Source organism: Peromyscus leucopus, chromosome 7 (genome assembly GCF_004664715.2).
Source record: "Peromyscus leucopus breed LL Stock chromosome 7, UCI_PerLeu_2.1, whole genome shotgun sequence".
NCBI lineage: Eukaryota > Metazoa > Chordata > Mammalia > Rodentia > Cricetidae > Peromyscus > Peromyscus leucopus.
The window spans coordinates 18,296,386-18,357,333 of NC_051069.1; the positions used below are offsets into that span (position 1 = coordinate 18,296,386).

Genomic DNA, 60,948 nt, shown 5'->3' on the forward strand with positions numbered 1-60,948 from the left:
AGTCCCAAGAAAAACCTCCTCTCCACCCCCATTGGCACAGGCTGTCTGGGACAGAGACCCGTGCACAAGAGCCCTGACTAGCAAAAGGCATGGTCACAGCCCTGTCTGGCTGGGTTGAGAAAAGTTCTGGTGCCTGAGCCATAGTACACAAGTGCTGAGATGAGGGAGCTTGAAAAGTGAGTGAAGCCCAAAGACACCGACTTGCCCAAGATCCCATGACTATTCTTGGCAGAGATGGGACACACAGGTTGGGGGCTTGCATGCCCTGTTACTGCTCAAAGTTTATTCTATCTCTTGGAGTCTAGAAAATGCTTCATGGGAGGATTTGTCCTGAAAGCGTTGAGCTGATTTCAGTCCCTCTTGTGAAAACCACAATGTGGTTCTGAGGAAGTTGGAAAGGCAACGAGGGCTGCCGCTGGTTCTAATGAAAGGTGAAGGGGAAACGTTCCGTCCTGGAAACCAGCCAGGGACCCCAGGAAGATGCAGAGGGAGGACCCTGTACCCATGTGTGGGTCTTCCTCTCATACTGTGGCCACCAGTCAGTGATCCTTAACTGGGACTTTCAGGACTTTCACATAATGTCTACCCATGTTTTCCAGTGACTGGAAAGGTAGAGGATAAGAAAGTGTAAGGGAAAGGACATGAAGCCTGGAGTTCTGGGACCCCGGATTTGAGACTCTGCTCCTCATTAACTGACTATGTGAACTTTGGCCTAGGTATAAAACCCCTTTGAGTCTGGGCTCCAAGCCTGTGGATTGGAGTAACACCGATAGCCACAGATGCACAGAGCTGGGCCAGTCACAAGAAAGAGTGTATGTGAAAATATTCCAGGGACATTGCCCACACTGGAGAGAAGTTCCTGTTCTGTATACTGGTAAGATGGGACCTTTGTGATACACTACACACACACACACACACACACACACACACACACACACACACACACACACGTAACCATACAGTCCTGGCCTGTAAAGGCAAGTATGTCTGCACATGTCCATGTTTCCCCACTCAAGTCTCTCAGGATCAGGTGTGATTCAGAAATCTAAGTGTGCAGATTCTCCAAGACGGTATGATATCCCATAGTCAAACACTTTAATATTACAGTAGAAACCATGTGAACAGTCACATGAAATTGGGTACGGAATGGTTCCATGTCAGTTCTGGTCTGATTTCTTCTTCAGAACATTTGGGACTTCAGAGTTTTAGAAAAGGGACTGTATGCATGCCTGTAACCACAATACTTCTGGGGCTGAGGCAGGAGGATCGATGTTCAAGGCCAATCTGGTCTGCACAGCAAGACTCTGTCTCAACAAACAAATAAATAGATAGATAGGTAGGTTAATTAATTAATTAATTAATTAAGGGCTGGCATGATGGCTCACCAGATAAAGGTGCTTACTGCCAAATCTGGGGATCTGATTTCAGGCCCCAGAACCTCCCTGGTAGAAGAGTTGCCCTCTGACCTTCACATGAGTGCTCTGACATGAGTGTGCACATGCACATGCACGCGCGCACACACGTGCGCGCACACACACACACGCACACGCACACAGTAAGTCAGTCTTAGAGTAACATAAGGTTGGGGAGATGGCTCAGTTGGTACAGCGCTTGCCATGTGTGAGGACTGAGTTCCACACTTGGCATCCACTCCGAACCCTGCTTCAGCCTCCCAGGTGCTGGAATACAGACTTGTACCATCATTCCTGGCCCACGTGTGACTTTCTATGTGTTTGGGTGCTGAGTTAGAGTGCCCAGCTACCTCAGGATGCCTGGGACTGAGGAAATTGTAAGGACGTGGGATTCCAGTGGTACCACGAGAATGTCTTGGGTGAACTGGGGTAATCCTGTTTGTACTGCCAGCACAGCTACCTGGGTGTGTTCTGTGATTCTCTTTATGTGCACACCTCCTGTGTGTACCCTGCTGTGCACATCTGTGGGTGTGTGCTGTTTACTGAGTGTGTCTGTATGTCAGCTTTTGCACCTGTCACATGCCTCTCCTGTGTCATCCTGGTCATCTGTCTGTCCTGTGTCCCATGCCCCCTACCCTGATTGTATATCTCAGGCTCTGTATGTTTATGTTTGCATGCTGTAGAGTGGTCTCTCTTTGTGTGTTTCTGCATATCACTGCTCTTTCTTTGTATGTGTATGTATGAATATATGTTTGTATGTGTATATGTGCATATGTATGTATGTGTATTTGTGTTATGTGTGCATGTTTATGTATATGTGTGTTTATGTATGTGTGTGTGTGTGTGTATCTGTATATAGTACTGAGGATACATCTACTTCTGCCTGTGGATCTGTATCTGGGTGGCAGAAGCTGTCCAGAGCAGACCCAGGGTTTCTCCGGGTGGTACTGTGCAGTTCAGCATGTCCTTGATTCCATCTCCACCCATGTCCCATGTTCCCATGTCCACCTCTTTCTGCACCCAGCCCCTGCTCAGCCCCAGGCCAGAGCCACTGCACAGCACCCACCCACCCTCAGGACGCCTCCGTATCTTCTGTTCACCTCAGATCTTTGCATAACTGGACACCCCAGGCTCCTCCCCACTCCACACCGTCCCCTCTCAGCACCCTCCGTGGATGCTTGCCCGATGGATCTTTCCAGTCCTTTATCATTTTCGGGCTCACCTCAATCTCATTTGCGCTGCAAAGCCACGCCCCAACTCCCAGAATCAAGCAGTTCCATCTCCGGCCTGCTGAAACCCCGGGTGGCTTGTTTCCACAGCTGGGCAGAGGCAGGCAAGAGAGGGAAGGCCCTGTTTCTTGAGCCTTCCAGCTCCCAGGAACTAGAGTGCACTGTCACACAGTAGGTGTTCTCATGGCTGCTTTGCGGCGAGGAAATGAAAGCTCAGAGAAGCCAAGATACCAGCCCAAGGTCTCACAGCTAAGAGGTGATGAAGCTGGTTCCACAGTCTGAACTCTTTCACGGGGATATCACACCACTGCTTCTTGTGGGTGCCTGCCTGCCTGCCTCAGGGGCCTATGGACCTTTTGCAGCCTGAAACTACGTTCCAGTTTCAGGAGTACTCAGTGCCAGCTCGGTACCTAGCGGATCCTCTATGAAGGTTTCCTGAATGAATGTCCGCTCTTGGAAACAACCCCAGCTTTCATTAGTGTGATTTACACAGGTGCTGGGATTCTCGAGGCGGCAAGGCTGCAGATCAGGTGGCCATAATTTATCAGAAATCACGGCAGCCGCTCCAGCCTTCCTTTCAGTGCGAAAGGAGCCGGCAAATTGATGGCCAGCAGCCCGGCACGGGAAGGCCCGTGACAGTGGGCACCCACCCCAGCACACTGTGTGCAGCTCCAGCAGGGACGACCCTCCAACTGTCCCCCGTGTGGCTCTGACCACGCCCGCCCTTCCACCTGCTGCCTAAGGGTGGCCGCAGCGGGGTCAGCTGCCTCTCATCGATCCCATTGCTCAGGTCGACAAATGGTGCCTTTGAAAGTCCATAAAAAAAGAGAGAGAGAGAGAGAGAGAGACACTCATTCATCTCTGATCGATCACCTCTCGCTGCCCCCGGTGTGGCACGTGCGGCTGTAGCACACTGCAAGCTTGTCACGGGTCCTTGATCTCCACAGCAGGATTAATGGCTTTTCAGATGTGACGACTACCCACCTCCTTCCCCTCATCCTGAGCCAGGCATCTCCAGACAATACTGAGTGGCCGAAGAAGCCCTGAGCTCCCCGAGGCCCTTCTTAATCAAGATTGACGGATGTGGGGCAGAGCATCTGTAGATACCCCCAGGCTCCGGTAGAAGCCTGAGCCTACTCCTCCTGGGGCAGGCAGGCAGGCAGGGCAGCTGCTTCGGCCTTCCCAGATGTCCAGGGGAATCTATTCTCTCCTGATCCTGGATGCAGCTGCCAGAGCCCTAAGAGGCCTACCTGAAGGGCCCTGGGCTGCACCAGAGCAGGCCATGAGATCAAAGGGCTCCGGCTCAGACAGGCTTCTGAGCACAGAGCTGAGGACCCCGGCTCGCTTCTCACTCCAGCCCTGGTGACAAGCTAGCTCGGTACCCTTTTCCTCCCCAGGCTGCCTCTGCCTGACCTGTGAGTGATGAAGGCGGTTTCCTGGGCTAGGACGGTGATTGCATTAGTGCTGATAACTCCAAAATGAATCATTATAATAAGACCTGCCAGGCTGCTGATGGAGACGGATGGCTGCTCCGCATTCTGGTGGCACCGTGCTTCCCGCCGAGCTGCGAGATCATGTCCCCATCTTCACGGCTCCCTGGGGCCCTGCAGGATGTGAATATTCAATTAGCATCCCTCTCTTCCTCGGCTGGAGTGTTTGTAAATATGATTCATGGGCTGTACTGTTACCTCAAGTACTTCACACATCCTCCCACCAGCCAGCAGCCTGAGGGCAGAAACAACTCACTGAGTGGGCAGCTCAGCCCCCTGTGTCCCACCAGTGCCCATCTAGAGGCATTGGGTCTGGGCACAGCCCATGTTCCCTTCCATAGGCCTCAAAGTAGAAATCAGGGGCTGCCTTGCTTTACACCATAGGCCAGGCAGTTGGTGGAGAGATGTGGAAAATGGCCCTTAGGACAGACAGCTGACTCAGCAGGCCTCTAGCTCACAGGGAGTAGGGAATGACTCCAGGGGAAGGCATGGCGTCTCCCCACTCTCCACCTAGAGACAAACTCACGCAGCAACGAAGCATGCTGCTGCGGTGTGCGCAAGACGCGTGCAAGGCTCTGAGGGAAAGGCATTTGAGTGGGGTTAGAGCCCAATTCTTGTCCCTACTCTGCTGCGGTGGCACTTGGGTAGGCGGGCTGGCCTCAGCTCTAACACCTACTTTGTGGCTATGATGATGTCGCTTCTACTAAGTCTACAGGGCGATGGTGCTGCTGGGACATGCCGAAGGCCCACCGTGCGCACGGCAGAGTGTGCCGGTCTGAACCTGAGTGTGCCGGTCTGAACCTGGGTGCAGTTGGAGGGGTGAGGAAACTGAGTCCGCAAGACGAAAAGAAACTTACTTAGAAGCACCATCTAGCAGATGTCTTACCTAGAGATTTTTCTTCAGCAGAAGTTGAAAACGAGCTACTATGGGCCAGCAAGATGACTCAGCAGGTAAAGGGGCTTGCCATTAAGCCTAACTTCATAAGTTCGATCCCCATGACCCATAGGGTGGAAGGAGGGAACTGATGACTGAAAGCTGTCCACGGGCACATGTTCACGTGCATGCGTGCGTGTGCACACACTCTCTCTTAATTAATTGATCAATGTAATCAAAACATTTTAAAGAAAAGGAGCTATTAATTTTTTTTTCCTGTTTGCTCAATGGTTGTCACCACAGGGAACCGTGAGACAGCTTTCCTCCCTCAGATAAAGTACAAGCTGGGGCCACCAGTAAGTTTTGCCAGGAGTCTAGATCTGTTGTGACTTGGGTCAAGCCCCTGGATCATCTGAGCACCGTCCTCATTACAGGGAGTTTTCCACGGGAAACGATGTCCGGCATCCCCCCACGGAGCCCAGGCAAGGCTGGCTTTGAGAAGCATTCATCTAAAGTCCACTACAGGCCCTGGGAGACCTGCAGGGGACTGGCCCTTTTGGAGCTTCTGGGTTTCAATACCAGCCTTCGTAAGGCAGCTCCCAGACTCGACTGTGGCCTCCCCTGCCTAGAGCTCTTGTGCAGAACCCCACCATGAGTGTTCCCCCTCTCTCTGGCTTCAAAGGCTGTGATGATCTATCCCCCCGTCGACTTCCTCCTTAGACCACAGACGGCATCTACTTCCCCTGTGGGCCTGGCAAGGCTCCCTTCCTATAATCCAAAATCCGGCTCACAGATCCTCAACTCTGGAAGCCGTCCCCCACCTTCTCCTTGCACGGCTCCACGACATTCATCCTAGGTGCGTGTGCCCCTGCCACCAGCACGGGACGAGGTTAGGGGCCAGGGCTTTGTCTCCCTGTGTTCAGCAGGGTGGCACACGGTGGGCATGGATGATGTCAATGGCTAGATGGTGAGTGGTGAGACTTTCCAGATAGGCTTGCCAGCTGGCCCCACACGTAGACACGTCCCCCCACATAGCAGCTGGCCTAGGAGGGCCGCACTCTCCCTCCCCAGGCCTTTGTCTGGACTACTCCGCAGGGCCAGGAGCAAGGGGTCCCTGGCAGATGGAGTCGATGGGAGTGGGAGGAGAAGGGTGAGGTGGAGGTTGAAGGCACCATACATCTGTAGCCTGTCGAATAAATGAAGCTCCTTGGGGGTCCAAGGGGAGGCCCTATGATCTGACCAGCTTAGCGGGTCCTTTATCTTCCCCTCCCCTGGGGGGTAGAGCAGGGGCTTTTGTCTGAAGGCTTTGATCAGACTGTGTGTCCTTCCCCCACCATGAAAGGAAGCAAAAAAATAAGATCCCATGAAGTCCTGGGAGGAAGCAGCTGGCCTCGGGAGGTGAGGTAGATGTTGAGGGTGTGCCTGCCTCCACCGGAAGGTTCTTCTGGGCCTAGGTAACTCCATACCTGCCTGAGGAGATCTTTCCCTGTTCCCTGACTTTTGCCTGCTTTGTAATATCACCATTATCGACTCCACCTTTACCTTCCTGGAGAAGCTCTGGCGATCCTTCCGACCTGGCATGGGCTCCTCAGGCTGGGAAGAGTCAATTTCCAAGGGTGTGTGTGTGGGGTGGGGTGGGGGGCTTCGCTGCCACGTCTATTTGAGGGGCACAAAGGAAAGATAGCCAGGGTTGGGCTGCCAGTCTTTCTGGAGGTCAGAACCAGTGGTCATTAGAGCCATCCGCTCCAGCCAGCGAGGAGGGATCAGGCTCTCTTGACTCATTAACAAAGGTCCATCCGTCTTGTCTCTCTCTGTGACACATCCATTGCCCGAGCAGCTGACACATTGCACTCGGTGGAGGGGTGGGGGTTGGTGGGCTAGAGAAGGAAGAATCTGGAAAATTTCCTTATTGTTTCACCCACTTTGCAATCCCAGAATGCTATGGGCTGGGTTGGATGTGAATGGCATCCCTCTTTTTCTGTAGGACTTTGGGCAAGCCGCGTCTCCTGTCACGGGACTTCAGCTTCTGCCTGTGTATAATCGGGACGCCAACCCAATGCCTTGATTGGGTGTTTTTGAGGTAGGGTAAGACAATGCAAGGGAGCTGGGCACCCTTAAGACACCAGGATTATTGCCTGTGTGTATATATGGTGTGTGTGTGTGTGTGTCCGTGTTTCTGTGGGTGCTTATACACATATGCACACAAGTGTGCAGAGGTCAGAGGTCTATAGTGGCTGTCTTCCTCCATCACCGTTGGCTCTCATCTCAGTACTAGAGTTACAAGTTCACATCACCATGCCTGGTTTTATATGTAGATGCTAAAGATCCAACTCCAACTCAAGCCGATCTGGAATTCACTTGTAACCCAATCTAGCCTCAAACTCGGGGCCTTTCTCCACCTCCCCCTAAGCCCTGGGCTTATAGGTGTGAGCCACCATGCCCAACATAAGCACACATTTTTTTTTTTAAGTAAAAACATGTCGTAGAAAATGAAGCGAAGGAAAACTCTCACTGTTTGCATGTTTGTGTTTCCTTCTGGCTTTCTCTTCCAGGTCTGTTCCAGATGGTCACATGGCAACATAATTATGAACATTTTCCTTAGTTTAATGACATAAGCAGTTTCCACTCCGCTGTTCAATAGCCACTTTGCTTTTTTCCCCCTATCTATTTATTTTACATCCTAGCCGCAGCTTCCCCCGACTTTACGTTTTTTAAATAAAATTTCAAAACTCATAGGTTGAGGCTGAACGTTACACGGTGCTCCGTACACGGTGCTCGTACACGGTGCTCTGCACACGGTGCTCGTACACGGTGCTCGGACACGGTGCTCGGACACGGTGCTCGGACACGGTGCTCCTCGCAGCTGCTCTGGGACTGAAGTGTAAGGATCTCTTTAGCCCGAGAGTTTGAAACAGTTTGGGCAACAGAGCTAAGCCTTCATTTCAATAACAATAACACATTAGGACGATTAAGAAAACTCACTATTGTGAAACTTCACATTCTCTCTTAAAACACTATTAATTCAATTCAAAACCAATCAAAATGCTAATAAGATTTTTCTATCTGGCAGATTGGCACTAAACTTTTTATGGGTGAATAAATGCATAAGGATAGCTAAGGCAATTATGAAAATGAAGAACAAAGAGAAGAAAATTGCCTCAAGATGTGGAAAACTATGTTAATGGTTTAGTAGTTTATTTTTATTTATTTATTTATTTTTGAGTCAGAGGCTCTCTATTATGTTCTGGCTGTTCTGGAATTTGCTGTGTAGACCAGGCTGGCCCTAAGCTCACAGAGATCCACCTACCTCTGCCTCTCAAGTGCTGGGATCAAAGGTGTGTGCTGCTTTAGTAATTTAAAGTCATAGGGATTAGCACAGGAGAAAACAGATCAATAGAATAAAGAGTTCAAAGAAGTGCCGGGCAGTGGTGGTGGCACATGCTTTTAATCCGTGCACTCAGGAGGCAGAGGCAGGTGGACTTCTGTGAGTTCGAGGCCAGCCTGGGCTACAGAGTGAGTTCCAAGAAAGGCTCCAAAGCTACACAGAGAAACCCTGTCTTGAAAAACCAACTCCCCTCCCCCCAAAAAAACAAACCAAAACAACAACAACAAAAACCAAAAAAAAAGAGTTCAGAGACATATTGTGCAAACATATGAAAAAATGAAGTGTATAAAAAGGTGCTCTTCAAAAATAATGCATTTAGAGGCTAGAGATGGTTCAATGGATACATGCAGTGATTACTGGGTGAGCACTAAGGATCAGAGTTCGGATCCCCAGCACCCACATAATTACAGGGTGGGCATTATGGCCCACCTGCAACCCCAGGTGAAGGGACTGTCTCAATACATAAGGTGGAGAGAGGTTGAGGAAGCCACCTGACATCAGCTCTGGCCTCCACATGTACATGTATGCTCGTGTACATGTACAACATGCATGCAAACACACGTGCATCCAACACCACATATACATACAAAAATTAATAATGTATTTATACAATGGCCAAATATTTTAGAACTACACTAATCTCTCTGCCTCGCCTGCCAGCTCTGGTGTGGACCATGATGTCACATGGATGGGTACTAACAGCACCATTCCCTGTTATGGTATGCTCAAGAGTTTCCCATTTGTGTGTGTGTGTGTGTGTGTGTGTGTGTGTGTGTGTGTGTGTGTGTGTGTGTGTGTGATGGGGGTGGGGTGTACAGGCCATACCATGCATTCTGAGGTCAGAGGACAGCTTTGAAGAGCCAGTCCTCTCCTTCCACGTTTTACATGTGTTCTGGGATCAAATCAGGTCATCAGGCTTCAAGGCAAGTGCTTTGATCTGCAGAGACATCTCACCAGCCCATTTTGCCTTAAAAACAAAAAACTATTAAAGGCCTTCCAGAGAGCTATGCCTCTAAAGACCACCACCACCACCACCACCACCACCACCACCACCACCACCACCACCACCACCACCACACACACACACCTGATTTTCGATTGTTTCCATAAGAGTGGGATGGCTGGGCCAGAGGGTAGGGCTCTTAGCAAGTAACCCTGAACTGCTTGTCCAAAAGCAGGCGAGTAGTCCCTCCCTCCCTTCATCCTTCCCTTCTTTCCTTCCTTCCTTCCTCCCTCCCTTCATCCTTCCCTTCTTCCCTTCTTCCCTCCTTCCTTCCTTCCTCCCTCCCTCCCTCCTCCCTCCCTCCCTCCCTCCCTTCCTTCCTTCCTTCCACTGAGCCCTTGTGCTGGGCTGCATTTTAGAACTGGGGATCCAGGTCAGGAATAGAATATTACAATTTTTCAGAGAGACCTGGAAATGATGAGCCTTAGCGTCAGTAGAGTGTTATAGGAGCTGAGTTCCGAGAAAGGCACCCTAGGACCCATGACATTTAAACTGGATTGCCTTCCAGAGCCGTGCATGGAAAGGGGGCAGAGGCAGATCCCAGAGGGCCTTGGATGCCAGACCAAGGAACTAGGACTGTGCCCTGTGGCCACGGAGAGCCACAGAAAGTTGAGGAACTGCTGAGTGAATTCTCACCACATCGTAGGATGCCAGCTGGGGCCACTACGAGCAACACCTGTAAATTCAGGGCCTGCCTGGCATGTGAGTGCTACTGTACCTGCCTGACACTCTGAAGCAAGACATCCTCCTGCACCCAGAGGCCAGCTGAGCTCCAAGCTCAACTCTGCAAGTTTAGAAAAGGACAAGAGCTCTAGCCCTTTCTCACCCACTTCCTTACCCCTAGGAACCTGCATCTTGTCTCAGAGTCACTGTTGTGTTTAGTTAGATCTGTGCCGAGAGTACGGTGTCTATGGGGGTGCATCTCATCGGTTCTCACCCTGGCCCTGCTACCGTCTGGAGCGGACCTTGGGCACATTCCCAAGCTTTCTTGGTTTCCTTATCATAGGCTGAGTTTGAATTAACTAGTTTGAGCAGCGTCAGCCTGCATTTACACAACGCAAACAGGCCCTCACCCTAAATCCAAGCGTCGGCGTTAGCAGGGAAGGCTCTGTCCCGGGTCAGCCCAAGGCCCACCTTGTATGACTTGTATGACTTCCTGGGACCGCTCATCCCCACTGCTTCCCCCCAGCTGCCCTAGTGAAGCCTGTTTGTTTTTGGATCTATCTGAACAGGTGGGCACAGGCGGCTTTCTTCCCAACACCCGGCCCGAGGTCTGTTCTGGGGCCCACATGTCTCCCAGGCAGCAGAGGCCCAACAACAGACCTCATTCATCTTCCCCACTCATCCCCTAGACAAAGGGCCTGATGTGTGTGCAGATGGGCCTGCCCCTCCATCATCCCTCACAACTAGTAGCCGATAATGTGCCTTCAATGAGTCCCACGTGGCCGATGCCTGACCAAGGGTTGGCCAGGCAACCAGGCATGCAAACTCGGGGACTGGACGACAAAGCGAGTCTCCAGGGGAGGGGAGGGGAAGGATGACCACAGCCCCAGGGCGAATCCCATCACTCATTTCTGACTTGGATACATTAGGCCTCTCAAAGACCACTTGCCCCTGGACATTTAGCTGCCAAATTAATTGACAAGGGGCCCTTGGAGGCAGCTCCTACAGAGCGGGAACTCCCGTCCCCAGAGTCTTGGCTCAAGGAGCCATCATGTCCTGAGAAGACTGAATTGAGCCCTGCTAGACCAAAGCTCAGCGCCCTCCTAAGCTGACTGAGACCATGGTCTCTGCAGGGGGCCTCATGCACGGGTGATCAAGAAAACTGGATCCCAGGGACTGCAATGCGCTTCAAGTGCACAGCGATCGGACACTGGAGCTGAGGCTAGAGCCTAAGGTTTTTTCACCCCCTGGTGGCCAAGCTGGCCGGGCCTCTCCACCCTTTAAGGAGGCACTGCCATCTCCAGCTCATTTCCTCCCACAAAGTCCCTGGTCTTGGTGCAGACGTGGGAAGGCCTCTTAAGATGTAGGTGTTGGGAGGATGGGTGGGGAAAACAATGGATGTGTTCCAGAGTTTTTACGATCAGAGCCTGGGCCCTGGCACCCTGTGGCTGGGTCGTGGGTCCTCAACAGGCCAATTAAAAAGTAGTAGTGCATCGGAAAGAATAGAGATCTATTCAATGTAGCCATATTGGGAGAAGAAACAATTAAAGAGGTCCAGACACTAGCTTCACTTCCAGTCTGTCTTTGGGGTCCTGACATGAGGGTTAGCTTTAAGTAGAGGGCAAGTGGTGCATGTAGCTAAGCCGTCCTGGTGAAGGCGTGGTCCCAGCCATGTTGACCCATCCTTGTTTCTGCTCCAATCTCTCCTGCAAGTGGTCTGGGAAGTGGTCAGAACTGTATGAAACTTCTCCCTGGGGGACAAGCTAGTCCTTTGTCTGGCACCAAGGTCCTAGCTTTTCTTTCCCAGCATAAGATTCTTGGGGGAATTCCAAGGCATTCTTGAGGTCCACTGTCTCAATATCTGAAAGCTGCAAAGGAACCAGAGACACAAGCATCTCTCTGGAGTGTCTTCACTCCGGCCAGGGTGCTTGCCAACAACCTGGAAATCCTAGATTGCAGGTCACTAAATCAGGGCCCAGGCTGGAGGATGACTGGGAGAGAGAGGTGCCTGTTCACATTCCTGCTCCCTTGTCGGCAGGATCTCCCGTCAGCCACACCTTGGCTTTAGAACTGGGTTTGCATTTAGCAAAATGAAAGATTGAAACAGGAACCAAAGACTCCATCACTAAACTTCTGTTTATGGAGCACTTTCTGTGAACCAAGTGCCGGGCGACATGCTACAGATTCTGGGGAACTAAATCTTACCAGCACCCCAGGAAAAAAAACAGCTCTCCATTGTATACTGGGGTGGGGGCACAGGCTCAAAGAGCTGAAATCACCTGTAAGAGGCCAGGTTAGAAGGCAGCCTTTCTCCTGGTTTAAGGACAAAGGTAAGAGGGGACCAGAGAAGAAGGGCCCAGGTCCAGCGAGAGAAGGGAGAGTCGGTGGGTTCTAGAGTGGGGGTGTTACTTGGTCACCACGCTGCGGAAGAATACAGTGCAAAGAGGAAGCTCATAGCATCACCAATTCTGAACTTCCAAACCTACTTTCTGCTGGGACACCCGCCGCCTGCAGCCAGCTCCTCCTTTGGGTTAGACTTTCTCAGGTAGCCTCAGCCTGGTTGCCATAGAAAACTGGACAGAGCTAGGCCCAGAGACCAGGCTTTTCCGGCCCTGCTCCACTATCCCCAGGAGTCCTTTCTAGTTGCATGTCTTCGAGCCATGGCATGAGGCCAGGTTTCCTGCCTTAGGGACCTTCTGCACCCAGGGCCCTTATTGGTTATCACACGGGGGCACCAAATGGAAGACTGAGGGCTGGGGGTTCAAAGGATTCCCGGCACTGCCTGGGCAGAGTAACAGCCTGGGTTTGGAGGCTCAGAAGGAGGGCCGCGCATGAAGGGGCCGTATTAGGAAGTCCATGAACACTGAGCCAGAGAGAAGGGCCTTATTCCAGACCATCGTCTCCACTCTGGAATGCTGTCCTCTGAACACACAGACATTGCTACCTTCAGCAGAGCAGCTAGGTTGACTTGCAGGCGATCCTCAGGACTGATCTGGCCTGTTGACCTCCCATCACAGAAGGAGGGGTAGGGAGGGTCATTACACCCTACTCGAGGTTCCGGCCCCTCTTTCCCAGGCCTCTCTGCAGGCTGTATGTAATTCTGCCCCGGCTGCAAGTCCCGTGGTGCTGCAAGGCACTGGAGTAAATGAGGTGTGGCGGGTTAACTGAGAGGGGGCTCCATCTATGCAGCTATGGGGGGATCCTCATCCATGCTAGAGTGAGACTTCCGGATGATGCAGCTGTTCTGGGGTCACTCACACTCCTGTGTGTAGCCCCTCTCCCATGCTTCTGTAAGTCAGCCAGACAAACCCACTGGTTCACCAAGCCTGACTGGGGTGGAGTTGTGACTCTGATCTGTGGCTGGTGTCTATTTGTGTGAGCAAGGGACAGATAGGCGTCTGGGTTTCTCCAAGGAAGTGTACACAACAGTCCTCAAGCTCCAGGGATATCCCTGATTTTAACAGCTGTGCACAGCAGGAGGCCCCAGGGCTGGCTGCTGATGGGGAAGGTTATAGGGGAGAGCCTGGTGTGGGCTGGGCAATTGATGGAAGATGGAGTCCAGTGCTCAGAGCCTGCCTGGTTCTGAGGCCTTTGCTGTCTCTTGTAGCCCATTTGACAACAGCTCAGCAATGGGGACAATCTGGAAGTCATGGCAGGAAGTGGCGAGGTGGCTAGCAGGCCATCTGTACTGGTGTCCACCCTGCTGGTCCTGTGTTGAACTGTTCAGATGCAATGAATACATTCCCCAGGATGGAAGTACCGATGAAGCAGGCCCCACCAGGATAATACTTTGGCCTACATTCCTGTATGCCAACAGCCTGCGGTGGCTGGTCCCTTGCTCTCGGCCTGCGTCAAGGTCAGAGCTCATGTGTACTGCATCCTTCCAACTGGCATCTCTGTGACTTTGCTGAGGAGGGTCAGCACCCATTCAATTCTGCTTCCCAGGTTCCTGCCGGCAAAGATACTGCAGTTGGTTGGTTTGGGGTTTCCAGCCATTTCTTGGTGTTCAACTGTCTTGCCCATGTACTGTCTTTCTTCTGGGGTCATGCTGAGCAGTCTGGGCACATGCCTGCAGGATAGGGGGTCCCTCTCCTTTTTCCTTGGCCCCATAAACTCTGCAGAGGTCTTGAACAAGGTGGTCAGAGGACCTCCATCAGTCCCTTCACATCCAGCTCTGTTCAGGATAACTTGTTTGGCAGCCCATCAGTGAAGCCAGGGGAAACCAGGGCCAGCCTTCCCCATTGAACCTGCTTTCCAACCTCAAATAATCCAAAAAAGAAAATCCCTCACAGGTGTGCCCTGCATCTTGGGCAACTCAAACAGTTGATTCCAGATGTAGTCGAGTTGACAGCCAAGATTAGCCATCACAGATACCAAGGCTGCCACTGAGCTGGAGCTGAGAGGACACGGAGTGATAGACAGGAAGTGTCCTGTACTATAAAGAAGAATTGACCAGCAGGCGACACAGTCAGCGTGACTATCCTAGTTTGGTTTATACTACAGTGATAAAACTCTGATCAAAAGCAGCCTGAGGAGGGAAGGGTTTATTTGGCTTATTTCAGGTCACGGCTAATCACTGAGGGAAGTCAGGCAGAACTGAGGTAGAAACCACGGCTGCTTACTGGTTTGTCCACAGGCTCATGCGCAGCTTCCTTCCTTCCTTCCTTCCTTCCTTCCTTCCTTCCTTCCTTCCTTCCTTCCTTCCTTCCTTCCTTCCTCCCACACCCCTGCCCACCTTTTTCTGTTTTTTGAGATAGGATTTCCCTGTGCGTAGTCCTAGCTGTCGTGAAACTTGCTCTGTAGACCAGGCTGGTTTAGATCTCAGAAATCTGCCTGCCTCTGCCTCCCAAGTGCTAGGATTAAAGGTAGACGCCACCACTGCCCAGCTCAACTAGCTTTCTTATATAGCCAAAACTACCTGCGGAGGGATGGTGCTGCCCACTGGGTCCTCCCTCACCCACATCCATCATCAATCAAGACAATCTCTCATAGATGTGGTCACAGGCTAATCTGATCTGAAAGTTCCCTCTTCCCAGGTGACTCTAGGTTACGTCAAGCTGACAAAAAATAAAGCCAGATGGTGGTGGTGTACACAGGTGGATCTCTGTGAGTTCTAAACCAGCCTGGTCTACGGAGCAAGTTACAGGACAGCCAAGACGACACAGGGAAACCCTGTTTTGAAAAAATGAAATATAAATAAATAAATAAACAAACACTAACCAGGATATTAACACACCAGTGGAAATGTACAGCTCAGGTGAATCAGATGAAAACCAAAAAGAGCTCAGAGCCAAGGGCCTCCCGCTAGACAAAGGACTGAGGAAACTGAGGCCTAGAGAGCGCTCAGGCAGAGGCAGTCTGCTCCCTTTCAAAGCAGTGGAAGACTCACAGTTAGGGCTCAGATGTGGAGTGATGGACGACAGCTCTTACAGGAGACGGCTGCGGGGCCACACAGCCTCGTGGGCGGGTGTCACTGAGTAGCAAGGCCTCACAGGATTCCCCCTGGGCTCTCGATTTTAGTCCTGCAGCGGCCCCGGAGCAGGGGGGGGAGGGGGCCTTTCAGCTGGTGGCCCCAGCTCCCTCACCTGCTACCGGCCTCCCCAGAGCTGGGGTGGGGCCGGGGGAGCTTTGCAGTGCGGCTCTTTCAAAGCCACCTTAGGTGTCTTAAATTCCCCTTGTCTTTCAGAAGTGCATTTGATATGGCGCAGTGGAACTTTCCCAGGCTGGTTGGCTTGGGGCTGGCATTTGCCCTTTCTGGCAGCAGCAGGAAGGGCTGCTCAAGGAGATGGAGTCTCTTTCCAGAGCTTGCTTTGCTAGTTCCAGGCTCCTCTGCTCAGCGTTTCAGCCCCATGGTCCCCACTCTGCTCTTAACTCTCCAACTGTCCCAAACTTCGTAAATAAAAGACCCTACATTTTTCAGCTCTCAGTCTCTTTTCCCAACCCTATGGTCACCATACCTAGCTCTCCTCAGAAAATACTACTTCCCAGCAGGCTCCTGAGAGGATGCAGCAGGGTATGTACACTCCGGGTCAATAGCAATACCCCAGTGGGGTGGCAGAACCACTCAGAGGTGTACAGGAGCCAGCACATACAGGTCACTGGAGGCTGGTCCGAAGGAGTGGTGTTTTCACCACAAGAATGGGCAAATGCTAGTAACTGGTTTTAAGGTGGTTATTATTGCTCTGTCGGACCTCCCCAAGAGCCTGTTCAACATCTGCCAGCCTACCACAGGAACTCTTGCCTCTTTTCTGCAGCTTTGAGACTCTTATCACCCAGGTAGGTCCCTCTCTACTCGCAAGGTCTCCCATCCCATCCCTGGCAGAGCTTGGCACAAGCTCATAGCTTCGATTTAGGGCTGGCAGGCTCATCATGCTGGCCCCCTTGGCCACCTTCCTGCTCTCAGATTCTTGTGCAGCTTGGCTTTACTACTTCCTGTGTGTGTAGATAGATGGTGTGGGCCTAGTTACAGCAGAACTTCATACATTTCAGGGGTGCCCTCTGCCAACACAAGGCCTGGTCCCTCTAGCTGGACTTTGGCTCCCAGAATGGGTGAATCCACTCCTGATCGTTGGAGGTTTTTTTTTTTTTTTTTTTTTTTTGAAGGGTATGGACACTCCAGGCTGTGGAGGAGGGACATGGATCCTAATGTCCTGTCTTGTCTTTGTGGTATGCCCCCCTCATGCCCAGGAGCAGAAAGCTGTGAGGTTACGTGAGGACCTGAGTTCTAGTCTCCCCTCTGTTCTGGCTTGTTCCCTTCTCTTGTGCTCCAGTTTTACTGCATTTTTTTTCTTTTCTATAGAGTAGTGATATATATAATTCAGACCTTTGATACAGTGAGAATCAAGTGAGTGGAACTTTTCCAATCAGACAGTTGATTTCTGTTGAAGATGGCCTGGAGTCCTGGTGAGGCAGAGTCACTGAACTCCTTAGGGACAGGAATTTTAATTCCTTTGAATATCCCCAGCTAGCCTTGTGTAGGCCTAGTTTGTAAACAGTGGTAGAGCATCCAGGGGCAGTGGTGAACCATGAGCCTCTGGCCAGTAGCTGATGAGTCTAAAGAATGTGGGGTTTACATCGGCCTCACTCCAGGCTCTGGGAAGATTCCTACACATTCCAGAGCTGAGCAAAAGTTCTCAGTGGGGCCTGGATCTCTTCCTCATTTGGTCCAGAGAAACGGTTCTCATATATTGGCCTGTATCATATGCCTCTCCTAGGTCCCTCCAACAGAGGTGACGGCCTGCCCCAGCGTTTCCTTCCAGGTCTTGGACAATGCCTGAGAGTTGTGCCTAGGGTGATGTTTTACACTTTGGTCTAGGAATTTCATGTTGGAAACCCCCAGGAGCTAAGCTATGGGATAATGATCTTCATTTGAAACCGGGAAAACTGAAGCCTGAGAGGCTGTGCTCATGGTCCACAATGACTTAGAAGGAGGCGCTCATTGTCTCTTACTGAAGGAGCCAAAAAGGGCAGATTGCCTGCCACGCCACTAGCACTCACGGGCTGTGCACAGGCAGTTACTGCCACCCTCTGGCCAATGGTGACAAAGCTCCTGGCTGTGTCCCCCAGACTAGAAAGCCAGTCCTGGGAGGTTCCCTAGAGAAAGAATCCATGCATTCTTATGGGCTTGGATTTCTACCCAGACCCCTTCCCCTAGCTCCACGACAGACATGTTTTCAACCTTGTTCACTCCCTTCCTGCTTATGATCCCCCCCCTCTCCAACACTGCAATGAGGAATGAAACCCCTCGTGAAGACAAGAGATGGTGAACCCTCTCTGTATGACCCTAGAGACCAGCTGTAGGGGCCCACCTATATGCAGTCCCAGTGGTCCTGGCAGTGAGTTATGGAGAAGGCAAGCACAGAGAAGAGAGAACCCTTGGAGGGGCAGCTGGGACCTCCTGTCCACTGCACACATCTCTCTTTCCTTATCAACAAGATATGAATATGCCTGACCCTTATCCCCACCCCCACCCCCACCTCACGTCACCTTATCTCACCAGCGACAAAAATAACATCAATGCATCTCCAGGCACTACCTGCCCATTGACCTATATTCTTTCTTTTTTTTCTTCTTCCTCCCTCCCTCCCTCCCTCCCTCCCTCCCTCCCCCCCTTTCTTTCAGGGGACGGTGGTGGTGGTGGTAGTTTCAAGACAGAGTAAACTGAGGCTGTAACTCCATGGTGAGCATGGAAGAGGAAGTCAGGTGTGGCATGAACCTGAAATGCTTGGCCATGTGACTCGACATGGGATCAGTCCTGGGATCTTGTGGTCTGGTGTCAATCTGCTTGCTTCGTCCTTTCTCTGCGTTTGCTCTGCCCATGCTCGTTGGGAAGGCAGTAAGTCATTCTTTAGGAAGAAGTGTAGCCCTGGAGGCCATGGCCTTCCAAAGCAAGGCTGGCTAGGGTTTCAGAGCCTTTCAGATCAGGCCACACAGTGCTGCCGCATCAGTTGTCTTCAGTTTTGCTCGAGTTTATGGTGAAATCATTTCATGATCCCCTGACCTTCAAGATCACAACTCTCCCTACAGATAGCTCAGTGACACACAGTTACTCTGCCTCCCAGAACTGCTCCACAGTACATACACAGGGGCCTGGGGACTGTGGTAGAAAAATAGTTATGTCTTGATTTCTCCTAACTTCTAGTAGAAATTTAATTGTTTTTCTTGATCACACATGCACACAATAAATCAGGAAGTATTCGCAGTAACTGTGACTTGGTCACTAATACAAACCACAATTTTTTCCTATTTTCCTATTACAGCCATTGAAGAGAATTCAAAACATTGTGTATGCTCATTGCTACTTTGAAATTACAGAAGGTATTAGAGCTGCTGAGTTCATGAAGGTGCATGTATTGTTTTATTTCACAGATATTTTATGGCTATTTTGATAGAATTATTTTCCTTTTATCCTATGTGGATTTTGAGCCATTTATAAATATTACTCTGAGGCAGGCCTTGTAGTCTCGATGTCATGTCAAAGACAATCATTGCACATAAAAGACCAGTTATTCTTGCATCACAGTCCCAACGTTAAGACTGTGCTAATGACCTCATGTGCTTGGTGCTCTGGGAAGAGAGGAAAATCAGGGGGTTAATATACCCTTTGAAAATGCAGATCCAAAGTTCTTTTTTTAAAAAATAATTTATTTATTTTTATTTGCATTGGTGTTTTGCTTGCATGCATGTTTGTGTGAGAGTGTCAGATCTTGGAGTTAGAGATCTTGGAGTTGTGAGCTGCTATGTGTGTGCTGGGAATTGAACCTGGGTCCTTTGGAAGAGCAGTCAGTGTACTCTTAACTGCTGAGCCATCTTTCTAGCCCTGAGATCCAGAGTTCTTATCATAATTATATGGAGCCTTGCTTCCCAGTCAGTAACTGAACAGCACATAAGTAATCAAATGTCCAAACTCCACTGGGATCCTCTGAGTGGATCTTTGGCATCTTAAAACAGCATTCTGAGTTGTTGTTGTTGTTGTTGGTTTTTTTTTTAGGCTTTGTATTTAAATAATGGAGCTATAGCCAGGCCTGGTAGTACAGACCTGCCATTCTAGCTATACTGAAGGCTGAGGCAAGAGAAACAGGAATTCAAGGCTGCCTATGCTACAGAGTAAGTTAAAGGCAAGCCTAGGCAACTCAGGAGACCTTGTTTCTAAATAAATGAATAGATGGCTGGGGATGTAGATCAGTGGTAGAATGCTTGCCTAGCATATGCAAGGGCCTGGGTTTGATTTTCAGCACCATTATAGCAGATGGCTTAGTGGATAAGAGAGCCTGCCTCCAAGCCTGCTGATCTGGGTTCCATTCTGAGGTCCCATAGGGATAGAAAGAGAGCTGAGACCCTCACATTGTCTTCTTATCTCCCCTCCCACACCATGGCATGTGTGTACATCCGCATACATGCACACAAAATTTTTAAATGAAAAAAATATAGCATTAAAAATTATAGAGCTAGAAAGTTTTTAGAAAACTTTATTTTTATTGTGATGATTTTCAAACTTTTGACTATGACTCACAGCAGGGAACAGAATTTCTTTCTTTTGTGACCTAATATCTACATAGGTAAAGGTAAAACACAATTTTTACAAAACATGCTATAATTTTACAAGGCACAATACATGCTTACCTATATTTTCCTATTTTCTGAATTCAATCTATTCCTTTTTTATTTTTAGATGATTGCATTACTTTTTTAATTAATTAATTATCCCATAAGTTAATTTGGAAATTAATAAGAAGATTTGGAAGCAAGTGCATGGGAGGGAAAAGCTTTAGTATTTCAGTAATGATGCAGAAGGCATTAAAGAGATCAGCGCATTGAAATTTGGCCTGTACTCATGCCAGTAATCCCAGCGCCTGGGATTCTGAGGCAGGTGGATTGCAGTGAATTCCAGGCAAAGCTGGTGGGTTACATGGTAGTTCCAGGACAGCTATGGGCCCTTGAGACCTTGTCTCAAAAATGAACAAGAAAAAGAAAAGTTCATTGTACTTTTAGAATAGTTTGGACTTGGAGTATTCACAGTTAATGTGCTAAGATATGTGTGCAGTGTCAGGTAGTCATAAATCCAAATCACATGTTTAAAGTTACTTAATCATACAATTTAAAGTATTTTAGCAGCCTACATGTCATTTTTTTTTTGAGACAGAGTTTCTCTGTGTAGTTTTGCTGCCTGTCCTGGATCTAGCTCTGCAGACCAGGTTGGCCTCGAACTCACAGAGATCTGCCTGACTCTGCCTCCCAAGTGCTGGGATTAAAGGTGTGTGCCACCACCGCCCAGCCTATGTCATCATTCTTAAAATGCAAGCCTCTCCAAATTAATTCTTTATATTCAAAAGTTGAAAATTAGGGACTGGAGATGTAGCTCAACTGGTACAGTGCTTGCCTAGCCTGCATTACCCTGATCCCTAGTACAACATAAAACCAGGCATGGTGGCCCATACCTGAGGTCCCAGCACTCTGGAAGGGAAGGCAGAAGGATCAGATGTTCCAGGTCATCCTTAACAATATATAGTGAGTTTGAGTTCATCCTGAATTATAGGAGACTCTGTCTCAAAAAGATGGGTAGTGGGGTGGGTAGATAGATCAGCTGGTAAACTGTTTGCCATGTAGGCACTGGGACCTGAGATCGATGTCTGTTGTGGAATGGAATATTTGTCTAACTAAGTAAAGATGTGTTGCTTTTGTTTATGTTGCATTTATTTAATTATGTAAGATGTGTTGCTGTTTTACCTTGCCTAGCTAAGGCACCTGATTGGTCTAATAAAAAGCTCAATGTCTAATAGCTAGGCAGAAGAGGCATAGGCAGGGCTGGTGGTCAGAGAGAAAAGGGGAGCCAGTCAGCCAGCTGGGGGGCCAGCCGGTCAGATATGGAGGAAGCAAGGAAGCAGGATGGACAGTACATAGATGAGGTAAATGAGCCTCAGGGCAGCACACAAATTAATAGAAATGCGTTAATTTAAGTTTTTTTTTTTTAAATTTTAAAAAGCTAGCTAGAAACAAGCCTAAGCTAAGGCTGAGCATTCTTAATTAATAAGTCTTCTTGCCGTGGTTTGGGGCCTGGCTATCCAAGAAAGCCTCCTCAGATGTCTAGAACACACACTAAAAAAAGAAAGAAAGAAAGAAAGAAAGAAAGAAAGAAAGAAAGAAAGAAAGAAAGAAAGAAAGAAAGAAAGAAAAAGGGTGGGGGTCAATGAGCTGGCTTAGCAGTGGTTCTCAACCTTCTTAATGCTGTGACTCTTAAATATAGCTCCTCATGTTGTGGTGACCCCCAACCATAAAATTATTCTAGTTGCTACTTCATAACTGTAATTCTGCTACTCTTGTGAGTCGTAATGTAAATATCTAATATGGGACCACTGAGAACTATTCACTTAGAGGATAAAGGTACTTGCTGCCATGCCTGTTAGCCTAAATTTGATCCCCAGGACCCACATGATGGAAGGAAAGAATGAACTCCTGAAAGTTGTCCTCTGACCTCCACATGCATCCACATACATTCTGAGTTCAGTCCCTAGGACCAGCATGATGGGCGTGGAGAACCAACTCCAGAAAGTTGCCCTCTGACCTCCGCATGCTTGCTGTGCTGAACATAAAATACATACACAATGAATGTAACAGACAAAAACATTTAAAGAGAATAGCAGGATGTAGTGGTGTATGCCTTCAACCTCAGTACTTCTGGAGGCAAAGGCAAGCAGATCTCTGAGTTTGAAAACAACATGGTCTACATAAGCAAGTTCTTGGTCACTCAGGGCAATAAGACCATGTCTCATCAACAACAACAACAACAACAAAGAAATAAAGAAAAGAAAGAAAGGAAGGAAGGAGCATAATTTATCAGGACCAAATGCCATCTGGTCACATATACTCAAAATGGTTAGAATTTTGACAATCCAGTCTGCTCACCTTGACACAAATGTTTTTGTTTGTTTGTTTTTGACTTGGGGGTTGTTTTTGGGGTTTTGGTTGTTTCGTTTCTCTTTTTGCACAGTACTGGTGTTCGAATCCAGGGCTTTGCATATGCTAAGCAACGACTCTACCACCAAGTTACATCTTCTAGCCCTAGACTAAATTTTTCTGAGGTGGTAACACAAGGGTGACCCCTCTATCCTTACTAAGGACCAAGGTACAGGTCTGGGAGATTTGTGATTATGTTGGTCAAATTTATCTAGTTGCTTAGCAAAGTTATCTAGTTAGCTAACAGTTTTTTGAAATTGCTGCCACCTTTTGACTGGATCCAACATTGGGTCCATTTTCCTGCTTGGAATTGTTGAACCAACAAGCCCAGGTGTCAACTGAACAATGAAAGGGACTGATTCTGGCCCAAAATAGAGGAAATGGGAGACAAACACTAACTAATCTCTTCAGCTGTTGAGGGCCTAGAGGCTATCTGTACCTGATAAAAAGGGAGTTATAGGCTAATAATACTCAAGGAACACTCATGCATTTTTTGGAACTGGACAGAGAATTTCCCCAGGAGTTTGGGTCCTGGCTCTTCTTCTCCTTTTATGGTTGTTTTCAGTCCTCAGCATGCAATTGCCAACTGTCGTGGTGCTAGGGTGTCACTTAGCATGCAGATGGAATTACAGTGAAGCTAGAGTTAGTCTTGCTGTCTCTCTGAGCCATCTTAGACAGAACCAGTTTCCACTAGCCTACCTGAAGAACTTGCCGTTTATGGACACCCTCTACTCACAGAAAAACAGGATTAGGATTGGTACTCCCGTGCATCTCATTGCTTAACAATGTTGCTCACAACCCGCGAATTTAACACTGGACTCACTCGTAGGTCCTAAATAGAGTTTAAGAACCAACACAGCCGGGTGATGACCTGTAATCCCAGTACTTTGGAAGCTGAAGCAGGAGAACTGACAAGCAGTTTAAGGCCAGCTTGAGGCTACATAGCAAGATCCGGTCTCAAGAAGAAAGGGGAGGAAGGGAGAAGAGGGAGCGGGAAGAGAAAAGAAAAAAAAAGAGGAAGAAGAAAAGACAAGGCAGGAAAAAAGAACCCATGAAGTCAACAGAGAAACTTCAACAGCAGGCTAACCTGACACCCCGGACGGGGCGTGGCTTTCCCGCTCCCCTCCCACTCTCTACAACACCCCCCCCCCCGCCCCAGCGCCAAGGCAGCAGGGGGCGCTGTGCCTGCAGGGCCCAGGTCGGCCAAGAGGCCCCGCCCTTTCGTTAGCTCATCCGTGGGCGCCACTGTCGCGCCCCACTGACGTCAGAGTGCCGTGCTGCCGGCTGTACAGTGGTGAGTTGGTGTGCGGGGCCGTTGGGCATGGTGGTCGTTGGGACTTGTTCCTGCCGGGGCGGGAAGGCGGGTGAGCAAGGGAGGCTTGGCGGCCGCCACAGCAGGTTTGTTCCCGGAGGCTCCAGGGGCTCAGGGGTGACTTCCGTGACTGTTTACGCTGGCCAGCCCGCGAGGCACGAGTCCCGAGGGCAGCCGGAGGCCCGGAGGTGGTGGACTTCTTTTGCATCCAGATAATGTTTTGTGCATTCCGGAAGTGAGGGCCGGCTTCTTGGCGGGGGAGGTAGTTTTCCTCTAGATAGAGGACCGTCTTAGCCCAAGTTCTCCAGTCTTTAGCCACGTTGTTAGGTAGCAAGCGTCACGTCAAGGCACACTTAGAAGTAGAGACTGAGTTCCTTTTATTGAAATAAAAGTGCGGAACGGCATTGTGCGTTACTAACGTGCCTGAGGAACTTTCATAGAGGTATATAGGTTAGTCTCTGGAAACACTGAGGAATGAGCATTGAATTCTAACTGGGAATTTTTCCTAAAGAGAGAAGGTGGCCTAATTGTCCTGCTAGAAATCCCATCCAATGACTGAGGGAACTGGATGCAGAGTTCCACGGCCAGGCCCCGGGTGGAGCTCTGGGGCTCCAATTGGCGAGAAAGAGGAGGGTTTATATGAATGAGAATTGTTGAGACCAAGGTTGGATAAAGCACAGGGACAAATAGCCAAACGAATGGAAACACAAGAACTATGAACCAATGGCTGAGGGGCCCCCAACTGGATCAGGCCCTCTGAATGGGTGGGACAGTTGATTGGCTTGATCTGTTTGGGAGGCTTCCAGGCAGTGGAACCGGGTCCTGTGCTCAGTGCATGTGCTGGCTGTTTGAAACCTGGGGCTTATGCAGGGACGCTTGGCTCAGCCTGGAAGGAGAAGACTGGACCTGCCTGAACTGAGTCTACCAGGTTGATCTCAATCCTCCGGGGAGTCTTTGCCCTGGAGGAGATGGGAATGGGGGGTGGGCTGGGGGGAAGGGGAGGGGGGAAAACAAGGGAATCCGTGGCTGATATGTAGAATTAAATTATATTGTAAAATAAAATTAAATTAAATTTAAAAAATGATAAGAGAGAGAGAGAGAGAGAGAATGTGGCGTAAGAGGCCTCTTGGAGTCTCTTAGTTCTGAAATTACCTGTCATGAGATGTGTCTTAGCATGAACTATAGCTTGTATTGACCTTCTTAGGGACGCTTCCCTCAACAGCGCCGAGCCTCTTATCTTGCTAGGAGAATGGAGCTGGTAAAAATGCCTACTACTCAGAGTTAACACAGGTTCAGTGAGCTGATCTGTGTAATATTTAAAGTAGGACCTAATGTGGTACATTCTTGAAGGCTCGGCCTGATAGATTTGCAGCCCTACTGTGAGGGTAGTTTTTTGGGAGTTGGTTCCCTGTAAACCTTCCTACTTTTAAAATAGTTGAGCCGGGCGGCGGTGGCACACGCTTTTAATCCCAGCACTCGGGAGGCAGAGGCAGGTGGATCTCTGTGAGTTCGAGGCCAGCCTGGGCTACCAAGTGAGTCCCAGGAAAGGCGCAAAGTTACACAGAGAAACCCTGTTTCGAAAAACCAAAATAAATAAATAAATAAATAAATAATAAATAAATAAAATAGTTGTTTTTCTCTATTGTCCAATGTGAGGTCCAGATTGGCAGTGAGGGGCGTCCTCACTAAGAGGGCTGATCCTCAGGCAGAGTTTGCATGGCGCTTGTTCAGCCAAATTGGCCTGAGTTCTTTCTAGTCTGGGCAAAGTCTTGTTCTTGAGTCACAAACTAGCCCACCTGATTAAGACCTCTTAGGGCTGTTTAGGAATCATGTATCTGTTTGATTTCCTGTTCTTGAAAAACTTTTGGTAGCCTTTTTGGTTTGCCAATTGAGCCTGGATGCCTGAGGTGTATGGTCTGTGAATGGAACTGAGGGAGCAGCGAACTTGGGTTAAAAGAAAATTATCACCCTGTCTTTTTTAACCTCTCACTGAAATTTAGCATATAATCCCATTAAGAGCGCATACAATGAACATACAACATTAAATACGACTTTTTAAAAAAATCTTCTAATTTTTTTAATTTTATGTACATTAATGTTTTGCCTTGGGAAGTTTCGGGTCCCCTGAAACAAGTTACAGACCATTGTGAGCTGCCGTGTGGGTGCTGGGAGTTAAACCCAGGTCCTCTGGAAGAGCAGCCAGCGCTCTTAACCTCTGAACCATCTCTCCAGCCCTAAATATGACTTTGTTAATGCTTTAAAGATCGTGATATTTTCATGTCAGGATGCTATGGTGGGATTTTTGTCATTGTTTGTTTGAAACAAGGTCTTGCCATGAAGCCAGGATTAGTACCTCCAAAGAACGAGGACTTCGGAATGTCTGGCAGGGTCCTGTCCGAAGTGTGTCACCTTCTGACATCATAGCATCTCTTATGCTCCACTAATTCTTATGATATAATGTGTTGACAAAGAGCCATGTGTGTTTTGCTGTCACAAGTTTTGTTTTCATGTTTTGACAAAATTACCATTTGGTGAGGAGGAACTTCTGCAGCCTCCTTGTGCTGATAACATCATCTTACTGAAACCCTGGTGTTGATTTCACAGGGCTGTCTGGCCTCTAGATCGTCATCCTCCGTTAAGGAAATGACCAACCAGGTAAGGTCTGCACTGAGAGGGAAAACTTTAGTTACTGGCAAGTTCAAGCCCAGTAGATTGCCTGGGTGTATGGTTAGGAAAACTGGTGTTTAATTCTTGTCCTGTTCCCAAAGACGTGGATGACTTTGAGTACCTGCTCATCACAGGGTTATGTGGCTCTGGTAGAATGCACCCCACTAAGATCAGTTGAAATATGAGCGAGAGCAGTCGGTCAGCCCTTTAGGATTAGGGACAAAGCTAAAGACATGTATGGGCTGTGTAGTCTACAACTGTGAAAAGTCGGCTGCAGACAGGACTCAGCTCCCTCCTGACCAGAGCTGAAGAAAGTGTAACTTGCTGGGTTTGGGAAGGGGGGTCTGGTTTGTTGTAGTCTGGTGTGATGCTGCACACTCGTAATGGCAACACTAAGGAGGCTGAAGAAGGAAGATTGGTGGGATGGTCAGGGAAGTAGCCTGGTGACCGCCTCACTTGCAGTGCTGGAGGGAGGGTGCGGGATAACGGGAATCTGACGGTGGTCTGCTCTTCTGTTCTTTTGTAGTACAGTATTCTCTTCAAGCAAGAGCAAGGTAAGGAGTCCTCATGGAGCAAAATTTTTTGCCACAAAAAAAAGTGTCCTCTTGGTTTTTTTTGAGATCTTATCACACCAACTAGACACACAGATCTTTGCAGAATCGGCTAGAGTAGACAAAAACAATATACTCAATCAAAAAGTAAATAGCATTTGGGTCTGGTGGAGTGGGCCTGTAATCCCAGATGCTAAGGAAGCTAGATGGGAGGATTGTGAGTTCAAGGCCAATCTAGACAGTGTAGTGAGACCTTGTCTTAATATAAAAAAGTGAGAAGAAGGCTGGAGATATGCTTAGTGGTAAAGCACCTGCCTCAATGTACAAGGCCAGTCCCAGTACTACACAATAAATTAGTAAATATATGAAAAATAACTACAAAGAAAGGTAGGAGTCAGGTGGCATGATGGAGAATTCTAGGATGAGGAAAACTCTTCTCCCCGAGGAAGATGTAATGCTTAGCTTCCCTGCTGCCAGGGTAGAAAGAGGCAATATTTTGAGCCTCAGAACCCTGTTGGTGTCTACATTGCTAGGAAGGTGGGCTTAAACCTGGCTCTAACTCAGAATTCACTGTGGAGTCTTTACGTAGCTTCCTCTACTTACAAGTGCAGGAACTCTTTTAGATGACATTTGTCTCTGTAAAAGCAGAGGGTGAAACCATGAAAATTCCGTCAAGGCACCTGAGTGCATAGCGAGGCAGTGGTGGGTGGGAGCAGGAGGCAGGTCTGAGGCCGGCTTACAGACCAGCTGCCTAGTGAGACACCTGCACAGCAGCAGTGTTGGGACAGTGATCCTATCCAACCAGATGGGTTAGAGACAGCCTCGGGAGTGTGAAAGTATCTAATGAAAAAGTTCTTCGCTCCAAATAAGTGACATTTAGGTAGTCCGAAGTTTAAGCCCAGAGCATTCCCCTTAGTTAACTAGTAAGCTGTGCAGGTGTGCCAGGCAATGGCTCTGCTTGAAGCTAACATCATCCAGGTGGTAATGCTAGCAGGCTCAGGTCTAGTGAGAGATAAGGAAGCTGTGACAACATGTGTAACCCAACAGCTGTTCAAGTTTAATCCTTTAGATTCGTGTTTTGGAAAGGTGGCCTGGGAGAATTGTAACCAGGCATAGGTAAAGCTTCTGTGTATACTTATCCTGTTTAATAGTTGTATACCAGCTTTGCAGATTCCACAGTATAGCTTACAAAATACGTAGCTCCCAGACTTAGAATGTGGACTTCAGTTAATATCTTGAGTTTGAATCTTAGCCCTGCCCTCTCTTAGCTTCATGCCTTTGGATGAGCTACAAAGCATCTCCAAGCCCCCCATTCCTTATTTGTGAAATGAAAAAGATCTTTTTGGGGGATGGGGAAAGTTGAACATCAGGGATCAAGTCCAGGGCCTTACCCATTCTAGGCAAGTACTCCACCACTGAGCTTGTCCTCAGCTCTTGTTTTTTTGAAAAACGACTTCACTTGTAACTCTGGCTTGCCGTGAACTCACTGCCTAGCCTGGTGCTCCTCCTGCCTCTGTCTCCTAAGTGCTGAAGTTGTAGGCATATGTCACCACGGGCATGATCTTGGCAGGACTTGATCAAGGCAGCTGTGATGAAGACAACACTGAGGGAAGGATTAATGTAATAAGTGATTCGTTAGGCATAAAAAAGGCATTTATGGTAAAAGACACCTCATACATTTTAGACCAGCACTGTTTATAGAACTGTCTCCTGGTCATTTTGGTCTACTGATTGCTGTTCTAGACAGACAGCAGACTCCTGGGTCAGTCACTGTATTTGGAGTCTGAAGCCCTGTCTTGTTCTCATTCTGCCTTCCTTCTTGTAAACTTGTGTTTGAGGGTGAGTTTCAAACTAAACAGGAGCCACTAGTGGTCATATAGGTCCCCTACAAGTCCGTAAGCACTTCATGGGGCATGTCCAGTGGAGCCGTGAAGAGATAGGTAGAAGTTGACTTGACTTGGGAGTTGTCAGCTTGGTTTTTTGACATTGAATTTAGGAGTGGTATGTACGTAAACTTCAAATGAAGCACTTTCTGTTCTAGCCCATGATGATGCCATCTGGTCAGTTGCCTGGGGAACAAACAAAAAGGAAAACATTGAAACCGTGGTCACAGGATCCCTGGATGACCTGGTGAAGGTTTGGAAATGGTGAGCACCTTTTCCCCTTTCAAACCTTGGAAATTTGGGACAAGGGTTTTGCTTCTGGGCTCCCAGTTGCTATAAGGATAGCATTGATTTTTCTGGGCAAGAAGGCAATAGCATCGTAGTAGCTTTAAACAACAGCTTATTTTTTCTTGTGTGGCTTCTTATTATTTGGAATTAAAGCTCTAGTGGTAGTCCCAGAGACCTGGCTACATTCTGTGTTCAGTCCTCAGCTTTCTGCATCTTATTGACCATTTGTTGGTAATGTCCAAGGACATAGACGTTCTGGTGACAGTATAGTATATTGAGCATAAAGAATCATTTCTGTCCTCCTTCTAGGCGTGATGAGAGGCTGGAGCTGCAGTGGAGTCTGGAGGGACATCAGCTGGGAGTGGTGTCTGTGGACATCAGCCACACCCTTCCCATTGCTGCGTCCAGCTCTCTTGATGCTCACATTCGTCTCTGGGACTTGGAAAACGGCAAACAGATAAAGTCTATAGATGCAGGACCTGGTAAGAACTTTACATTTAGGGAAGGTGATAGAAATCCACAGTCCCTTTTCAGACGTAGGGATAGAGTGTTTCTATTTCAGAATTGTCGTCACTCTAATCCAACCCTAATGTCCTTGTAATCACACAAGGGTATTATACCAAGTGATTACATTATTTCAGGCCACTTTTTGCTGCCAAATGGATTGTATGTAGTGCTGTGCTTACTTTGGGGAAGCCAAACCAGTGTTTTGGGTTTCAGAATTGACAGTTTGGGATTGTGGAGCTGTGCTGGTGTAGCCAGTGCTTCTCTACCCGACACTTCTGAGGGGATACATCACTGCCTTACGGAAGCCTCGGGTCTGAATAGTGGTTCTCTCTATTCACTATGGTCAGAGTGCCTGGGTTCTGATGTGCGGTACTTAGGCAGGGAGAAACAAGGTGATGGATCTTTATTTAAAGTACTGTGGAGCCGTACACATGCTCCTCAGCCTCGTTGAGCATTGTCCAAGTTGGTAAGGGACGATTTTAGTGGATTAGACTTGTGTAGAACAAACCTTTTGACACTTCAGGATTCTTTTTAGCCTCCTGTTCACTTAAAAGGCCTGTGTGGTTCTCATTAGCTAAGCCTGTTGCGTTCAGTGGGCAGTGCTCTGCAGAGATGCAGATAGCTTGGCATCGCTCCACACGCTCCTTGGTGGGTGGATTATGAAAGAGCTGCTCAGGTTCTTGGGGAGCTGATTCCCCAATAGCTCTGGCCCCCTCCAGTTATGCTCCTAGCTGCTGTGGACATTGCATAGAATGAAGTTCTAGGGCTTGTAAAGAGGCCTGTAGTCTAGGAACTGAGTGCCTCTCTCCTCAGAAGCACTGTTCTTTGACTCAATGCTGGAGTTTTTGTCAAAAGTATTCATGCCCAGTTCCTTTTGGATCCACTAAATCATGGTTTAAGAGTGTGAGGCTTGGAGCCTGGAGAGATGGCTCAGAGGTTAAGAGCACTGACTGTTCTTCCAGAGGTCCTGAATTCAATGTGGGTCCCAACACCCACATGGTGACTCACAACCATCTGTAATGAGATCTGGTGCTCTCTCCTGGCGTGTAGACATACATGTATACAGAACACTGTATACATAATAAATAAATCTTAAAAGAAAAAAAAGAGTGTGAGACTGAAATGTGTGTCTGGAAAATGTACTCGGATACTTTGTGACTTCCCAGACGGCTCTCTGTGCTCCTCTCTGCTTGCATTGTTCATGGAGAACAGGGATCTCCAGCCATTCTGCAAAGCCTGGTAGCACCCTGAACATAAGGAGCATTAGAAAGAGTCGGATCTGTTGCTGCTTTTAAAGAATATTTTTATTATATGTTACTTATTTTGTATGTGTGAGCACATGTGTGTGAAGGTCAGAGGACAACTTGTGGGAGTCCGTTCTTGCATGTGGGCCTGGTATGGAGCTCAGGTCATCAGGTTTGGTGGCAGGTGCCTTTGCCACTGAGCCATCTCTGCACGCTCTCAGGACAATGACGCTGGTCACTGTAATTGTTGTAGCCTTCCATACATCACATGTGAAGACGTGAGAGCGTCGTTGGTTGAAGTAGAAAGTTCTGAGTCTGTCCAGCTTGCTCTTCCTTCTGCTGGGTTGTTTTTGTTATGTCTTAGGGGTTGCCTTATTTTGGGGTTTTGGGGTTTCAGTGCTTTGAGACCAGGTCTTACCATGTAACTCAGACTGGCCTTGAAGTCATGGCTGCTCTTTCTGCTCAGCTTCCCAAGTGCCAGAGTTACAGGCATAAGAAAGAGACTGAAAAGAATAAAGTGGGTGGATGTTCTTTGGGGTGGGGGGATCTAGTCAAAACTAGATCACATCCTAGTCAAATAACAAGTGAGCCTTGCTGCCCACAGCTAACTAGCTGAGCACCTTAGGTGAGTCTGGGTTTACTGAACCGAGGGAAAGCAGACTTGCCTTGAAAATGTACCACCTCAAAAGGGACAGAAAGAGTGGAGAGAGAAAATCCTGATCTTGAGAAGACAGAGAAAATAGAAAAAGTAAAGCTGGAGGAATGACCCCATGACTGGCATTCTGCCAGGCGGTGGCTGTCCAGCCGCTGACAAGAGGGGAGCAGAGGTGGCAGTGGAGAGGTCCCTGTACCTCATATCCAGAATGCCCACAGGAAGAGAAGAGCAACCTGGGGAGGAGCAGGAGGAACTTAGGGTTTGTGCTAAGCATTTACTCTGCAAGGATTAAGATTAGAGTGCAGGTTTTCATGAGGGATAAACATGGTTCCTGTTTTGTACCTGAAGACATCTGGGAATAAGGGATCTGTATTGCAAAGCAATTAATAGGGATGTGGCAAAATAATTTGAAAGAATTCATTTTTATTAAGCTTTGAGAAATAAAAGTTGGGGATTCTACTAACCATTTTCTCTGTAAATAGCTAATTAAAATAGGATTTTTTAAAACATAATTCTTGGAGCTAGAGATATATCTAGGCAGTTAAGAGCACCGGCTGTTCTTCCGGAGGACCCAGGTTCAATTCCCAGCACCTACATGGCAGCTCACAGCTGTCGGTAACTCCAGTTCTAGGGGACCCGACACCTTCACACAGACATACATGCAGGCAAAACACTAGTGTACATAAAATACAAATAAGTACATTTTTAAAAATAATCTTTTAAAAATAATCATCCTTCTTTTTGCACCTGACATATGAAGGCTGGCAGAAGCTGGTGTATTAGGGCTCTAAAGGGACAGAACCAATAGACTATGTATAATTGTTGTTGTTTTTCAAGTGTTTTTGAGTTTCATCCATTTTGTAGCAGATTTGTTCCTCTTTGTTGACAAGTAATATTCTCTCATAAGGATGAACCATAGTCCCCTGCTCATTCGCTGGTTGAGGTCATTTGGACTGTTTACAGTTTGACCTAGTTATGATAAAGCTGCTGTGGAGATGAGTGGGAAGGGCTCTGTGTATATGCTTCCATTCCTCCTGAGTAGCTCCCAGGAGTGGACTTGTGAGTAGTGTGGTGTTGGTTTTTACCTAAGAAACTGTCACACTGGTTTTCAGAGTGGCTGTCCCATTTTACATGGCCACCAGAGAATGGAGGATCCGATTTCTCATGTCCTTGTCAATTGTCAGTATTGTTCAGCTGGTTTTATTTATTTTTTTAAATTAAGAATTTCTTAAAATTTAAACTTGGCAAAGAAAAGAATTAGAATCTTTACAACATGGTTTTCTGACTCGGGACACTTTCTCTAAGTTTAAAGACATTAGATCAAGCTATAGTTTGTAAATTAAAGTCGGATCTTTCCTCACTGGACTCTCCTTTGCTTCTTTCCAGTGGACGCCTGGACTTTGGCCTTCTCCCCTGACTCCCAGTATCTGGCCACAGGAACTCATGTGGGGAAAGTGAACATTTTCGGTGTGGAAAGTGGGAAAAAAGAATATTCTTTGGACACTAGAGGAAAATTCATCCTGAGTATTGCATACGTAAGGAAACCTCACCGTGAGTCTCTAGCTGTGGTCCTTTGCAGACCTTATTAGGTGCTTATTAGGCTGCTGTCTGTTGTGTGGTTTGCTGGCAGCCAGGTAGACCTGAGGCCAGCAGGATGGCTTGTATTCAGAAGGGACAGTTTATCCGAATCGTCTCAAATCACCCATCTCTTCTCAACAGAGTCCTGATGGAAAATACCTGGCCAGCGGAGCCATAGACGGAATCATCAATATTTTTGATATTGCAACTGGAAAGCTTCTGCACACGCTGGAAGGTATCCATAGCTCCTCATCCTATTTTGTGCTCCCCGGATGGATTATCAGGTCACAAAGCAAGAATGCTTCTTTTGTGAAAATGTAATCTAAATTGTTTTCATCTCTGTTGGAAAACTGAAGTACCACTCTGTGTTAGACTTAGCACTGTGGTTTTAATCTGGACATAATAGTTCTTACACTTTTTTTAGTGGCGTAGGTTACTTTTTATTTATATGTGTGTTTTCTCTTTTTTTCCTCATGAGCTTTGTGATTGGAAGGCTGTTCCTTTTTTGTGCTCATTTGATGTCATATGAAACATTTGTGTCCACTCTCCACACTGGTGGCCTTGGGAGGAGGACAGAGTAGGAGAGAGAGATTGCTCTTCTCGTGTCTGATTTTGAATTATCACTAAGTGCATGTATCTCCTCAATTTACCTTTTACCCAACGGCAAAAGATTTGGTAGGGAAATAATGCTCTTTGTTGGACCTTACAAATCAGATGCAGCCTGTATCTTCCATTTGGCCATGTTTGTAGCAGAGGTTTTTTTTTTTTTTAGTCAGGGTTTCTCTGTGTGGCCCTGGATATTCTGGAATTCACTATCTAGACCAGGTTGGCCTTGAACTCAGAGATCTGCCTGCCTCTGCCTCCCGAGTGCTGGGATTAAAGGCTTATGCCACTACCACCTAGCCAGTTTTTGTTTTTTTAAGATTTTTAAGTGTGTGTGTGCGCACATATATGTATATACGTACATAGAGGCCAGATTTCAGATCCCTTGGAGCCAGAGTTACAGACGGTTGTGAGCTCTAGCTGTGGGTGCTAGGAACCGAACTTGGGTTCTCTGAGAGAGCAGTACATGCTCTTCACCACTGAGACATCTCTCCAGCCCTCCATGGTTTTTTGTTTTGTTGGGATTTTTAGCAGTGTATAGTGAGGCCTAGCTGATTAGAGACGGGAACTAAGAAGGGATGGCGCCATGAACGGGGTCGGAGTCCTGTGGGAGTGGAAGAAGGGTCTGGTCAGTGCCGTCTTCTCTGACTGAAGCACCAGGGTCATTCCAGCTCATTGGCTAGTGGTCGTTAAGAGGGCAGAGTCAGCAGGAAGTTGTGTGGTGCAGCTGCCAGCCTAACAGCGTCTCTGAATTTCAGGCCATGCGATGCCCATTCGCTCCTTGACCTTTTCCCCCGACTCCCAGCTCCTCGTCACGGCTTCAGATGATGGCTACATCAAGATCTATGATGTGTGAGTTACCTTTTCAAGAGTACAGGTCTCAGCAACAGTGACAGCCTTGTCCCCTTACTGATAGGAGCCACTCTTGGAATTTGCTGCCTGCTCTCATGGCCATAAGTCAGCTCTGATGCTCTGGACTTCCCAGTCATTCCTCCCCCAGTCAGCTCCTCCTGCCGGAGCTTAGAGGGTGTCCCCAAGGTCTGTGGGGAGGAAGTGTGTGTCTCTCTAATCCTAGTAGGATTAGACTCTGCTGCCTTTCTCAGCAGCCAGGTGTTTTGGCTCCTGGTATACAGTTCTGTGTAGATACATCGTATACAGCTAAGGAAATGGAGCCCTGGCTGTAACTGCCCCAGAGCTACAGTGAAAACCTAGGGCATCTCTTCCAGGGGCCTGCTTTCAGCAGGTATGCAGGCTGCCTTCTGGTTAGGAACCCCCAGTGGGTAAGCTGCCCCATAGGTCAGGTTTGGACTGATGGCATAGGAGTTAGCAGATTGCTCTTGTGTGCCCAGCTCCCCCACTGAGGGCCCGCCCTGCTCTCCCTTCCATTGTGTCCTCTTCCCACATTCTCATCCCCACTGCTGGTGCCAGTATGTGCCTTGTACTGTCCTGAGTCTCATAATTAGTCTCCCTACTAAGTGTGCCTCTAATTCATCGTTCTCCAGTTCTTTTTTAACCTGTCTTACACATTTCTCACTCCAACATGTCCTTTGTCCTTCACTGTGTGTCCGTGTCCTTTTGTGGGCTTCTGTGAGCTGTTTGGGAGTTGTAACTCCGCTGTCAGAAGGGCCTGCTGCTTTTGAGGTTACGGTGAGAGAATGCTGGGGCCACGAGAGGGGCTCCGACAGTTGCGTGTGCCCGTTGGCACTAGAACCAGCATAGGAGTGGCAGTTTGGGGGTGTCTCCCTGTTAGCTTTCACTGCTGCTCTTTCATGACCTCCACTTTGCTAAGAGGCCCTCAGACTGAGGTGGTGATTGCCCTAGCAATAACGAACCTCAGGACCTCTTACCCTCGTGGGGGTCCACTGCATCCTGCGAGGGCTGCCTCTGTTCTCTCTAACTGAGGCTTGTTTCTAGGGGCACAGTTGCTGACCTCAGGCCCAGGGTGCGCCTCCTGTCATAGGCATTAGGTTTTCCAGGAGAGATGGATGGCTTAGCAGTTAAGAGCACTTGCCAGGCTTCCGAGTTTAGTTCCCAGCACCCACCCTGGGCGCTCACAATTACCTACAACTCCAGCTCCAGGGGTTTGGTGCCCCCTTTTAGACATCATGGGCACCTGCATACAGATGGAACACACACATAAAATAAAAATCTTCTTCAAAATAAGAAACGTGTAAATGGTTGTAGGAATTGGGCCTAGCTTGGGGTTGTTTTGGTTTTGGTTTTGGCTTTTTAAGGTTTATGGTTTTGATGTTTTATTTTTGGTTTTGACAGGGTCTCACTATATAGCCCTAGCTGGCCTGTAGAGCAGGCTGGCCTCAAAAATCACAGAGATCTACCTTCTTCTGCCTCTCAAATGCTGGGATTAAAGGCATGTGCCACCACGCCCAGCTGCCTGCCTTGTTCTTGACTAGGTCACAAATGTTCTGTTGAGCCACATACATTGCATCAGGCACGTCTTGCTGCTTCCTGTCACCATGGGAAAGATCCTCTTGCAGGAGGGTCTGGCTAGCCTGCTCACCTCTGCTGCTCAGGCTCCTCATCTTAGAGTTGGCTGAACTGTCTCTCCAGTCTCCAAGCTATTGATATTTTTAACTTAATGCTGCTATAAAAATGTCTGGTATTTGATGCTACTTCACTGAAAATGGAATTTGTGACATATGGTTATTCTGGTATCACACCCAGCCATGTGAGCAGAGCTAATAGTTCACTAACCAGTTCAGCAATTAGAGTTCCCCACATTAGCATTGCCATTCTGTTGGACTCTTTTCTTCTTCCAGACAACATGCCAACCTGGCTGGCACGCTGAGTGGCCACGCGTCCTGGGTGCTGAACGTCGCGTTCTGTCCTGATGACACTCACTTTGTCTCCAGGTACGTAGGAGTCTTCGTTTCTAAAACGCTTGGCATGGGAAAGCAGTCTTCTGGTAGTGTGCCTTAAAATTGAGATATTACATTACCTGACTTGAACATTCTGGGGCTGGAGAGATGGCTCAGCAGTTTAAGAGTACTGGCCAGCCACTCTTCGACTTCCAGCACCCACACGGCGGCCCACAACCATCTGAAACTCCAGTCCCAGGGGATCCCACACCCTGTTCTGTCCTACTAACATATATTCAGACAAAATGCTCATACACATAAATAAAATGGAAAACTTTTTAAAGTAGTAAAATAAATCAAGTTGCCCAGGCCAGGCATGGTAGCACAATCCTTAATCCCAGTCCTGGAGAGGTAGAGGCAGGTGGATCTCTGTGAATTCAAGGCCAGACTAGTCTACTTAGTGAGTTCAGAGCCAGCTAGAATTATGTAGAGACCTTGTTCAAAAACCCCAAAATTCAAGTTGCCTTTGTTTACTTTATCTTTTAAAGGGCTTGTTTTTAAGTAGTGAACTTGGTTAGTCTTAGCTTGATCAAAGATATTCTTTTAAACCATTGAAATCTTAGCTTTTTGTTAAAAGTCTAGGTTTCCACTTTCTGTCTTGACATATCCTTGTGTTCCAAGAGGATCTTAGAATCCTCTCAGATCTGCCTATAAAATGTGTTTATGGATGCCAGTGATATTTAGGCCACTGGAGGCAGAGGAGCTTCAGAAGCATGGGATGGGCAGCCGAAGGGCATTGCAGATGGTTCTGGGAGCTTTTGACACGTCCCCAGACCTGCCTCTCATCCAGAAAAGGATAGTTAGGCTTGAAGCTCCTGATGATGGCGGGCTGGCCAAGCCAGTGAGGAGAATCTTGGCTGCCCTGTGAGAAGATCGTCATCTGGTGACACTTGGCTCAAGGGCCTCCACAGATCCAAGTGTGAAAGTCTGCAAAGGAGTGCTGGATAAGGAAGTGTGCTGATTCTGACGTTTGCTTTCCAAACAGTTCATCTGACAAAAGTGTAAAGGTTTGGGATGTTGGCACAAGGACCTGTGTGCACACCTTCTTTGATCACCAGGATCAGGTACGGAATGAGAAACATGTAAATCCCTTTGTGTTTAGCTTGCTGGCCACATCCCTTTACTAGTCTTTCTGTTAGAGTTAAGAGTAGTAGAACCCTGGGACAGTTAGCCTTGTTACCATGAGGCATGTCTGCTCACATGCCCAAACACAAAACTGCCACACTCCCTTCTTTGAAATTATACACCTAAGCCTGGGACCCTTTTCTGGGGACTTCTAGAAGAGCCTCCCTCTTCAGGAGGTTCCATTGCTTAACATAATCATTTACATTTTTGGAATTATCCATGGATGTAATTTTTTTAAATATAGAGGTTACAGCTTGTTCACTGTAATGGTAGTGCTAAGCCTGGTTTCCATTTTAGGAAGACTGTCTTTATGTTTGTAAGGTGAATGGGAAATGGGAACATTGTTGTCCATCCTTCTTGGTCCTTGCTGTTAGACTCCCCAGGGAACTGAGCTGAGGGCAGTGACAATGCCTGTAATCCAGCACTCTGGAGGCTGAGGCTGGAGGATCTGCAGTGGTAGTTTACTTGCCTGGTCCCAGCCTCCACCTTCCAAAAAGAAGTGGATTCTGATTCTGTCAGTGCTACGTGGGCCTGAGATTCCTTTCCTTTTTCTCCCTGCTTGAGCAAGAGGAAGGGGTTTTTAAAACAATCTCACGTTAGCCCAGACTGGCCTTGAACTTTCTGCAGTCCTCCTGCTAGGATTACAGGTGTGAACCACCCTGCCTGGCTGAGACTACTGACTCTGTCCTGCATGTTGCCATCATTGCCTTCCCGGCAGCAAGGGTTTAGACTCCAGAGGAACAGCATGAAAATGCAAGTGGGCAGAGCAACAAACCGGCCTTTAATGGATTGAATGCTTTTAGAGATCCCACATTTTCCTTACTGAGCGCATCTTACAGTTAACTAACAGTTCATGCTGCTTTGTATTTACCTTAAATGATGGCAGTGGAGTTGAAGGGTTGAATCTTGGTGGTCCACTTCTGGCTTTAAGCCGTTTTCTTAGTAAACCCTAGCCCATGATGTCTGGTTCCCAGGTCTTTGAGAAAGGACTAACGACCGACCGTGGGTGGATGGGAGCGGACACAGGAGGGAGGGGACTGGTTGGCAGTTTTGTCTCACCTTCTCCTCTGGGAGCATAGTGCGGGGCCCAGGCAGGAATCACTCACGGCATAGGTAACCTCTGGATTCTCAACCTTTGAAAGGACGGTAGATTGCTGTATTTTAGAGAGAGGAGGGCTGTTCCTCAAAGCCAGAGGAAGTGGCCCAGTTAGCCCCATCCTTGCTGGCCTCGTACTAGTCTAGATGCAGGAGAAGAAAGTAACTGTTCATTCCTTAAACATTCCTTACCCAAAATACAGGAATTAGAATGCCTTTTGTTTCTCTTTGCAGGTTTGGGGAGTAAAATATAACGGAAATGGATCAAAAATTGTGTCTGTTGGAGATGACCAGGAAATTCACGTCTATGACTGCCCAATTTAAACACGGCACCTTCCCGGCCAGGGCCACAGAGTGTGCAGGGTGGATCGTGACATTCCTTACCTTCTTGGGCACACTTAAAATACAGCATATATTGTAGTACATTTTGTAGATAACAGTATAAAGTGTTTCCTGTTTTATTGGAAATGCTGCTCATATTTTACTGTAAATAAAGCATTCTTAATGCAAGCACCTGCATTTTTGAACATGCTGCTCTTTTTCTTGACCCTGTCCCTGGAGAACAGTACGAATTGGCATTGTTAGCGAAGGGAGTACATGCCTGAGGGAACAGAGATCCAGGCGCTCACCGGGTTAGAAAGTCAGCTCTCTCTTCCTGGGTGACTCATGAGGATGTGCCCTGAGCTCCCTCAGGCAGTCCTAAACACACCACCCTGTATCAGAATGGAGTTCTGAAGGAAACAAGCTGGATACATAGGAACATTCTGGCATTCTACCTGCCTAGGGATCCTTCTGTGTGGTATATTTAAAATGCCCCCTCTGCCACACCCTCATTTCCCCCATCTTTCAGAGAGGTCTGCCCTAACCATCCCAGGCTCAAGACTGGCGGATGGGGCTGAACACCCTGCCTCAGGCTAGAGTTCCAGCACCTTCGCCTCGTCTGCAGTCGCCTCCAGACTGTCTCGTGGTAGTGGGGGGAGGTTTAAGACCTAATATCCTGGTGCTTGCTGCTGCTTGCTTACCGACACTGTGTGCCTGGCCATGCTGTGCTCACGCTCAGCCCAGCTCGATAGAACAGTCCACGCTGGACTCTTGCCCACTTCCACCTTGCTCACCTGCATACAGCTACACTGTCCTGTTTCCTCTGCCTCAGTCTCCTCCTCAGACAGGTCTGCACCCTCACCGTTCCGGGGCTCCTCAGATGGCAGCTTCTCTGAGTCCTTGTCCCCATTCCCTTCTGCTCTTCCTCTCTGCTCTAGCTCTCCACTGCCGTTCACCCCGACCTCTGCACTCATCCCATCCCCCAGGAGAAAGTTCGTTCCTTCTGTCTACCAGTGTGAGAAGGTCTGGCATTGAACACTGTTGCATGCTCAAGAAAAGAAAAGGCAAAGCCGTTTGTCTCTCGTGCCAGCTCAGGTTTAATTGATAGTGACAAGTGTACAGGTGGGAAGGCTGAGCGGCGCCCCACAGATTTGTAACAGGAGGAGCTGAATGTAGTTTTGTCCCATCAGAAGCTGAACAGTAGTTCCCCAGCAGTGATTAGGACATCAGCGCAGAAACACCACCCTGGAGTTGTGGTCCGTCTATAAACCGGGTTAGTTGAGGAGTCAGTTTTGAGTCTGTCCTGGCCAGTGGTCAGAACGGGCATAGGTGGGCTTCCTGTGCTTTGAGCAAATTATCTCCCACTAGCCAGCAACGTTTTGGGGGTCCTGCTGGCTGGCTTCCCCCACCAGCCATGGGTCTGTTCTGCCCTTTAACCTTCCTAGGGGAAGTTCTTGGTCTGCATCAAGAACTGGTCTCTGGTACCATAAAAACCAAATGAGGGTGGATCTGGCAGGTTAGTTCAGTAGCTTAAGCAGCGGGGTGTTTAACTTCCTTTGTAAACGAGAAAGGAGTAGTAATGGCTAGAGGCTGAGGTAGCCTTTATTGAAAGTGCAGTCTACCTGCCAGGATCAAAGTTGTAACTAGTACCCGTCCCAGCAGCTGCCACTGTCAGTGGTATTCATGCCAGCTAACTAGAAGAACTTGGTTAGTTCAGTTCTCACCAAGCCTCACAAGCAGGAAGCCCTCTGTAGTATGGCTGTACAGTGAGTGGAACAGGCCTTAGGAAGGAGCTGTCTGGAGAACGAGGTGGAAATACTGAGGGGTTCTGTGCCACTGCGTACCCTTAAGTCATCCGGAGACACTGGGCGGCTGTGCTGGGGGCTAAACCACCAGCGTCCTCCCCTGGGAGCTTCTGCAGAGCTGCACAGAGATGCCAGGGGCATGGGAGGGCTTAGCCTTCTCTAGGGTAAGCACTTTGGTGGGACAGCATTGCAAAGATTGTCAACAGATAGTCATTAAAACCACAAAGAACGAGGTGGTGGGTCACAGGCAAATGGCTTTATTGGCTTATTTAAAAAGAGGTTGTCATCACAAGGCCTGGAAAGTTCAGACAACTTCCAAGACAGATGGTTAGACAAACCCCTCTCCAACCATTCAAGGGGACACCCGAGTAGAGCTAGACCGGCCTGCAGCTTTTGAGTGGAGCCTCCTCAGTGAACAGGCATGCTAGGCCAAGTGCAAGCCATACATGTGCTTTTACTGTCGGGGAGTTCTAGACTAGATCCAGAGATACCAGCAGACCTGAGCTCATACCCTCGGTGACTGCCAAGGGAGGAAGGGAAGAGAAACCACAGATGAGAGATGGGCCAGACACCCACCTTCTCGGCCTTTGTTAGGGGCCAAGTGTGGCCATGGGTGCCTACTGTGGAACTGAACCATGGCGAAGCCACTAAAAGCACAAAGGGTCAGTGTGGGACTACCATCTCCAGAGTATGTCCTGAAAGTACAAATGAACAGATTCCATATGCAGACTAGACATGATTGAACTTAAAACATTTAAATAGAAATCAAGCTACAACTTAAGTTACAACCAGAAGAGAAACAAGCAAACCCAAAAGACAACTCAGCAATGGAGACTGCTGAACACATACACAGGACACCCCAAACACGAGGCTATTAAAGCGATGCCATTTTCATTGTGCCAAGGTTACATTCGTCATGTGCTAGTCCGACCAGGCCACGCTACACCGCGCCGCCCTCATGCCGTCTGGCATTGCACACCAGCGCGGGGCCCGTCGTCATCCTCCTCATAGGCTTCCCTGTGCTGGCGCCAGTTCTGCTCATTGGGATTGAACTCCTTCAGCTCCACCTGATCCATGTCCTCTGTGATCCTCACCTTCTGCCGAGGGGGGAGCAGGGCCTCCAGCTGAGAGAGCTTCTCCTGAGAAAGCCAGTGTTTTTCAGGGAAGACCACCTGCAGGGGTGAGCACACGGGGACATGGGCTTTGGTGGCTTTCCATCAAGGTGTGACGGGTGTCTCTCGTGAGAGTAAAGGCTGCACTTACTAAGAACTGGATGATCAGCATCCCTTTCTCCAGCGGGGCTTTGTAGATGGGCATTCCCTCGTTGCGCACACATTTCAGGTCTCCGTGCTTGATCACCTCACCTGCCACAGAGAAGGCTGCGTTATGAAAAAGGAAGACAAAGGGGGCCTGGAGAGATGAACCCCCTAAGGAGGGCTAGCGCACAGGAGGGCGGGCTAGCCCCTGTTGGGAGGCAGCAAGCACACAGAAACCTCTACCATAATGTAGAGTGGTTTAGAGTCGGGACCCCTCCCCGGCCTCCAGTGGGGCCAGTACCTGCCTGCCTGTCTCTTCAAGTGACTATGGATGTTCCTAACAGACATGGTGACTGTGCTGCTCACAGATTCAGGCAGAGCTCAGAAAGGGCTTCACAGGAGTCTCCCAGCTCCCTGCTCAAATAACAGCACCCCGAGGTGGGGCTCCCTGGTGGGGGCTCTCAAAGCACTTCTCTCTCCTTAAGGCCGGCGAGCTGGGGTATTCCCTGCTGCACCGCACGCTCCACCTTGTCCACACTGGCAAGATCTCTAGAGGCATCATGGGAAATTAGAACCTGGGGAACTTAAGACTCTCCCCTAAGACTGAAAGGATTATTTCCCACGAGACAGGGACAAAAAGATGTCTGGAAAATGTGCCCTCCAGTTATGAAAATGGACAATGGCTGGGCTGCCGCCCTCCCTGGTCCAAGGCTTTCTAGTATGCACAGGGTCCTGTGTTCAGTCTGCAGTACCACAAAACAGGGATGACGACGGACAAGAAAGGGAATGTTCAGACAAAGTGGGGGAGGGATAAAGGAGCTAGGGACTAACTTACTCGCAGTTCCTTCCCTGTTCCTCCCCAGGGGACAGCACTCCACAGAAAGTGGAATTTCTTCCCCAGACACTTTCCCAGTTCATCAGAGGGTTTGAAACACAGGCTGTGCCAATGCACTCTCTCCTAGGGCTCCTCCCTCGTCACCGTGGGGTGGGGACTGCTTAGCTGAACAGGCACGGGTGGCTGGGCTTCTGTGCTGTTCGTGGGGCGGTCTGTAACCCCTTCTGTTCCTGTTTCCTCAGGTGCCACTTAGTGCTCTTCCTTCCCAGGCCCGGCTCCCAAAGCCGCCTGGACTTGCTGGGAGATGGGAACCTTGAGGCCGAGAGTGGAAAACCATCCGGGAGAAGAGGGAAAAGCTGCCTCTGCTAGAGGCACCCCTGCTTTAATCACGAGTCCTCAAGTGGTCAACGGGGGGGGGGGGGGAATGAAAGAGAAACCAATGGAAAAGGAGAAAAGGAAAGAGCAAGACGCGCCCCCCCCCCAACGCACGCACAAAATACCCCAAAGCAATCCCCATCAGGTTTTCTAGATGCCCCGCCCTTTCTCTCACCTAGCAAGGAAATGGGTTTCCAAGGTTTCCCTCCCTTTGGGGCTTCTCTCCATAACCCCCACTTCTGTCCTTGACTCCCACGTTCCCCAGGCTGGGGTCAGAAGGATAGAGGGAGTGCTCCCCCTGCAGCAGGGCCCGGCCTGTTATGCCAGGATGACCTGAACTCCTGTTATCCACCCTTGGCCAAGAACGGACTTTTCCAAAGAAGTCACACAAATGGCGCCAGCCCTGGCTCTCCGAATGGCTGGAGTCTGGGCTGTGACAACGTCTGGGGTCTGAGACACACCACCAGGCTCGGTTCTGTTAAGTGACCTAAAGCCTTGTGTGGACCACAGTCCCTCAACCTAATTCTTCAGGTGACAGGGGGGACAGGGCACCTGGGAGGGTTGTGGCGTGGAGCCCATAAAAAGGCACCTGACTTTGAAACTTCGCAGACTCCATCACAGGGCAGTGCTTCCCACTGACCCTAAGTGTATGTCACAGAGGGAAGAGCAATGGGGTCAAAGGTCAGTGGCAAACTGCATATTGGTGGACCCTGTGTGGTTTCATCTCTACAACTTTTCGTAAGCTTGAAAAGTACATTTTTTGAGACAGTCTCATTCTTACAGCTTTTTCTAGGTTTGATCCTCTTGCTCAAGGCCCACATGCTGGGCTACAGGCCCGCACCGGCACACCTGGTTTATATGATACCGGGGATGGAACCTAGAGCTTCGAGAGTGCTAAACTAAGCAAACACTCTACTAACTGAGCTACATCCCCAGTACACACACACACACACACACACACACACACACACACACACACACACACACGCACGCACGCACATCTTGCTCTATGGCCCAGGCTGGCTTCCATCTTGCAATCTCTGGCTCCAGCGTACTGAGTACTGGGATTATGTGTACACACCATCATGCATAGGTGTAAGTTTGAAACTCAAGTTTTTTAAAATTACCATAAATTGATCAGTTTAGAAATGCAATCTCATTTCCTATGATCTCTAGCAAAGGAGGAATTGGAGAGGGGTGAGAGACAAGGCTGGAAAGAAGAGGAGGAGACAGGGAGGAGCAATGGGCAGAGGCAGGGAGGGGAAACGGGTGGAGGCAGGAGCGGTCCTGGAGGCTGGCCACAGATGCAGGCACTCGCCTGCCCCACACAGCACTTCAGTTTTAGCACCAGCTCCCTCGGCCTGTGCTGCAGCCCATCAGTCAGGTCCCCGCTCCCAGCACCCCCCCACACTGGTAACCCTGCCTGCGGTGAGACCCCAGGTGCCTAGCTTGCTTAGCGTCTTCCATGCTGTGCAGACATGGTGGCTGCGCACAGCTGCCTTTAGCAGCCTCCGCCCCAGTCCCTTCCTCACAGGAGCTCTAGAGCCTGCATGGGCCTGTAACTTGTGTAAACATCAGCCTTCCTGGATGCTGAGGGCCTGGGGGTTACACAAGCCCTGGGAGGCCAAGCTTGGGGTCCTGGGACTCCTTTTCAGCCCAGAGACAGCTCTCATGGGTGCTGTGTGCAGTCAGGTCCTGTGGAGGCCTCTGAAGAGATGCTCACAGTTAGTGTCTTTTTTTTCCCAGGAAAATGCTATTTGAAAAAGTTCTCACATGTAACAGCTTAGACACCAGAGGAACAGACAGGAATCAGCACAGACCCACTTGATAGAAAAGGCCTGCTATCGGCCATGTTCTGCTACCAAATGTGTCCATTTTACGCTTAACTGGAAGATTCCAATAAAATCTCAGACTCAGGAGATTCTTACTTAAGGGTCCTCTTCCTACCTAGGAGTATATTAAAGAAATTCATCATCTTTTCCCGTCATGGGTGGTGACTTCACAGCGTGAGGCTCATGCGATGCACAGCGGGTTAAAGGCCCTGGCTGCACAACCTGACGAGCAGAGTGGGATCCCCAGAACCCATGGCACAGGAGAGAACTGACTCCCTAAAGTTGCCCTCTGGCCTACACACATACATACAATACAGCATACTGTAGGCTGGGAACATGATTTAGCAATTAAGAATAGATAATGTTCTTATGGTTCAGGACCAGAGTTCAGTTCCCACGTCATGTGACTCACAACTGCCTGCAACTCCAGCTCCAGGAAGATCCTCTGCTTCCACGGGATCATTTATACAAGTGCACATACCCATATAAGAACACATACACAATTATAAGAACACATGCATAATTGAAAATAAAATATATCTCTAAAGGAATAAGATGGCTTCACTATTTATAAAGCTTTAGAGTATCGAGCTGTGACTGTGAGGCCAGGCCGCTGGGCACGAGCTTTCAGACCAGCGTGCAGAACAGGGAGGGCGGGCCTTACCTGACTTGGATGTAATAAGGAGGACTCGATCATCCAGCGTTTTTATTGTCTTCTTGAAGCCACAAAGAGCTTCAGAAAGCTGAATTTTCATTTTCATGATCAAATCGTGGCCTCGTCTCTGAAAGACACTATGATCCTTCTGATCAAGCACAATTATGACATCGCCAGGCTCCAGCTCAGGCTCCTGATCTCCTTCTCCATGAAACAGTATCTTTTGCCCATCCTTCATACCTATGGAACATCACCCTTCGGATTAGCCGCTTCTCACAGCCGGAGCTCAGAGCTTCTGAAGGGACAGAGATCTTTGGGGTTCTTAACTCACTAACCCTCCCCGTCCCGTGGGCACGGTGTTGGAGTAGCTGGAGTAACTGCCAAGCAAAGGCTTGACTTCCACCACTGGCCGAGTCAAAGGTGAAGCAGGGGGAAGGCATCTGAGATGCCCATCTGACCACATCACACTCCTCAGCCCCAGGTGCTGGGGCGCTGCACTAAGGGCACACACTGGGAGGCCACCGCCCACTTCAGGCTCGGTAGCCTGAGGCCGATGGAATGTTCACAGACACAAGGCGGGTGAAAGGTCTTTTAGCAGCTGATAGTTTGATTTCTCATCCGATATATAACATATTTGCTGGATCAGAAAGTCACAGAATCAGGATTTTTGGAAAAACAGAAGGGACTGAAATGGGACTTAAGATGATCGTACCAGATGAAACTGTAAGGAAAGGCACTGAATTTGGGGGACTCTGGAGCAGCAGAGGGGAAGATTGAGGGGGATGACAGGGGAAACACACAGGTCCAAAAGTCTTTAAAAGCTCTGGCAGCCAATGAGCAGTAAAAGCTGTTGAGAAGACTTATGTCAGAAGATTCTTTTTTTTTTTTCCTTCTGGAGCTGAGGATCGAACCCAGGACCTTGCACTTGCTAGGCAAGTGCTCTACCACTGAGCTAAATCCTCAACCCCTGTCAGAAGATTCTTAAAGGATGTTTTGAGAAGGACAGGTGAGGGCAGCTGACAAGACCTGAAGTCAAGGCTTTCAGAGCATTGGGAAAACTTTGAAAAATTTTTTCTGTGACCTCACTGGTCCTTCCTCAGGCCAGGAAAGGTCACAGAAGGATGGCCTGGAAAGGGACTCCTGACAGCCCTTGTCTTGTAAACATGCCGCCCCACGCAGCCGCATCCCTGACACCTACCCGGTGTGCGCCAATCATGGCGGAGTGGGCCCTACAGCGCTAACCGCGCAGCCTCACCTTTCTCCACGTGTACCTCGATAATCTTCTTCTCCCGGATAACTTTGGCTCCATTGCAGCTCTCGCAACGGTCCTTGGGGTTGATGCGCTCGCCCTGGCCCTTGCACTCGATGCACACAGTCTGGATCTGCTGCACCATGCCCGGCCCGATCTGCTGGATATGGATCTGCATCCCCCGCCCCTTGCACAGAGGGCACTTCTCCACGGACCCCTTCTTCCCACCGATGCCTGTGGAGGTGAGGGAGGACAAGCAGGAGAGCTGCGTTCCTTCCAGCAGGGGGCTGCCTATCCCACTGGGCACTGTGCTTAGAGTTCCCTAGTTACGGAAACACTGGGGATGTGTGGAAGGAACAGTCAAGCAGATCCTATCCAGACGTTAACATCTAGCCTCCAGGGTCCTAACACCCACACCATGCACAGCACCTGGGGCTGCAGGAACTGCGGACACAAGCCTTGTTAGTGCAGGCTGTCACAGCTTGGCTAGCTCCCGTGAGACAACAGGAGCTCTCAGGGTCACCAGATATGACTTTTCTTGAAAATTCGGAATTTAAACATTTGCATGAATTATATTAATATAAATAAGGCTTTACTGGGACACGGGCACTTTCTGCACTGAAACGGCAGAAGAGAGCCTAAGATGTTTGCTGTCACACCCTTCACAGGAAATTTCTGTCAACCCCTACATTAGGAGAACTGTCCAGATTTTCAAACTCTTAGAATAAATGCCAACATACTGAATAGATGTTCAACCCAGAAAAATAAAACATTCAAACAGATGTGACTTCAGGGTTCCCTGTTTACAAACCCTGCTTGATCCCCACATTTGAAAAGATCAACTATTTTTCTCTGAGCTAGAAACAAGTAGAAACGAGAGACCCGAACCATGAGTGTCACTCCAAAATTAGGTTTTACCTTCACATTTCTCACAAATTATATTCTTCTGGAGGGCCAGTTTCTTAGTGATTCCATTATATAAGTCTTCCAGAGTTACTGACAATTGGTGTACAACATTCTTGCCTGCCGAGGGAGAAAGAGCCATTTACTGGACTAATCAGACCACTGCCTTATACTAAACCACATGACCCTCATGGAGTCCCTGTTGTGAATATTAAAGATGTGTTACATTTGTTTATGCTGTGGAATATTTGTTTTAATGATGCAAAGGTGTGTTGCATTCTTTTATGTTGCATTTGTTTAACTCTGTGAAGCTGTGTTACTTTGCCTGTCTAAAACACCTGATGGTCTAATAAAGAGCTGAACAGCCAATAGCTAGGCAGGAGAGGAATATGTGAGGCTGGCAGGCAGAGAGAATAAATAGGAGGAGAAATCTGGGAGGGAAGCAAGAGAGATCAAGGAGTGAGAAAAGAAGAGGCCAGCCAGACACAAGATAAGAAGGAAAGAAAAGATACAGAAATAGAGAAAGGTAAAAAAGCTCAGAGGCAAAAGGTAGATGGGATAGCTTAAAGTTAAGAAAAGCTGGCTAGGAACAAGCCAAGCTAAGGCCGGGCATTTATAAATAATAAGACGTCTCCATGTGTATTTATTTGGGAGCTGGGCAGCAGGCCCCCAAAGAGCCAAAAAAGTAAAAAAATAAAAAAAAAAAGTTCCCAATACTCAGAGCTGGGGCCCAAGGCCCTCCTCCCCCAGAGAAGTAATACTTCATCAAACCAACCCATCCTACAGGTCCCCTGCCAGGGCGGAGAACTACCGCCTACAGCTATGGGCTGGTTATCCAATAATTTACAGGTTAAAAAAAAAAAAAAAAAAAAAAGACTGTCCATCTTCGTTTTCGGAGAGCACATCTGAAGACAGGGAGAGATGAAGGGCAGTTAAGCAACAAAACTAAGTCCTCCACAGGATACAAGCCCTTTCCTCAGAGGCAGTGTGACAGTCTCCAGCCTCATCACTGAAATCTTGCATGGGTACCAGGCCTTTTACTTTCCAAGCCCTTCTGTAGTATACAGCCAAGCAGGAGTGCCTTCCCCTGACCTGCATTCAGGATGGGGGTGGGGGCGGCCCTCAGGGTGCTGCATGGCTGCATTGGCACTATGCCTACTCCTGGGGACCCACACGGCGACACCTTCCCTGCTGCCCAGGCGTTCTAGGCGTCACTGGGACAAGGTGTCCTGGTTTATTGGCTGCCAACTTTGAGAGATGACTTAATTAAAGGGCGTGAAGCTTTTTATTTCAGGACGGCTAGAGAGCTGGGCAAGAGAATGCCCGAGGTTTTAATCCCATCCACACTGTCAATTACATGAGCAGGCAGTACACCCAGAGGCGGGGAGGGATTTTTCCCTCATAAACACTGTGATTTTCAGAACACTGTGTGCACAGAATCAACACCCATGCTTTTTAAAGCTCCAGGCCAATTATAATGTGAGAACAAATACATTTATCCAGAGTTTCTCACCAACCAAAGCCACACTTCTTAACACTAATGAAGAACATATTTCTCCCGATTTTATCTAGCAGTGTAGTCGGCTTGGCTGTCTATATGGTTTTAGGATCCAAAGTAGATGATCAGCAGTGAGCTGGAAGGGGCGGGGCTATCAGCCAGAGACAATTCGATAATCCAGCAGCCAGCCAGGAGCCCTGCCGGCTGGAGGTGAGAAATGAGGTTGAGGATGGAGCTCAGTTGGCAGGGTGTATACATGTATACCTAGTATACATGAAGCTCTGGGAGGTAGAAGTAGGAGGATCACAAGGTCAAGATCATCCCTCAGCTACAAAGGGAATTTGAGGGCATCCTAGGACACATGAAACCGACTCAAAAAAAAAAAAACAGGTGGGGTAGGAAGAGGGTAAGGAATGTGAACCCCAGACAGCGGAGGTAGAGGGTGGGGGCGCTCATTTATCTCCTGGGATTGAAGCTGCTAACCAGAGTGGATTCTGAAAAGGTCATTTATTTTACAAAGATTTTAAAACAGAGGTCAACTCTGCCTCTCAGAAAATCTGATGTTGGCTGGGGATGAGGCCACCCTGAACAGGGCAGTGTCCTAACAACCACAATAACGAGGGAGCCTACTGCCTTGAGGACCCAGATGGGGCCCAAGAGTCGGTGAGAGGGGAGGGCGAGGGGCACTCTTATAGAAGATTTGCTAAGCACTCAGGTGTCAATTAGGTCCCTTTGGACACTTTTGTGCCTGACCCCACAACAGAGGATGAACTTGACCTTCCACAGGTTATCACTATGCAGCTCAGGCTGGCTGAGAACTCAGTAACACTCCTACTCTGGCCTTCCAGATGCTAGTATTATGTGTGTTCCTCTATTCTATCTATAATCTCATCCGCTCCTTTTATATGGGGCAATGGAAAGGTGTCAGATAATTAAGTATACAAGAGCTTCCAGCCACCTGCATACTAAAATTCAGAACCATTTAAAGATCCCCAAATACAACCACCACCCCCTTTTAAAGCATGATCCATCTTGATTCCTGCAACATGTACAACATAAAGCTTGCTTACTTTTTTTACAAACAGTACAGGCTGAGAAGATGGCTCAGAGGGCAAGGGCATTTACTGCCAAGCCAGATGACCCGAGTTCGGAAGGAGAGAACCAACTCCTCCAAGTTGTCTTCTGTCCTACACACTGGTGTTACACACACACACACACACACACACACACACACACACACACACACACGGAAAAGATGAATTTAAAACCATTTACCTCTTCTCTCTCTAGCCATCCGTCCTCCACCACCAAAGAACATGTCAAAGATATCCATGGGTGAAGAGAAGCTGGGGCTACCCGAGCCCCCTTCCTTAATCGCCTGCTCTCCACCTTGGTCATAGATGTCTCTTTTCTTTGGATCTGAAAGTACTTCATATGCCTGGGATATAAGTTTAAACTTTGAAAAGAGAGAGAGAGAGAGATGAGTCCCAGAGAGGATTCATGTTTTCCTATACGCAAGCCTACCTCCAAATAGACTCAGAAAGGCCAGTCCCCCGCAGCTGTCAGTCTCTCTAGCTGCTGTCTTATTAAGTGGGACACAAGGGGCAAACATCTGAAAGAAATTTGTTCCAAGAACAGGGCTAGAAATCGGGAGGGAGAAAAAGCTTGTCTCCACCCTGGCAACACCAGCCAGAAGACATGGAGTCCCCCCTGGAGATAGGCGACCCAGCAAGGCTTCATCTAGAAACAGCTGCAGCCCAGGGCTCCAGGGGCTACCAGGGTTTTCAGCTACAGGAACATTTTACTGGTTTACCAACGTGAAATTCAACCAGAGCCATCTGTGAGCACCTGCTGGCATGCCAGATACTGCGTGGAGACCTGTACTCCCTTCACAGTCCTGCCTGCCGATCCTGGCATCTCCCTCATCTCAGGTACGGGGGAGATGCTCACCTGCCGCCCCTGTCAACAAATCGTGGTGGTACCACTCTCCCACCTGCAACTCTTGAACTCTGTGACAGACACAATACCCCGTGTGCGGCATGCCTGCCGAAGATTTATCACCAGAATCCAACTGTAAGGAAAGAACTAGAGACCAGGCAGAGGTGGCACACGCCTTTAATCCCAGCACTAGGGAGGCAGAGGCAGGAGGATCTCTGAGTTCGAGGTCAGCCTGGTCTACAAAGCGAATTCCAGGACAACCAGGGCTACACAGAAAAACCGTGTCTTAAAAACTCAAGAAAAATAAAACTAGAAAACCCAAATTGAGGGAGAGGCATCCTGTAAGTCTAAAAAACAGGGAAACTAAACATGGAGGCTGACCCTGGAGTGTATTATGCACAGGGGAAAATGGTTATAAAGGATGCTATGGGAACAAATAGGGAAATATTAAATACGTTTCCAATGTGAAAGTCGTACATTTGCTAACTACTATGATGTCCTTGCTCCTAGGGAAAGCATGCTACATATAGTATTTCACTGCGTATTACTCACAAAAGCTCTAGCAAATAGGATAACTATGTGACTATTTGTAGTAGATAGGTTTCCTGTCATACTCTTAAGTACATGGATCTTTCTAAAATAAAACAACACTAAAACATGCAATTCTGTCCTTTGCTGTCTGAGGCCTGATTCACTTCAGTGACCTCCTCACTCCTTTAGCCTGCTCCACACCAAGCCTGTGAATTGTGACCCTCCCAAGCCACCGTCCTTGCTGCCATCTACAACCCAGCTCTGCCTTTCTCTCCTCTCTGTCCTCTGATATTTTTGTTTTGTTTCTGTATACGGTCTCACTTTGTAGCACAGGCTGGCCTAGAACTCACTATGTCATCCAGGTTGACTTCAAACTCACAACCATCTTCCTGCCTCCATCTTCCAAGTTCCTGATCCCAATTGTGCTCCAGTCCGCAGCCTCCTTGCTTTCTGAACACTGTAACAAGTGCCCCAGAGGTCCCTATGACAAGCACAGGTCTTCAAGCCTCTGCTTAAAGCCTCCTGTCCCAGGGAGCCTGACCCGACATGTCCCAGCTTTCAAACTGCAAGCCCAAAACCCACCCACAGCTCTCTCAGCCCTTCCAAGGCATTACTTCCTATCATACACCATCTATTTTTTTGGATTGGTTTGGTTTTGGGGGGCAGGATTTTCTGTGTAACAGCCCTGGATGTCCTGGAACTCACTTTGTAGCCCAGACTGGCCTCTAACTTACAGAGAGAGTTCCATCTACCTCTGTCTCCTGAGTGCTGGGATTAAAGGCGTGTGCCACCACCACAGCCTTGCTCTACCCTCTATTAATTCATGCTATGGACCACTGCAAAACAAGCCCCATGAAGGCAGGGGTTCTGTCAGCCTGGAGTACCAAGGGTACCCCTGAGCCTAAAACCATGTCTGCTGTGTGGAGGATTATTTGGCAAATATTTACTAAATGAACAGCTCAATTCTGGAAGTTCAGATATGAATAGATGAGGTGGACTCTTGGCCCTCCGGAGGTTGATCTTTACTCTGAGGGACAGAAGTATCTATAACTATCCTACCTGCTCTTAGCAACCTACAGGGAAAGTAAATGCCACAGAGACACAGATACAAAAATTGACAGAGACATTAAGTCACCCCTTGTTCCACAGTTTCCTGACCAAGACCTAATAAGCAATAACAGCTAATAAGCATCAATCTAGAAAATTAAAAAGTTAATTAATTTTTTTATTTATGTGTATGTGCACGTAGGTACCCATAGAGGCCAGAAGAGGGTGTAAGACCCCCTGGAGCTAGGGTTACAGGGGGTTGTGAACCACCTGACATGGGTGCCAGGAACTGAACTCGGGTCCTCTGTAAGAGCGGTAAGTGCACTTAACCTCTGCGCCATTTCTGCTGCCCCCAGGAGGGAGTCTTAAAAAGCCTTCCTGGGGAAGATGACTCTGTGGGTACAAGTGCTTACCATGCAGACCTGATGACCTGAGTTCAGATCCCCAGGACACACAAAAGCTGATGTGGTGTGCACATCTGTAATCCTCCAGTGCGATGGGAGGAGAGACTGAGGGCTGCCTGGGAGCTCTAGGCTAGCACCGCACAGCAGCAGAAACAAGAAGCACACTGCTTCAAAACCAAGGCACAAGGAAAGCACTGATTCCCAAAGTTGTCTCACCTCCACACAGAGTGGAGGCATGCACACACCTACACACTCTACCACACACAAAGCCATTGGCATCCTATACATGGCAGTTAGATCCTTTGATGAATTAATTCCTATCATATTTTTTTCAAGGAAGTGAGTATCATATACTACCATTGCTTCCCCCCCCCCGCCCCCCAAAGCTACACAGAGAGACAGGGTTTCTCTGTGTAGCTTTGCACCTTTCCTGGAACTCACTCTGTAGCCCAGGTTGGCCTCGAACTCACAGAGATCCACGGGTCTTGGCCTCCTGAGTGCTGGGATTAAAGGTGTGCACCACCACCACCACCACCACCACCACCACCACCACCACCACCCCCCCCCCCCCCCCCCCTGCAGAGCATTCCCTTCTTCAGCAAAACAAAAACAAAAACACACCAACCTGAGACACAGGGATTAAGGGCACAGTGTGAAAGGTCAGGAAGTAATTAGGCTAGGCTGCCCCCAGGGGCTTCTGGGACTCTTTGAAGGTAAGTATGATCCAGGAGAGGGCCCACTCAAACACTGGCCAAATACCCCGGATGCCCCCAAAGATACTTGGACCTAGCAGATGGACTGAAGAATGGAGCAGAACTGCCCTGTCACTTGGGGTACAAATGTAGACCAGACCTGATGGGACAGGTCCTCCTGCCTCTGAGGACCCAGCACTCCAGCGTCCAACTCAGCTGCTGAGACCTCCTTTCTTCCCAGTTGGGATTAGAGTTCTGTGATCTTTCCCACAGACCTTTCATGGAATTCAGCTGAGAAGTGGCTCTGAGAGTCATATAGCTTATGATAAATTATTAAGTGAAGGAAAAAACAAACAAACAAACAAAAAACAGGTATAGTAGCTCACTCCTATAATCCCTGTAGCCCAAGGAGGCTGAGGCGGGAGGGTTGCCATGAAGCCGGCCTGGACTACTGGATGAGAATGTAACAAAGCTGAAACAAAAACAAACAAAAGGAAGGAAGTGGGGGTAGGTGTGGGGGTGACTGGAGAGACACACCATGGGAACAGGCATGTTCCGGGTGGCTTTTCCTCTATATTCTGGAACTTTCCGGCTTTTCCTTTTTCTTTGAGACAGGGTCTAAATAAATCCCAGGTTGCCCACCAACTTACTATGTAGCCAAAAATAGCCTTGAACTTCAGATCCACTTGCTTTTATCTCCCAGGTGCTAGAATTGCAGGCACGCACTGTTACACATGGCTTATGTGGCTCTGCGGAGCAAACCCAGGGGCACAGTGCATGCTGGGTAAGCGCTGTACCGACTGAGCGACAGCCCCAGCTCAGACTCTGAAACTTTCTGCACTGCTAAGATTTTATCTTGAAAACCTGTTAAACTAAAATTTACAATGAACCTGGCCGAAGGACCAGACATCTCAGTACGTGATCTCCTGCCATCATCCCCGGCAGGGACTATTTTTGTTGACCTACCACCCTTGGTGTCTTGCAGAAAACCAAGTGCGGCTAGAACAAGCACAGGTTCCACGCAGGGCAGAGTGGCTGAGGACAAACACAGGCTGCCCACTGCTTAGCAACACAGGACAACAGAGCAGAAAACAAAGACCGACACCAAAGGGCCTCCCAGCTGTCCCAGGACAAGGTGCGAAAGCACAGACTCGGTCTCGCTGTGAAGATGACATTAATAACACAGTGACAAACTTAGGTGACAAAACACGACAAACTCCCACCCGTAGCAATAAAAAAAAAATAGTCCAAAACTACACACAAATCCTCACGAAAACCGGGACAAGTCTGCATGGTATGCCCAGCACACCACAGGATGAGAGAAGCTATCTGGTGAGTGAATGAATGAATGAATGAATGTTCCTTTGGGGGAGTGGGGGGTGGGGTGGGGCACGATGACTCTCTAGCAGTTTCCACAAATTGCATCCCAGTCTCCTTACCCCCCCTCTTGAGCTGCAACCCGAATTTCCTCCCGGTCCTTCTTCACTGTGGCTCTCCCTCCCCCTTCTGGAAAGTCTCCTGCTTACATGTGGAATCACAGAATTAAAGTCTTTCTTCTCCTGACCTCGTTATCCACTCGGCCCGCCCACAAACACCATGTATCCGCACAGCTAGACTCCCCCACCCACTGACGAGGAACAGGCACTCAGCTAAGAAGGTCCAGCACCGTAGATAAGGATGAGGGCTGGCCGGCCAGCCTGTGGTCAGGAGCGACCTCTGCCAAGACATCTTAGTGAAGGACTAGAGGAAACGGGTCACCCCTTCATGGAAAGTGGAGAAGGAACCGTATTTCCGACAGTGGGTACACACTGCTCCACTCCCAGAAAAAAAAAAGATGGACCCGTCACATCTCACTGTGTAGGAAGAATGACTTATGGAATACTAGCTTGGGTACCTGGCTATAAATAAATATTAGTTTAAAACAGAGGGCAAAGAACCTGCCCGGGCAGGTGTGTCGGGGGTGAAAGTTACACACTATGTAAAGGAGGCAAATGTGATTTGTTTTTAAAGCTTGACCACACCAAATGCACTCTCATCTCAAATGGTAAGCAAACAGCGGTAACCACTTCTTGGTGACTGTAATGTGACCTGAGACCAGAGTGGAAGCAAGGCTTTTCCCCAAGTCGAACATGCAGTCAGAAGCCTAGAAGCTCTCCTTAAAGGAAAATGCCAGCAGGGCTGGAGATGCTCGGAGTTAAGAGCACCGGCTGCTCTTGCAGAGGACCAGGGTTCCATTCCCAGCACCCACATTGTGGCTAACAACCATCTGTGACTCCAGTTGCAGAGGACCCAACACCTTCTCGCATCCAAGGGCACCAGGCGGGCATGTGGTGCACAAATACAAACTCAGGCAAAACACCCATACACACGACAATGTCAACAAAAGAATGTCAGCAACAGACAAGAGGGAACTGAGGGAGCACATCTGTGAATCACCGACAATGCCGAAAGCCGGTGACTTTAAAAGCTACAGTAAGCCACCTAAATATAGCTCAGAAAGGACACAAATGGGTGTAATGGTCTTACAGGGAAGCATTTTAAACTTGTGACAGCCACATTCGGCACATGTGGCTAAATATAAATATTCTATCATTGCCGCCACCAGCCAACCTTCCTTAAGTAGCATGGCTGCTCCAGCTCGGAAGTACAAATACAGACGGGGGTTTTGATCCCAGTGTCATTTCCACGGGTCTAAATGCTCGATGGGGGCGGACAGTGGCTCCAAGAGTGGTCCAGGTGCCACTGCTATCAGCTTCTACCCCGGCACTGGTTCCCCAAACTCATCTGGGACAGCCAAAGTTTTGTTTTGTTTTGTTTGCTTTTTAAACAGCAAGAAATGAAGGGGGAAACGGGATAGCTAGCCAGCTCTCCTATTCAGGTGGGGCATGTCCTCTTTGGGAACAACATGAAGAATGTTTTATTTCTGTAAACAGGATGAAAAGGTTTAATTTAGGTCACTAATATGCAGCGCATTTCAGCCTATTATCTGTCCGTACTTATGGTCAAGTGTGGGTCATTTGTCACAGGAAACCCGGAGTTCTCACTATAAACAGACGTGTCAGGTTACAGACTTCTGCATCCCTGTTTTAATAGCAACAACAAAAAAAGTGACAAAAAACTGTACCAGGCAGGAGGTGGCCTCACAGATCAAATCCACTCAGTCCCTCTCAAAAGGGACACTGGGTTTGTCTAGGGTACAACTGAGATCACAGAAACTCATCCCTAGGGCTTATGCAACAAATGGAATATAAACACAAAAGTAGTTCGCTGCTGGGGTGCCCACCAAGCACACCCCCGTGCCGGGGGTTTCTGGTTTGCTGATGTCCTTCCTCTCCCACAGGAATGCCAGCAGTAGCTCTGAGAGCTGGGCTCCCACAGGTCAGGGTTGGAGCCCACTAGGGTCCTCACAGCTGGGAGGCAGGGGCTCCCAAAACACTTGTAGAGTGAATGGAGGCACGGGCGGCTGCTGGGGCTCGCACCCCACATCAGTCGCACCCGGTTAGGTGTCCCCCACTGACCGCGCCCCGCGGCCTCCCTCCGGCTGGCGCGGCGCCTGGAGACAGCCTCCGCGCCGCCGTCAATAATTCACAGCCCGGGTCCTCCCGTGACCCCGGCGCCCCGCGCATCCCCGCACCTTCTCGCCCTCATCCGGGTTCTTGTCCGGGTGGTACTTGAGCGCCAGCTTCCTATAGGCCTTCTTGATCTCCTCCGGGGACGCGCTGGGCTTCACCCCCAGGATGTCATAGTACTGGGTCTCCTTCACCATCTTGTCTCTGCGGGGTGGGGTGGGGCGGGCGGGCGAGGCGGGTCAGCGCGTCCCCGACGCCCCCGGGGCTCCCGGCCCGCGCCCCCGCCGCCGCCGGCCTGCGCGTCACCGTCTCTGTCGCGGCCGCTGCCGGGGCTCCGTCCCGAGCGTGCGCCCGGGACCCACTTGCGCGCCCGGCACAGCCGCACTCGAGCCGCCGGCGCCTCCGCCGCGGGCTTTTATTCGGCGCCGGCGGAAGGTTCCGCTAGGAGGCGTGACGCCACAAAGGCCCAGAACCTTCGCGGAGGTTCCGGCGGCTCCCGGGCTCGGTTCTCCGGGACAGCCGGGCGCGCGCTCGCTCGCTCACCCGCTCTCCTCGGACGTCTGCTCCTCTGGCTGGCCGTCCGACTCCCCGGAGCTCCAGTTCTGACTGCCGCCGCGGGCCATGGTGGGGGGATCAGGGGTGGAGGAGGGTTCGGGCTTCGGGGTGGAGGGTTCGGGCTTCGTGGTGGAGGGCTTCGGTTTCAGAGTGGAGGGCTCCGGTTTCGGGGTGGAGGGCGCCCGCTGCCGATTGTCACGCCGCCCCGAGGCCGGCCCCTTGCCCTTGCTTGGGTCCGCGGCGTTGGTCCGCTCTGGGTTCCGCTGGCCTGCAGGAGGACCTCGTGTTCGCGAACCCTGGCCCGAGAGCTTGGACTGGGAGGACTGCGTGCGTGTCGCCGACCCCACCCGGCCTCTCCCTCGGGGTGTGGTCGCCTTCTGTTCGGTCACTGCAGGGGTGTGCTCTGGGGCCTGCCTCGGATTGTTGCATTTTTGAGCGGGTTGGGGTGGGTGGCTGCCCTCGGTGGTGGTGGTGTCGAGATCTTGAGGTTGCTGGTTCCCCTTGGGCATCTTGAAGGCTGGATGACCCTTAGCCTTTGCAGGTGTGAACAGTGGTGTTCAGGTGGCCTGAGTTTGGACACTGGCCTCTCTACTGTCCACAGCTGGAAACCTCATAAGTACCCCAAGGGTGAGGAGTGACGTCTCCCAGCTGTGAGCAGTGATGACGTCGGTCACGTGTGAGCAGTGACGTTTCCCAAGTCTCTCAAGGATGGATAGTGATCCTTCTTTTCTCAGGAGTGGGCTACCCCACCCCCAACATGTCAGTGTACAAAACAACCGAGGCAGAACCATACTTAGTGGGTCCAATATTGCAGATCTCACGGGTGCGGAAGCAGACAAGGCCAGCTGGTCCAATCTTCAACTTCTCTAGGCTGCTCTCAACGGATGTCATCAAGACTGTGGGTGTGGAACGGCCGTTGCAGCGCTATCAGAATATTGCAGGCCCCTCTGGCCTAGGCTACCTAGGCTTCTGTCGGTGCAGCCCTTTACCTGGAAGAAGAAGCCGCCCTGTCCAAGTCCGTGGGATCCTCTGACCTGGGTTTTGATGCGGTGGCTGAAGCTCCTTTTTCATGCGTGCCATAGGGATACAAACGACTCAATACCCATGAGAAATCAAGCCAGGCCTCTAGCTTCTGTTCCCAGGAACATGGATTTTCTCCCTCTGGATCTTGCCCCTGTAGAACAAGCCCCTTGGGCAGATCCAGAACCGGTCAGGAATTTGGGATCTCATTCCCATATCTCCTCACCTTCATGAACCTCTGCCTCTGGGCTTATTTCTCCACTACCGGGACATGGTCATTGTCAGGTACCCATATTTCTCACAGGACATCTGTAAGGATCAAACAGGATGATGGCTATAGAGCCAGCAAGAACCTGGCTTGCTCAAAGGGATCACTTGGAACTTTTTATTCTTTTCCTGGTTTTGGTATACTGTTGGTATACAAAGTCTTGCAACATAGCCTAGACCGCCCTTAAACTCAGGATCCTCCAGCCTCAGGCGCCCAAATGCTGGGATTATAGACATGAGGCCTTACATTAGCTGATCTGAAAACTTCTAAAACTCCAGCCTGCATCCCAAACATTGCAGAGCTCCCAGGTGGAGTGCAGGTAGCCCTCAGGTGGGCCCAGTTTTGGAGCCAGAGCTGAGAACACAGACAGCCTCACATTCTGGGTGGTGACAGCAACAAGCGGTGACCATGAGAGCTGGGTGTGCCCCCTCATGGAGAGGGCTGACCTTGACAAACAGGTTTGAGTGGCTGGCCCAGAGAAAGAGTGTGGGGGGGAGAGAGACGGTCAAGGAGGGGCCGTGGGGAGCACTTGCCTGGAGGAGATGGAAAGCAGAAGAACAGCCATTAGTGAGGCAGAGATAACCCCTGACCCCCACCCCTAAAATGGAAAGGAGCTGAAGCCACAGAGGATCAGAGCAGTGAGAAGGGGAAAGAGGACCACTCAGGACCTCCAGAGCCTAGGCTGGCAGGGCTGGTACTTGGCAGGGGAAGAAATGGGGCTTTCCAATGAAGCGATACTTATTGGCCTACAAAACAGTTGTCATCCAAACTCTTGTTTCACTATCACAAGGAACTTCTGCTTGGAGACGCTCGGCCTCTCACGGGCTGTGTGACTCCGGGCAAGTAATGAAAGCTCTCTCTGGGCCACTCCATTCTCTACAAAATGAGAGGAGTGTCCAGTCCAGCCAGGCCTGGTGACAGAATCCCAGCTACTCCAGGGGCTTGAGAATCCTGCCTGCTGCTCTGCAGGGAATATCCAAGGCCAACCTGGACAACTTCGTCCCTCCATATCTCCAAAAGGAAGAAGAGGGCTTGGGTTGTAGCATTCTTCTGTGCGAGTATGAGGACCTGAGTTTGACCCCCAGCTCACATAAAAGCTGGGCATAGCAACAACCCCAGCCAGTAATCCTAGCACCAGGGAGGCAGAGAGAGGAGGAGGATCCCTGGGGCGTGCTGGCCAGACGGTCTAATCGGGGAATCTCCGGGTTCAAAAGAGACCTTGTCTCAAAAAGTCAGATGGAGAGTGATTGAGGATGCCACTTTATGTCAACCTCTGGCACACAAGTGTACCGCCACCACCAA

General features: G+C 49.2%; 2 protein-coding genes across 4 annotated transcripts; one reads left to right on the forward strand and one right to left on the reverse strand.

Moving 5' to 3' along the window:
* The first annotated feature begins 23,729 nt into the window (after nt 1-23,729).
* Wdr61 (WD repeat domain 61) lies at nt 23,730-39,420 on the forward strand. 3 transcript variants are annotated; one of them, XM_028864989.1, is made up of 11 exons: nt 23,730-23,907; nt 26,426-26,476; nt 27,015-27,042; nt 29,081-29,186; nt 29,520-29,692; nt 33,003-33,151; nt 33,336-33,429; nt 34,556-34,649; nt 36,575-36,667; nt 37,659-37,737; nt 39,128-39,420. In XM_028864989.1, exons 2-11 carry the CDS (start codon nt 26,465-26,467, stop codon nt 39,215-39,217), a joined length of 918 nt encoding a protein of 305 aa, XP_028720822.1. In that variant the 5' UTR covers nt 23,730-23,907; nt 26,426-26,464; the 3' UTR covers nt 39,218-39,420. The 3 variants fall into 3 exon arrangements, with proteins under 3 accessions (XP_028720822.1, XP_028720821.1, XP_028720823.1); XM_028864988.2 differs by having other exon boundaries at nt 23,735-23,803; XM_028864990.2 differs by having other exon boundaries at nt 23,838-23,873.
* Nucleotides 39,421-41,253: 1,833 nt separating this feature from the next.
* On the reverse strand, nt 41,254-58,982 carry Dnaja4 (DnaJ heat shock protein family (Hsp40) member A4). Its single transcript, XM_028864987.2, has 8 exons — nt 58,347-58,982; nt 57,869-58,007; nt 50,898-51,078; nt 48,140-48,244; nt 47,228-47,455; nt 45,982-46,212; nt 42,283-42,383; nt 41,254-42,191 (listed from the first exon to the last, which is right to left on the reverse strand). Exons 1-8 carry the CDS (start codon nt 58,865-58,867, stop codon nt 41,976-41,978), a joined length of 1,722 nt encoding a protein of 573 aa, XP_028720820.1. The 5' UTR covers nt 58,868-58,982; the 3' UTR covers nt 41,254-41,975.
* Nucleotides 58,983-60,948: the final 1,966 nt, after the last annotated feature.

Excerpts from the sequence above, each read along its gene's own strand:
- Wdr61 (XM_028864989.1), top strand. Across the intron at positions 29,187-29,519 it reads CTGGTGAAGGTTTGGAAATG|GCGTGATGAGAGGCTGGAGC; the intron begins GTGAGCACCTTT and ends TCCTCCTTCTAG. Across the intron at positions 34,650-36,574 it reads TACATCAAGATCTATGATGT|ACAACATGCCAACCTGGCTG; the intron begins GTGAGTTACCTT and ends TTCTTCTTCCAG.
- Dnaja4 (XM_028864987.2), bottom strand. The coding sequence starts at position 58,867 with ATGCCCAAGGGGAACCAGCAACCTCAAGATCTCGACACCACCACCACC. Across the intron at positions 58,008-58,346 it reads CAGACGTCCGAGGAGAGCGG|AGACAAGATGGTGAAGGAGA; the intron begins GTGAGCGAGCGA and ends CCCACCCCGCAG. Across the intron at positions 48,245-50,897 it reads GATGGCTAGAGAGAGAAGAG|GCAAGAATGTTGTACACCAA; the intron begins GTAAATGGTTTT and ends CTCCCTCGGCAG.